This window comes from Notolepis coatsorum, assembly GCF_963971535.1.
Source record: "Notolepis coatsorum genome assembly, chromosome: 6".
NCBI lineage: Eukaryota > Metazoa > Chordata > Actinopteri > Aulopiformes > Paralepididae > Notolepis > Notolepis coatsorum.
The window spans coordinates 37,844,812-37,916,900 of record NC_140170.1 but is presented as its reverse complement, the minus strand read 5'-3'; the positions used below and the strand labels follow the sequence as shown (position 1 = coordinate 37,916,900).

The 72,089-nt window shown below is 42.8% G+C and overlaps 1 protein-coding gene across 1 annotated transcript; it reads left to right on the top strand.

Annotated features, from left to right (window-relative positions):
• Window positions 1–19,896: 19,896 nt before the first annotated feature.
• Window positions 19,897–62,800, top strand: LOC311229444 (carbonic anhydrase 4-like; the record flags this gene model as incomplete). The annotated part of the gene is made up of 8 exons (XM_084315528.1): window positions 19,897–19,988; window positions 20,465–20,471; window positions 48,276–48,372; window positions 49,667–49,815; window positions 50,221–50,316; window positions 51,817–51,895; window positions 52,376–52,539; window positions 62,690–62,800. The coding sequence occupies 8 exons, from the start codon at window positions 19,897–19,899 to the stop codon at window positions 62,798–62,800; spliced, it is 795 nt and encodes a 264-aa protein (XP_084171654.1).
• Between the last annotated feature and the right edge of the window lie 9,289 nt (window positions 62,801–72,089).

Here is a 72,089-nt window from a genome sequence, read left to right as displayed (position 1 = left end):
GTACTGCTACATCTATACATTTATGACATACCAGATTTGCAATTACAGTACTGTTTGTGATACAAAAAGAGTCCAGAAAGAAAAGGGTATATACATTAGGCGTAGAAACTGTACATTGGATTGGGTAGGTGGGGGTGGGGGGGGACTGTACATTGGAGGTGGTTGGGTGGGTGGGGGGGGGGGTTGGGTAGGAGTGGGGGGGGGGGGGTTGGGTAGGAGTGGGGGGGGGGGGGGGGGGTTGGGTAGGAGGGGTGGGTGGGGGACACTGTACAACTGTACAAACAACACTGTACATTGGATTATTGACAAGACCATACTTGGTAATTTACTGTACATTGGAGGGGGTTGTGTTCGGACATTTACAGGGGCCAGTTTCGAGTTGCAGTCTCCCTTAGGTGTTTTTTGAGAGTGTTTTTGAAAGTGGGTAGTGATTCACATTCCTTTACAGCTTTGGGTAGGGCGTTCCACATTGATGTGGCATAATTGCGAAACGTGTTTAGTCCCTTGTTTGAGCCGAATCTGGGTTTAACATGATTTGTGGAGCTCCCTCTGGTGTTGTGATCGTGGTATTCACTGACCTTTGGGAAGTATTTTGTCATGTACATGGGTACCTTGTACATATAAAAGTCTACTCACAAGACCTCTCAAGGAGCTCAATCTGGGTTCTCCCGGCCAGAGTCTACCTAACTTCTGAACTAATTTGTAATTCGATTGACCCTGTTTTAGCTAATACATTTGTAACAACCAAGATGATCTGACCAAGCGCATTTTTACCTCTCCAGTATCCACTACAGTAAACTAGGGTATTTTGTACATTCATAGTCAAATACAGTATAGAGGTTGAGTACTCCCGGGCAAATAGAATAGATGGACCGTCCAAACCGTACTCCGGTGGTTCTTCAGTCTCAAGGGTTCAATTATGAATGTATCTCTGTTGAGTTCATGTTACTGTTACTAATCTGTTTGTTTTAATCTAACTTTACGTCTACCTCCACTTAAAGGTAGAACCTGTAATGTTGTCAAACAGCGACCCCTAGGCAAAATATGATGACATGGTACTGCACTTTGTTTACAGTTTTAGTTTTTTGTTTGATGTGCAAATTGGATTTCAGTGGGCTCTGCCATGAGAGGTCTGGAGAAATTCACAGTATAAAAAGTTACTAGGCTCCAACCAAATCATACCAAAACAAAAAGGTAAATAAAGCACAATACCAAGTGAGGCTCTTTTGCCGAGGGGTCGCCGTTTGATGGCATTACAGATTCTACCTTTAACACATTGAGTGCCACGCCCCTTCCGGGATTTAAACCACCCATTAAACCCATGTAAACGTAGTTGTAGTTTGTAGAACTAAACCTATATTTTATAGTATCGCTATGGGTCTAATAACGCTGTCGAGTCTCATTGAGCTACTTCTGGTCAACGTGCAAAAAACGGATTATTTTTTCATCCGTACATTTCCGTTTGATACCGTTTTGAATATGAACATAGTCCAGCCGCTTCTGAGCAATTCCAGGGAAAAGACACGAAAACAGCGCTTTTGTGTAATTCAATAAACACGTTGTCATTTTTCGCCTGATTATCGGATCTTCCTGAAATCAACGCTAGATCAACACTATTATCCTTTGTGGTGCACGCATGCAATGTGGTTTAGACCGGCGCGCATCCCAACGGCAGAACAGCCAGACACATAAACACATATAGCTTCAATCGCAGTAGAAATAAATATCAGATCAACGCAAGCTTTCATATAGTGTCCTTACCTGGTCTCTGAAGTAATGCAAAAAAAAGAATCCAATAATCTCATCGCCATTCCAGTTATCCACAGCGATCGTCCCTCCGACGTTATTGGACATTGCTCTTCGGCGGGCGGGTTCAGTTGTCCAAGCCATCCCTATAAGTGTGTGTTTTGCCGGAGTGTTTAGGACCCGCCCCCACGCCGCAGCTCAGTATAGAAAATAAACGAACCCATTTCTAACCAGGTGCATTACTGGCCGAAGGCGTTAGAGGGCGGTATAATACCGTCTGCCAGCTTAGACACACTCAGAACAGTATGCACAAGGTGTCCCGCTGAATTATGAATGGATATAGATAATAAAAGAAATACCGTGACAGAAACGTAGATCTACGTTTCCGGCACTCAACGATCGGATGACAGAACTGTAGATCTACGTGAACGGCACTCAAAGTGTTAATGTGAGCATCTGTATGTCCTTGTACCATGTCTGTCCATCTGTAATGTTAGGCTTTGTTATGTGACATGTCCTTTGCAGATGACCAAGTCAAATCCTTTGTGCTTTCACTGCAAAGTGATTCAGATATTGATATTACTGTACATAATTGGTGAACTTAACCTCTTAGCATGCAACAGCCCACATGTGGGCCCTCTTGAGGACGATTTGCTCACCGGCACCTCTGCGACCTCTAGCGGCTCGAGTGTGCATATTTTTAAATACAATATATATATCGACTTAAAGCCCTATTTGTCGATAGCCGTTCCAGTTACATGCCGAGTTACATGCCGATATGTGAGGCGTGCGCCGAAGTAGACGGCAGACTTAAAATTGTTTCAAATACCACTCCTGACTCTCAAGCCACTACCTACATCAATCATTTGGCGTACTCGAACATTATTGGACAGGGTTGTAACCAATGAGTAGGGCTTTCCAATGGTACCCCACGTGGGAAGGAGCGAATCATGGATCTAGGTGAAAAGTCACAAGCCAAAAGAGGAAGAGAATTCTCTGTTGAATGCATTGAAGTCTATGAGAAAATCGTTTTCTGAGCTCTCTCACTTTTTACCAAAACCGCTTCTAATCACTCATTTATGAAATACAGACATGTACTACACAAGACTTGAGGCTATGGACTAGGGCAGGGGTTCCCAAACTTTTCAGGCCGCGACCCCCAAATAACGGTGTCAGAGAGCCGCGACCCCCACTATTATAGGAGGTAAAAAAAATATTTAAAATATATATATATATATATATATATATATATATATATATATATATATATATATATATATATATATATATATATATATATATATATATATATTTTTTTTTAATATAAATGGAAATGTTACTTGAAACATGTAAACGTTCAAACGCACACACACTAATAAGCATTGGAGGCTTTTAACCAGGGCCGGACTGGGGAAATCATTCAGGCCAGGAAATATAGTGCAAAATATAGCCCCAGTCAGGCCACTTTTTAAGCAGGGGGTCTGGGGGTCCCCCACCAGGAAATGTTTTATTACAAAGACTTAATTTCCTGCATTCTGGTGCAGGATTTTTTTAATTTGTACCCTTTAAATGCCAGTGTTTGTGATGGCATCACAAATTATTGTTAAAAAACAGGCTAGCATATGTATGATTAGCAACAACACAGATTTTTATGGATTTTCAGTTTTTTTGTAATTGATAAAAAATACAATCTTTTATTCAACTTCAGCCCTGATCATAACACCACATATTCATTTTATAATTCTAACCCTTTAAATGCCAGTGTGTATGATGGCATATATTTGCAATATATCAAATGCAAAGTAGATTTTTCTGGGGGGGATTATTACAGGCTAGCATGTGTCAATGATTAGCAGTTTTTTGTAAGGGTCCCGCCTCCACCAATCACATGCCGCTCCCTTTGTGTGTGTGTGAGAGCAAGAGAGAGAGAGAGATAGTTCTACAACTTGTGTGAGTTGCAGTGATCTCCTGGTCGTTCCCCACCTAGGTTATCTAACTATTGCGCTGGTGCAACTAGAAACACTGGCCTGGCCTGCTTCTAAGTTCAGTGGCCTGACTGCATAAAAAAAAATAAAAAATAAATAACATTTTTATTTGTTTTTTTTAGATCATCTGGCGACCCCCCCGCGGCGGCTCACGACCCACCTGGGGGTCGCGACCCCGACTTTGGGAACCCCTGGACTAGGGTGACTGCTCTCTGTCTGTTTATTGTCATAGTAGCACCGCACGCGCCTTTAAGCGGGGGGCAAGCCCCTATTTTAACTCTCCGCGATAGCAAACAGCTGAGTGATAGTGACACTGACAGCTTGTGCGACCCGCCAAACCTGTTAAGCCTTAAGGTCCCCCTATAGGGGACTTTTTGTTTCTTTATCATAAATCGATCAATAGAGACCGTATTAGATCCCCAATTATCAATCAAATGATTGACGGAGCTAGAGCCCCGGGAGTCGGGGGTGGTAATGTGTACTTTTGCGTACTTTGGGGCACGCCTCACATATCGGCATGTAACTCGAGAACCGCTGAACGGATTTTGTCACCTGAAAGGGCAATCGACAAGCAACAAATAGGGCTTGTATTAAAAGAAATGCACACCCGAGCCACTAGAGGTCGGCAAAGAATCGTCCACATGTGAGCCCTTGGATGTTAAGAGGTTAATGTTTAAAAATAAATAAAAATTTTGCCAAGAGGAAATACCATAACCCTATCAAAAACAGTAGTCAAAGTGTATATTTTCATTTTTACCGATGTTTTATACGATTTATCGGAAATACGAATTTATGGGGAAATGCTAATTATCGTAAAAAACGCAAGGAAATGACTAAATCCAGATTCAACCCTGCCATTGGAAAGAGGAGCATTTTCCCTATCCATAGATGTATGATTTGGCCATAATAAGGTCAAGGTCAAGTTCAAGGTCAAATGTGAATTTATAATTAAATCGATTATCATTAATTACTGTATCTACAAATCCTTCTGTTTAATCATCTTCCCTTTATTCATTTGCTTCGATTTTTTTACACATGATCTCAATAAGGTGGTGAATGAGCTCAGTGAGCATTTTCTCCTACCCGTATACATTTTTGATCAAAGATGCAAAAATCATAAATCATAATTTATATTCTCCTTTTCTTCATTACAATTTACTCAGCCTAGTAACAGACACAATATTTCTGACACTGGAAATACATACCCCCAGGTCCCTAGATGTTAGATACCAAGAACATGCAAATTGACCTTGCAGAAGTGGAGCAATCTTCCATTTACTTAGGCATGTACCTTTAAGCGAAAACGGTCTACAGATTAACAGGAAGAAGACACTGACAGCTAGAACACACTCGTACTTTGAAAAAATGCAGGAGACACCAAACAAAAAGAGGAGGTGTAGTTACCGTAGCGAATGGAAAACAATACCCATGGGTAAGAAATGTCGAGGGAGAAAAAAAAAACCTCAGCTCAGAACTAGGCAAAATCTGCATATGGCTCGCTGATAACAAACTATCATTACACATGGGCAAAACAGAGTCCATTCTCTTCGGTTCAAATAACAAACTCAGCAAGACCGACGGCTTCTCAGTTACAGTGGGTGACAATATTGTCACAAGGAAAGAAGATATTACCTACCTGGGTTCCATCCTAGAGGCAAATCTTTCCTGTGACAAAATGGCATCCAATGTAATAAAAAAAAGTCAACCAACGAACTCGATTCTTGTACCGGATCTCCTCACTGGTAAACAAGAATACCCTGAAGACTCTGGCAGGAGCACTCATTCAAGGGTACTACGACTATGCTTGCACCTCATGGTACCAAAGCACCTCAAAGGCGCTAAAAACAAAATTACAAACATCTCAAAACAAACTGGTCAGACTACTGCTTGACCTTACTCCTAGAACCCACCTCACCCCTGCCCACTTTGACAACCTAGGATGGCTTAGAGTAGACGACAGAGTACAGCAACTTGCAATGGGCCTGGTCTACAAGATACACTACACGACCAAGATACCCATGTACATGTCAAAATACTTCCCAAAGGTCAGTGAATACCACGATCACAACACCAGAGGGAGCTCCACAAATCATGTTAAACCCAGATTCGGCTCAAACAAGGGACTAAACACGTTTCGCAATTATGCCACATCAATGTGGAACGCCCTACCCAAAGCTGTAAAGGAATGTGAATCACTACCCACTTTCAAAAACACTCTCAAAAAACACCTAAGGGAGACTGCAATTCGAAACTGGCCCCTGTAAATGTCTGAACACATTTACCCTCCAATGTACAGTAAATTACCAAGTATGGTCTTGTCAATATTCCAATGTACAGTTTTGTTTGTACAGTTGTACAGTGTCCCCCACCCACCCCTCCTACCCAACCTCCCCCCCACCACTCCTACCCCACCCAACCACCTCCAATGTACAGTCCCCCCCACCCCCCCCCCACCTACCCAATCCAATGTACAGTTTCTACGTCAAATGTATATACTCTTTTTTCTGGACTCTTTTTGTATCACAAACAGTACTGTATTTGCAAATCTGGTATGTCATAAATGTATAGATGTAGCAGTACTGTCTATCTGTATGTCATGTATGTCATATATGTTACGATGCATTGAAAACGGGGCACCCTGATGTAAACAAGACGAAAGTCTTTCTCTGGTCTGCATCCCCTTAACAATTGTATGTATTGAGATGTACTGTACTGTACCCATTCTGCAATCTGTTAATAAAGTTTTCAATCAATCAATCAATCAATGCAGAGTGGGTTTATTGTGAACTTTGCAAGAGTTCGTTCTCTATTGGGCACGGGGGGAATTTGATATAAAACAAGCTGAGTCCCACAAGAAACGGGTTACATAAAAAGAGATGTCAAAATCCATGCTCGCATTTCTCCGACCAAAAGACGTTGGACAAGCAGACAAAATAACTGCTGCAGAGGTAACAAGTGTTTACCACACTGTCCAACATGCCCAGTCATATAGATCAGCAGACTGTGGTACCAAGCCAGCCCCTACCATTTTCCCCGACTCTGACAATGGCCTGTGGTCGGACCAAGGCAGCAGCCATCATAACCGACGTGCTAGCCCCCATAGATATATATACTGTAGAACACTAGATAGCTTACCCGCGCTGCCGGCCAATGGAGAGCGACGTCATCGTAGGGCCGCCATCTTGCTCGAGTCAGCCTTGAGTGAGGGTGAGTGATCTGCACAGACAAAAATACTCATAACTCGCTGAAATATTGACGGATTTACAAACGGGTTGATTTGCTATAAACATCAAAGATGTAGTTATGATACTGCATACTTATAAAAATGTTTTTTTTAAATGTTTTTTTTACAAACCGCTTGAATCATAGCCACGTTAATAATGCCAAGTAATAAACCAAACCGTTTGTAAATCCGTCAATATTTCAGCGAGTTATGAGTATTTTTGTCTGTGCAGCTCACTCACTCTCACTCAAGGCTGACTCGAGCAAGATGGCGGCGGTTCAGTGACGCTGGTGACTCCGCCTTAAGCTATCTAGTGTTCTATATATATCTATGCTAGCCCCTGCTTCGGTGGAGAGTTGTCTCAGATAACTCAAAACGCCAGTGGTTAAGCCACGGGAGGAAACAACCAAAGGTGTGTTAAATTCATGTTGTGTATGAGGGTGTAGATTCTCTAAGGGAAATGAAATATATTGCAAATATATTAGGAATATAGTGGGAGTATTTCCAATATATTATTCAATATATTACAATAACAATATATTATCAAAAAATATATCCACAATATATTTACAAATATACACATGGTAATTATATTGGTGTACAATATATTATTCTATGTCCATATTTTACAATATATTATGATATGGTGGGAATGGATATTGCCATATATTTCACTAAAATATATTAATAATATACTGCACACATATTTTTGATAATCACACGCTCAATTTCCTGCAGTCAGAGTGAACTGAATACATGCATTTTATAGCAAATATTGAAATAGCAGTAATACCACATTAATTCATAACAAACATATAAGGGGGATAGCAGTTTTAAAAGGGGGATAATTTTGACCTGTTTTTATTTCAGGGGTGATCCCATCCCCCCTCAATTTGAGTGCTGGGTATAATCATTTGTGTGTAGATAATCTCTATTTAGCCTAATCATCCATCTCCTCTGTCTCCACAGCCCACACGCGTGGCTTCAGATGCCTCATGGCACCACAAAACTATTCCCACTCTCTTTAACACTTTGAGTGCCGTGGGTTAATTCACATTTAGTCCCTTGAATGCCACCATCGGCGTCAATGTTAACGTTAATATCGCCTAATTTATGTTTTAAATTATGGCTATGTGTCTAATCTGCCCGTCGCTTATCAAATAATAATTTTCCAGTCAGTGTTGTCAAGGCAGATTGGTTTTTTATCGCTTCATTTCCATTTGAGAGCATTTTGAAAAGCACCCGTTTCAGGTGAAAAACAACCTATTCTATGATAATCGCCTTTTACTGGAATATTCCAGAACGTTGATATTTGTCGGCCTATTTATGAATCGCAATATGATTTCAGATCGCTAAAAAAATATATATAAAAAAAATTCAGAGAAAAGCCGTGACGTGGCTTTCAACGTCACTATCGTAAACCCGAGATTAGCCGTGAGTGGCGCTCAATGTTTTAAGATACTGGACGCCAGAGTTGGGTTTACAAACAAAGATCCTTGACTTCTTTGTATTTTATATTTTTATAATTTTTTAAACAAACACATAAACAAACATGACAACACACGATAAGATATACAAGCATTAATTGTCAGAACACATCCAATGAAATCACATTTTAGTTAATTGTCTTATATAAGATATACCCCTAATACCTGTTATCTAAAAACCTACACACATATGCTCCAGCTCGAACCCCCCCCTCCCGGACCCCACCTTGGGAAGTACCTCCATTATCCCTTGCACCTAACCAGACACTACCATTATAAGCTAGCTTTTATTCTCTCCACCACTTCTAACCACATTGACATTTTGGATTCATTGAGACCCAGAATTCTTGCTGTAGATATTTCTTGATAAATCACATTGAGATATGTAAGAAACCAAACTTTCCGGCACATTTTTTCCGGTTGAAACCAGCGTGATGCGATCAGCTTTTTAGCTACTGTGATACCCGATAAAACCAATCTCTTTAGCTGTGGATTTACTGCAAACTCAAAAACATCATTCAATAGTAATACCGAGGGGTGTACAGGTATATTCCAAGATACAAGTTTTGATAATTGTTGGGTCACATCTTTCCAGAATGCCTTAACTGGTGGGCAGTCCCAATACATGTGCATAAATGTCCCTTCGTCCCCATTTGTACATTGGGAGCATTTGGAGTCTTGTTTAAGACCCATTCTGCACAGTCTTATAGGAGTCAAGTATGTCCTGTGAATATAGTTAAGATTGATTTGTTGATGATCCGGGTTCCTTGATGTAAGTCGGACATTTGCCCAGGCTCCTTGCCAATCAAAGTCATTTTCCAGGTCTGGTATATCCCTCCTCCAGGCAGAGTCTAGTTGGAGGGTTTCATACGAGGACGTTAGTAATTGATGATAAAAATCTGAAACAAAACCTCTCGATGTCTCTCTTTCATAGAAGAATTTGTGGTATCTGTGGTGTTCAATTGGTATGTCTAATGGAACACCGTGAGACTTCAAACATAGCTGTAACTGTATGTAAAAAAGCCATGTGGACTTGGTGAGATTACATTTTTTGCGTATTTCTTTATCACTACAAAAACCCTGTTTGTTAAAAACATCCCCTAATGAGTGTATGCCTTGCTCTTCCCATATAGGGAATCTTATAGGTCGTTTTTCAATTAAGAGTGCATTGTTATTGAATAAGGGAGTATGATTGTGCCATTTATGTGGGTTAGGATTTTTTTTTGTGATTCACGCCATATCCGGATCGCATGAGTAATTATGGGGCCAAATTTCCGTTCACAGTGCTTGATTGGTAGTTTAGTGTATGCTATGTCCTTCAGTCTATGTGGGGCTACTATGTTTTCTTCTAATTTTCTCCAGGATACTAATGCTTGGGGGTCAAACCATGTTGTCAATGGTCTTAATGTGTACGCCTTAAAATATTGGAAAAAATCTGGAAATGCCATGCCACCATCTGCTTTATTTCTCTGTGCGGTGGATCTTTTTATACGTGGTGGTTTGTTATTCCAAATAAATTTGTATGTGGAGGAGTGTAATCTTTTCCAGTAACCCTCTGGAGGGGGTAACGGTAGCATTGAACTGAAGAAGATCCTTGACTTCTATGAGGAGAGTGATGAGTCATCTGCTGCAATCCACCACCAGATTACAACCAAGTTAAAGGACAATGGCCTGAAACTTGAAATGATTTCAGCGTACACTGCTAACAATGCCAGTGTAAACTATGGGAGAACCAACTCAGGGCTAGATCCACAAAGAATGGATTGCACGGTGCTAGTTGCACCCTTACTTACAATTCATTATGAATTGAACATGGGGGACCCTGATGTAAACAAGACGAAAGTCTTTCTCTGGTCTGCATCCCCTTAACAATTGTGTGTAATGAGCCGTACTGTATTGTACCCATGATTGATTGAATGAAAATTCCCCCTCATCCTTCCTCCCCCTGCTCATTCTAGAATCCCTGGACTTGTGAGTTGAGACTTTTGTTACTGTTCCTGCTCTGTTTGATAAGTGATTGTAAGTCTGGGTGGTCATTTAATTTATATAATTTATTTTTAGTATTATTTATTATTATTATTTTGACACCCATTAGAGACAAAAGGAAAATAAAAATAAAATGAATAAGGGCAAAACATATTAGGCTTGTGGTAATTTTAATGAGGACAGTGGCGGATGAGCCTTGAAGGAAGGGACAGGGACAGTCCACCAAAAGGGCGGGGGGCTGCGCGCTGGGGGGGAGGGTGTCCCACATTGTCCCTCACAAACATACCCTTTGTCCCACATTTGGTTTATTGGGACCTGGTCACCCTACTATGGACCCAGGGTGTTTTTTCAGCCATACCAATACTTTTTTGGAAATAGTACTTCTGGACTACTAACTACTACAGAAAAACGTGAGTAACAAGTTTTTCTACAACTCAAGTTCAGACCTATCTATTTCATTAGCACTAAAAGTGAATTTCCTTTATTGTATCAGAAACCTCAGAATGCCATCTTTCAAAAGAGACCAGGCTCATGCATGTGCTATAAGGATAAAGTATAGTATTTTGGTTTGCAAAAAAAGTATGCAGTCCTCAAAAACGAAAACTAAAATGGCCACTTTTGGGGGCGATTGTTAAATGTTCAGACCTAAGAGCAATTGAAGGATATAAACTAATAATGGAAAATATTGATGGTAATTGTTAGTATGACCTAGTGTACCTGGTCGGTTATTTTAAAGGGGACATATTTTAGTCATTTTCAACAAGTTAATATGTAAGGGATAATGTATAGCTACGAGGTCATTGTCGCAAAATAATTGACCGACACGGAGTTTAGAACACTGAGGCGCCTCGCCGAGGTGTTTTAAACGTCAGTGAAGGTCAATTATTTTGCGACAATGACCGAGTATAGCTATACATTATCCCGCTTATTACATGGCTAACTTACTAACAATATACCTAATTCATTTTACACCATTGACAAGACGAGATCAAATGCAGACGCAGTTGTTCTGTGGCTCTGTCAGCCCAAATAAAGTGATTATTATTATCGCCGGCAGCCGGCAGGTGTGTCTAATTGCACTGAAACAGTGTGTCAGTGGGCTTGATTGCTCCAGCTGCGAAAAACAATAATCACCGGTGGTTATCGAAAATTATTACATGGCGTTTTCACATTCGCCGAAATGCTTGCTTGTGATTGGTCAATAGCGCTCCGTTACCCCTAGCAGCGGTCAATTATCACACAATAATGACCGCTGTGCGCAGCTGTTCGCAATCAAGCCCACAATAATGACCGCTGTGCGCAGCTGTTCGCAATCAAGCCCACTGACATCAGTGCTGCCGCCGGCGAAGCTGCCGGCGATGACAGGGGGCGGAGCGACGAGCGGAGCCAGAAGCCCAGAACCAGTGTTGCGAGTTGATGTAAAATGAATTAGGTATATTGTTAGTAAGTTAGCCATGTAATAAGCGGGATAATGTATAGCTATACTCGATCATTGTCGCAAAATAATTGACCTTCACTGACGTTTAAAACACCTCGGCGAGGCGCCTCGGTATTTTAAACTCTGTGTCGGTAAATTATTTTGCGACAATGACCTCGTAGCTATACATTATCCCTTACATAATTCACCGCTGTCAGGGGATATTGACCAATCACAATCAAGCATTTCGGCGAATGTTAAAACACTATGTAATAATGTCTTTTAATTAAATGTTTTGATCAGATTATGCATTATAGTAGCCTGTATACCGCTGTTTCAGTCCTGTAATCAATGGGCAGTTTCTGTGACTGTACTGAACAAGCTTGTATCGTACAAATACAATAATTATTGTACATCTAGTGAGCCTGTACCATCAACACAAATTCAGATGCAACTTAGTCGTTGCAGATCAAAAGTACGTTTTTTTTTTTATTTATTTAAATGTCAGAAACATATTTTAGGTTCAACTTTATTGTAGGTAGAAAATAGAAGATTTCCCTGCATATCTTCACACGCACGTTATTAACAATTGTGGTTGCAATTCTGCAATTCTGGCTAATTTCAAGAGGGTGGATTCTTTGAACTCACCGTTGAATGCAGAAAAGGCACAATGAACATATTTTTCTCATTCTTTAAAATCAATGCAACACACAGGAAAAGGCAACTTTCACAATATGTCCCATTTAAAACATCTATCACATAGTATCACTAGATTCAGGGGAAATACAGTATCCATTTGAGGACCTCAGACATCAACAGCAGGCCTGTAGGATCTAGCTCCAGTGAGTTCACTCAATCAGGAATTTCTCCTCTCATCTTCTCTGCATCAAGTGTGAAATAGATCAGATCTCCCCTGGTCTGCCAATCTTAGATACAATATATAAGGGACAATGCTGTATCAATCAATCCAGCGCTAAACGTGACAGAGAATCGTATCTGTGTGGATGACCTTGAGGGCAGACATCTAATAAACAACTTTGTGGCCTTTTCCTCCTTCGCCGCGTCCACTCCATCCCACTTCAAAACTGACCTTTTGGACTGGGCAGAAATCAATCCCTGTGCTCTATTTTTTTCAAGACAATATTTTGACCAAATTAGACGCGCCTCATGCTGGTTTCAATGGCAATACGTTGCTCCACTTCTACAAACAAGGTCAAATGAATATGTGTCCTTGTGTGTATGAGGAGGGAAATGCCCCCCTCACGTATTTTTTCCTCTCTTGTTTGGCTTTTTAGTATGGATGCTGCTCAATCCCCTCACAACGACACCACTATAGGGTGGGAATGAGGAGGCATGTGTCAAGAGCTTCCCACACTCGCTGGCAGAGTCTCTTGCTAGGCCCTCGCTGTCTTGCACAACATGAAACATCTTGACAGACGTTCCATCATTCGAGCGATGGTTTCTCCATGTGACAGTTCCAGGAAGTCACTCACTCCTGTTACGATGAGTGGAACGTTTAGATGGCATGACGTGGTAGAGGTGAGTAGAACCCAAATGCAGACTTAAACACGAGGAGAGGCAGTGGAGAGTGAGATAGACGAGGCACGAGTCGAGGTTGTAAATAACAAGCTTTACTGAACGTGGCAAACGATTAACGTTACAGTGCTTGGCAGAAAAGAAAAGCTAATTTAACCTGTTCCACCCGACGGGACCGGATCCGGTCCCAAAATGGCATCTGGTCATAAATCAATCTTTTTCAGAGTGATGCAAAAAATGTGCGATTTTTAAATCAAACGTATTCAAGTATCAACATCACTAACATGTTACAAAAGCATGTAGAATGTATATTATCATCAATACGTTAGTTTAGCAATAGGTTAAAAGTGGCATTAGATTGGCTGGCCGTTCACACTAATACAATTGGCTGTATTAGTGGATGGGAGAAGCTGGCGGGGTGGGTCCGGGTCGTTGTAAACAGCGACTCCTACAGTTCGGTCGGGGCACCTGCTAAGCGCGGATAGGACCTGAGTGGGATAGTGTGATCCTTCCACACGCTACGCCCTCTCAGGGAGGATCCGCGCTGCCAGGTGAAAAGAAGCGGTTGATTGGCTGGACGTGTGTCGGAGGAAGCACGTGGTGGCCTCCACTCTCCCAGATGATCTGACTGTGGGGGGTAAGTGCGCAGCGACCAGGAAGGGGATTGGGAATTGGCATACGACTAACATTGGGATGGGAGAAAATCGGAGGAAAAATGGAGGGGGAAAAAGATCAATAAAAAGTGGCATTAGATAGTTTTAAGTTTTCGATTTACTGAAGTCTATTGCGAGACGACGACCATTTTGGAAATGTTTAACCATGGGAATTGTTTTTTTGCTGCCATTTTGTGGAGGTCATCTATAGCTGCCGATCAGCGTTGGCATTTTTCCGAACTACACTTCCTGGCAGATTCTGTGGGGGTTCGAAGTTCAGCGTTCTGAATGAATTATATGTATAACTGTTATTATTCGGGATAATAAGCCACAAAAGGTAACGTTTTTGACAAATATTGAAACGCAGTTAGTTTCTCCTCCCTATTGTTAGCATGTAGCAACAGTAAGATCTGAAATTAGTTTCAAAATGGTTGCACTGTGGTGAAAATAAAAAAGTACAGTACATTACAGTAGATATCATTATCTGCCTGGTGATACTAAATCCAAATTGAACTTGGGCATTTGAAAGATAATATATGTATATATAAATGTGCGAATTGGCTATAATAAGGTAATTTATAAGCCTCCTATTCTATATTCTATAATAATATTTCAAATTGCATTGGTCCGGATGGGAGAATTCAGTACTGTATCTACAGAACCTTCTGTTTAATCATCTTCCCTTTATTAATTTCCTTCGATTTTTTGTACACATGATCTCAAGAAGGTACTGAACGAGATCAGTGGCAGTTCTTTTGCAGTTTGGTCATTATTAGCATGGTGTTATTCACTGTCAAATATGCAAAGAAAAATCATAATTCATATTCTCCTTTGTTTCATCACAATTTAAGCAAGCCTAGTAATAGACACAATATTTCTGACACTGTGAATACATTCCCTGAGGTCCATAGATGTACCTAGATACCAATAATATGCAAATGGGATTATGCAAATAAATGAATGGCCAGACCACAGAACTGCAACACCTGAATCAGGCCACCCGATGGCAGTAGCGTATTGTTTATGAATGGAGGTGGTGAGAGTCCAATGGCCGGTTCAGCAGGACCGGGGGGAACGTTACACACGCCCATGTTTAATGGAATGTGGTTTTACGCAAGACACAGGTTCTTGGTAAAACGTGACATATTCCAATTTTCTTAAAATTTATCGAACCCTTACTCTGAAGAACCATATACATTTTTGTTGGATGGCCCATGTATTTGCAGCTGTGAAGTCAATCCAAATCCAGTGTGAATGTGATATATCACCAGAAAGCATGCAACCTCTACCGTTGTTAACTCTAACTTACCACCTTTAGATAATACAGTTTGAAAACATTGTTCCTCTGAAAACTTTAAATGGAGTTATATGGTTCTTCATCTGTTGTATTCAGTTGATGAGCTGTGGTAAAAACCTGGCAACAGCCCTACCCTGTAAAGCATCTCAAAATGATGTACTTTGTAATGCACTCGCTCATGCAATTATTTGATAATAAGCAGATTTTATCATGCTGTTCCATTCCATGCGGTTGCATAGTTACCATAGCAACAAATGCTTTGGTATAGCATTAGAGAATAATAAGTGAATCAGTGTATCTAAATTATATCTTTCTTACTACCCTACCAAAATAAAATGTTCCTGATTTAAAAAATTTTTTATAAACTGGTCATCACTGCTCAAACCGGCGTTATTTCCGTATTTGGCTGCCTGGTGCGCCTGCGCTGTGATCACAGCGCATGCGCATCAGGCACCCAATGCCAGAAATAAAGCTGTGTTGAAAACTTTAAATGTTTATTAGCAACGCCGAGCTTTCAAACCCTAGCGTTTCTCTGTTCGAAACCCTCGTGCAACTGTGAGTACCTTTGAAATGTATCTGTGATACTTGTATAACGAACGGTTTGGTTAGAACCAGTCCTTCATGGTAAATCTAGGTTGGTTTCCCATTGAGGAGCAAGTGACTGTGTATTCACTCGGCCAAACCTTGTTGGCGTGCATCACAGTCACGAAAGGGGCTAAGTAATCGGTTGTGCTGAGTTTGTTACTACACTGTTACTACTAGGCTACTACATCATTATTATTATGTTATTCAGTTATCAGGCATGTGTTTAGGTTGTCTATTACTAATGGTTTGATTGGGTGTTTGTAAATAGCGGTTTCAAAAAAGAATTATGGCATTTTACAGTACAGAACTTTTATGGCGTTTTCCCAAAAAAATTATTGTATGCATTTTTCTTACACGCAAGGGTAGACATGTACTGTACCATTTCTCTAGCACCTACACACACCAAACCTTCCACATTCATTCATATCTATATCCTGCTTATTTGTGCCTAAGGGTTTGTTGATATGTCATACATAGCCTGATTTACAGACAATACAAAACTTTAAAGGCGTTTTTCTCAAAATGGGATTTTATGAGAATTTCTCTAGTACTCCACACACCAAACTGGCCACGTTTCCTCCTATCCATATACCACAACTTTTTCTATGAGGATTTTTTGATATATCATTCATCCAGATTTATAGTACATTTTATACCAAAAGTCATGGCGAAAATAGATTTTTTTATGACTAGGGGGTCATAAAAGGTCATAAATCCCTGTTCGGGTGGCATATCAACAAATCCTCTTACAAAAAGTTAGTTTTTTAATGTAGTAACATGAAAAACCATGAGAAAATATCTATATATCATCCATTTTTGCGCAATTTTGTCTCGGGGAAACATGCAAAATGGCCCATTTTGAATAGACCACGTCCCTTTTTTGGGTAATACAATGGACCTATCTCAAACCCTGCCCTCTTTTCTTGATCCTCCAATCACAACTGTCAGCGACAGTTGTGATTGGAGGATCAAGAAAAGAGGGCAGGGTTTGAGATAGGTCTATTCTGCGACCAATTTTTTTTAATACATTTCTTTTCTTTTTTTTTACTATTCTAAAAGATTAAGATGTTTGCAAATGATTTCATCCTTTATCTCCCCCCCCCTATCTACTAGGGTGGTCTCCCCTTATCTTCTTTCAGTCACGGAACGGGCGTTCTCGGGTCAACCTGCCACCCTACGATTTACTAAAGGTTAATTTCCCTGAAAAACCCACTCGACTTTAAGATTATAAGGATTCCTCATCATTCAGTCACATGTCAAGACAAATGGTGGGCCACGCAGGGCAGATCAAATTTACATATGTCCTTATCAGTCTTTACTCCAAAGGCAGAACTCCCCTACGCGCGCCTCCCAGAAGGCCGATGGCTTGATCCCTGATCCATCACGAGATCTCCCTCTCCATTATCAGGGGTCCGAACATTTTGCGCCGCCCTGGCCTCAGCAGAGAGTGCTGATGGAAAGAGACTCCAACCTCATGCTTATCTAATGAGTGAGGGGCTGCATGTTCAGCAGATTAATAACCTGTCACATTGAGCTGCTCGGGGGGATAATAATTGATTCATTTCCCCCGACTGTGACATCCATATCCCACCACGTCCCACCAACCGACAATCCCCCAGCCGTCGGCTTTCTTGTTGTTGCCAAGGAGATATAGAGCGTGCCGGCGCCATTGCAGATAAAATGTTTTTTTTTCTGAGAAGACATATTTTCTATTTCATAGATATTAGTGAAGATACGGAATCCAATTGAAGTGCTCATCTTTCCTCTTATCTGTAGCGTGATAATTCAGGCATTACCGACACGTTCCCATGCGCTGTTTGCTCTCAAAAACGAATGGGTTTAAGTGCACATTGAATTTCAAATTGAGTGTATCCGTTGTGGAGGAAGGGTTGCCAACTCTATATTTTATGAGATTACCACTTTAAGCTTTTATCTCACACTTAAGGCTGCATCGAAACCGTAGGCTGTATATAATACGACGCCTTGGGCACTGGTTCCTCAGATTTTTTTTTATAGTGCTATGTGCATCCTAAAAACACATCAAACAATATTTGCAGCTAAATGTCACCCGACTTGCACTTTCATTTCATCATATTTTTTTTTAAAAGGTTCCCCAAATGAATATCACAACGAGTGGATACTGGAGCACATTGTATTCAGAGTGCGTTCAATGTTGCATGCTTGAAAAGCAAAGGCTACTTCCAACCAACACTCAGAGAAGGACTGAGTTTTTGGTTTAATTGCAGAGGGCTCAGAGTGCTTGAAGTGGTTGCATATCTAAACAAAACAAAAGAATTGGAACAAAAGCTGACTGAGTTGAACTAATACATGACTACACATGACAGTTCATACGACCCTACTGTGTTCCTTCCACTCCCAAACACCTCACCCCACTCATCTTTCCATATCAACCAATCCCAACTTCCCCCCCTCCACTCACAGACCTCTCCCTCTCCCCTCCCGGAGACAGACGTCTCACACCTCCAGCGAAGAAAACCTCAAACACTGGACACACCTACAGTAGGCTGCGTCCCATTCCTCCCCTTGGCCCTATGGCTTGGCCCTACCCCTCGAGTCACCCTTCAGACCGGAGCCACAAGGGGTGAATTGCACTCTACGAAATGGGACAGCACTAGCACTCAGTTGCCGACAGCGTAATGACGCAACTCACCCACACGCTGACTGTTTACATTACTTACAGGCAGCTTACATCAGAACGACCATGTAAATTATAACGAATGTCTTCAGTGTTTATGCTTGTATATAAAAAGGTTTTTGGTATCAAACTCTTGACATTTTGTGTTGTTATTTTGTAGCACAAGTTTAATCAAATGTTAGTCAGGTTCTTTATATTCATACAGTATGTCAGTCAAATAGAAAATGAATGGGTGAGACTATAATAAAGCATATACAGTAGTACTACATGGTATTGCATGGTACTACATGGCAGTATAGCGTACTACATGATACAACAGAATATGACCATGGTAGTACAGGGTACAACATGGTATTGCAGGTTAATACAGAGTACTGCAGTGTATTACATGGTAGTGGTAGTACATATTAACCTTTTACTTCTAGGTTCTCTTGATATAAATTCTAGTAATTTGCATGTATATGTAAAGAGAATACAAATCTGCTGCAAATATTAACAATTGTAGAAAATACATTTAAATAAATTAATCCCCCCCCCCCCCCCCCCCCCAATACAGTACCCACACTATTGTGTAACATCTGGGCTTCTCTCCCTATTCAGGATTGGAGGCCCTGCTGCCATCTTGGAATTCTCACTCTGTCTCTGTATTATCTTGATTGTCGTCACGTGCTGTCTCTGTAATTACCTTGATTGTTGTCACCTGCCTTTGTCTGTGTCACTGGTGCTGATTGGGTCTGCTGGCTGTATTGAGGCCTTTATAGTAATACTTTGCCCCTCCCTCCCTGTCGGTTCTTTAGCAGTGTTACTGGGAACAGCCGTCCACGGGCAGAAGTCGGATATCTTGCCCGTTATCCAGAATTAAGTTATCTTTGCTTAAGGTCGAGAAGTCGGATCTCTCACCGCCCTTTTCTCTTGTGTTCTTTAAGTTGTTTATCTAAGTTCCTTCCTTATTACTACTACCTGCTTTACCTTGTAAAGTATTGTTATCGCTCAAAGTGTTTCTGATAATAAATGAACACATATTCGAGAAGAGCAGCACCCTCTCCGTCTCCATTCTTCCATGCCATACTTGAACTCAACATTCTTACCTGGATCCCTAACAGAAGAACCGACCAACAAACATGAGTTCCATGGACGAATTTCGGGAGGAGCTGGAGGTGCAGAGAAGGCAGCAGAATCGTCGTCACCACTCGTCAAGAAGAAGTAGGATCCGAATTGGATCGCTTGGGAGCCCTGTCCATTGATGCCCAGGACGGGATATCCAGGGCAATGTCTGCAGCCAACTCCCGTACCAGCAGCTGACGCAGTGGCTGGAACAGCGCGTCATGTCGGGGAGGAGGGGACGCTACATCCTGCTATCCATCGAGAGGTTCGTGAACCACGCCTGCCACCACCAGAACGCTACGGGGGAGCCCCTGTAGGTTGTCGAGAGTTTGTTACACAACGCTCATTAATCTTTGAATTACAACCGCTCACGTTCACTACCGAACTATCCAAGGTAGCATATATAATCACTCTGCTTACAGGTCGGGCTCTTTCTTGGGCTACTGCGGAATGGGAAGTTCGGTCGGCGGTCTGCCACAGCGCGGCTGCCTTTACCCGGGAGTTGCGACATGTGTTCGATACCGCCCGGGTAATTTCCATCTATGAGGCGGGCGGACGCCTCACCGCCTGCTGCGTCTGCAGGTGGCTGGGGGTGAGTGGGAATTATTCTATTTTTTTGTTGTTATTTCTCCCCATTCACCCATTGTTCTAGGCCATCCCTGGCTGGCAGCTAACAACCCTGCCATTAACTGGTCTACGGGTGTACTTTCTTTGGATAGGAGTGTTGTGCCGAGTTCCAATTAAAGTTCACCCACTCTGTTTTCTTCTCCTTCCCTTGTCTCTCTCCAGGATGGCGGTTGGCGTTGCTGAGCCTACAGTACTTCCTAATTCCGATTTAACGGGGGTCCCCGAAATTTACTGGGATCTGGCAGAGGTTTTTAGTAAGTCACGTGCCAAAGCACTGCCACCTCATAGGCCCTACGACTGTACCATAGATCTTCTACCTGGTACCACTCCGCCCCGCGGCTGCATGTTTTCTCTCTCTCGCCCTGAGACACTGTCTATGAACACCTATATTCAGGAAGCACTGGCCGCAGGGGACATACGTCCGTCTACCTCCCCTGCGGGTGCTGTTTTCTGTTGTGGATAAAAAGGATGGTAGCCAGCGCCCGTGCATTGATTATAGGGGATTAAACGACGTTTCCATCAAGAACCATTACCCTCTACCTCTCATGGACACCGCCTTTGAGTGCTTACAGGGCACGGGTCTTCTCTAAACTTGACTTACGTAATGCATACAATTTGGTCAGGATTAGGGAGGGGGACGAGTGAAAGACTGCGTTTAACACGCCCAACGGGCATTATGAGTATTTAGTCATACCCTTTGGTTTAGCTAATGCTCCGGCAGTTTTCCAAGCCCTGGTCAACGACGTGCTGCAGGATTTAATTGGGGTGTCAGTGTTTGTATACTTAGATGACATCCTCATTTTTTCCTCACGATATGGTGCAGCACCAAATGCATGTTCGTGAGGTGCTACAGCGTCTCCTCAAGCATCTGCTATTTGTTAAGGCAGAAAAGTGTGTTTCACACTGACACCGTGTCCTTCCTGGGCTTTGTGTTGACGAAGGGTGATCTTCGCATGGATCCAGCCAAGGTGAGTGCAGTCTTGGACTGGCCACGCCCTTCGTCGCTCAAGGAATTACAACGTTTTTTGGGCTTTGAAAATATTTACAGGCGTTTTATTCGCAATTTCAGCACCTTAGTCAATCCTCTGACAGCTCTCACTAAGGCCTCTCTCCCTGGCTTTGAATGGTCGCTGCGGGCAGAGTCGGCCTTCTGCGACCTTAAACATCGGTTTACCTCCGCCCCTGTACTGATCCGCCACGATTCAGAGGCTCAGTCTATTGTGGAGGTGGATGCCTCTGACATCGCGGTGGGGGGGGGGGGGGGTGATCTCTCAAAAAGGAAAGTGCATCCTTGCGCTTTTTTTCCGCGCCGGCTGTCTCCGGCCGAGCGCAACTACGACGTGGGTAATCGGGAGTTGTTGGCAATCAAGTTGGCACTGGAGGAATGGAGACATTGGTTAGAGGGGGCGGCACATCCTTTCATTGTTTGAACTGATCATAAGAACTTGGTTTACATCCAAGGGGCTAAACGCCTTAACGCTCGCCAGGCCAGGCGGGCGTTATTCTTCACTCGATTTCGATTTTCCATCTCCTACCGGCCTGGTTCCAAGAACGTCAAACCTGATGCTCTTTCTCGTCAGTTTGATACTCCGGACCGGGAGGAGAAGCCCCACCCTATTATTCCACAGGCCCTTATTTTGGCACCCGTGTCATGGGGCATAGATAGGGTGGTAAGATCGGCTCTGGCACGGGAGCCCGATCCCGGTGGGGGTCCTCCGGGGGGGATGTATGTGCCCAAGGCTGCGCGCTCGCGGCTGCTGCAGTGGGCACATACCTCTTCACTCACCGGCCACCCTGGGGCCGCCAGGACCCTGGAGTTTATCTGTAGGATGTTCTGGTGGCCTAAAGAGGGGGGGGGGGATACACGTTCCTTTGTGGCGGCCTGTCCGGTGTGTGCACGTAGTAAGACCTCTCGCCGTGGACCGGCGGGTCTCCTCCGACGGCTTCCTATTCCTAAACGTCCCTGGTCGCACATATCCCTGGATTTTATTTCTGGCCTTCCCCCGTCAGATGGGTTCACTGCCATCTTGGTGGTAGTGGATTGCTTTTCCAAGGCGGCCCACTTCATTCCCCTCCCCAAACTTCCATCGGCTCGAGAGACTGCTGACCTGGTGGTGCAGCACGTCTTTCGGGTCCACGGGTTACCAGTGGATATTGTGTCTGACCGGGGCCCTCAGTTCGCCTCCAGGTTCTGGAAGGCATTTGCAGAGGGTTATAGGATAACCACCGGTTAATTTGCGATTTTTTATTGGTTTGTCATGACAAACCAATTACATAATCCAACATATGTGTAAAAAACTAACATATTCCAGTTGACTGTATATTTTCTTAATGATTCGTTACGAAGAAATCAATACTTCCATTTGTCTAAATTACTGGTACCGCTCCGCCATTTTCTTTTTCTTTAGATTTGCGAAAGGTTTACAGTGCATTCTGGGAAATACCATCTCTCCCTTGAAATCGAGCCTGCATCTTGGCAGACTCCGTTTGTAGGGCCGTTTGTAGAACAAATTTGCTCAGTTCCCCCATATACCTCCAAAATCGACCGCATCTTGGAGGTGAAGGTTGCAATCAAAGGCTCAATATCTAAACTATATAACATCATATCCCTATCCCTACCTTCTTCAGTACTGGCTATATAAGACAAAACTGGGAGTCCGATCTAAATCATCAATTTACAGACAAAGAATGGGAAAATGCTCTTGCCCGAATACACTCTTCTTCAATATGTGCCCGCCATTCACTGATACAGTTCAAGCTCCTCCACCGTCTATATTGGTCAAAGACTAGACTTGCGAAGATAAACCCTGGCATGGATCCCACATGCGACCGGTGCCACCATAGCCCCTGGCTCACTTATCCATATGTTTTGGCATTGTCCAGCACTGGCCCCTTTCTGGACTTCCATTTTAAAATCTTATTCAGATATCTTTTTTGTGAATGTTGACCCATGCCCTCTTATTGCATTATTTGGTCTGACACCGGAGAACGCTGCGATATCTATTGGGCAATCCAATGCCATGGCCTTTGCCTCACTCATTGCCAGACGCCTCATCCTAATCAACTCGAAGGCAGCCACTCCCCCTTCACATTTACACTGGATGAGGGATGTTATTTTACATATGTTATGTAAAAAACTAACATATTCCAGTTGACTGTATATTTTCTTAATGATTCGTTACGAAGAAATCAATACTTCCATTTGTCTAAATTACTGGTACCGCTCCGCCATTTTCTTTTTCTTTAGATTTGCGAAAGGTTTACAGTGCATTCTGGGAAATACCATCTCTCCCTTGAAATTGAGCCTGCATCTTGGCAGACTCCGTTTGGAGGGCTGAAACGTCACTACCCCTTGATCAAAAGTGAAATGGGACACCCCTACACTTCGCGGGAACGCGCAAAACGGAGCCGTATGGCCAAGGGGTAGGGCCAATGGGATAATTGGGACGCAGCACTACTCTCCCTTGTGTATATAATGTGATCAACTTTGTTTATTGAGAGCTCTCTGTGCGTACGTTCGGCCAGTATCCACTCTGAGTCATCTGGCTATAACTCTTGATTTACTTGTACCTATTTCGGTATATTAACCTGTTAAGCTGCTGTCCTCGTCATAAATCGATCAATACAGACCGTATTAATTAATGTTGTGTTTCTTTTTTTAAATGTAGCCAAGAGTAAAGACCCTAACCCTGTCAAAACAGCAGTCAAAGTGTATATTTCCAGCACTACGTTTGTTTACAGATGATTTAAAAAGATTTCTAAAATAAGAGTTTCTCTGAATAATGTGAATTCTCTGTGCATTGCATCGGGAAATGGTGAGTAGTCACGCAAGGAAATGATTAAATCCAGATTTAACACTGCCATTTGAAAAAGGAGATTTTGCCCCAGTGGCGGCTGGCCACTAGGGGCGCTCGGGCGCCGATCCCCCTGGTTAACCCTGGTTAAAAGAGGGAAGAATAAGATTTTAGTTTTTAGTTTTTATAGCCCTATAAATAATATAAACATGTTTAAAATGAATAATATTTACTCATTTTAAGTATGTTTGTGTTTCCAATGCACAATATAACATTAATAAATCAAAAATAAATAATCGTTTTCCTGAACAGGAAGTTACTCACTGTCTGATAGAGAATACGTTCCGTTACCGTAGCCGCATTCTCCTCGCCGCGTTTCTCTCGGGCTAGACGCAATAGCGCTTTGAGTGCACGTGCACGCCGTGCACTGTTTCATCGCTGTATCCGTCGCAGCCAATCAGTGCGTAACGCGCTGTGCGTTGAAATATGATGTATTATGATGGAACATAACGCAAGAGGCGTTAAAAGTGAACGCCAGGTAGTTTGCAGGATGTTCGATGCTGTGTGTTGTGATGCAGTCTCGAGTCTGGACAGTGGGCAGCGGATATACATCGACAACAGTCTGGGGGACAGTCAGTGGACATACACTTTATCAAGCCCTCCGGCTGGACCACGTTTCAATTAAACAAAGTGAGTTAATTCTCTCTCTCTCTCTCTTAGCCACTCAGCTAACGTTAGCCGCTGTTAGCCACTCAGCTAATGCTAAACTAACTAACGCTCTCTCTCTCTCTCTCTCTCTCTGGAGTGGAGTTTCGTTTGGATTGAAAATAAGTGGATTATTGTTCAATATCGTCTATGTTTGAATGAATGAATGAAAACTTTTTTTTTTTTTTAAAGCAAAAGTTTTTATTGGTGAAGCAAGTTTGTACAATTACAAAGTCAGAATTATTCATTCACCCTTTTTTTGTATAATCTACCCCACCCATCCCACCCCCAAACCCACCCCCAAACCCACCCCACGGATCAACAGGTAGGGTTACGTACATAACATACAACCAGAGAAAAGGTTAGATTACAGACAGTAATAACAATTGCTACTTACAATGATACAATTAAATTAAATTAAATACAAAATAATAACAAACAAAAAAATATTATAATAAAAAATTAATAATAATAGTAAACAAAAGGAAAATAGTCTGAGTCAGATATGGTACATTAATCAATTATAGAGTATCTACATAGTTATCTGGTGGTATTACATAGTACTGTTGGGCCTGGTTAGATGGGAGGATCACTCAAAGAAGGAAGACACACTATCCCCCTCAAGTCCTATCCGCGCTTAGCAGGCGCCCCGACCGAACTGTAGGAGTCGCTGTTTACAACGACCCGGACCCACCCCGCCAGCTTCTCCCACCCTCTAATACAGCCAATTGTATTAGTGTGGACGGCCAGCCAAGCTGGTGACAACCCCGGAGCTGTGAGCTGGATTCGAACAGGCGAATCCAGCTCACAGCTCCGGGGTTGGTGACGAACGCAATCTCCGCTCGGCCACCTAACCGCCACATTGATGACCACTTTCAAAAGAAAATGACTAATTTCTGTGCAGTGATAGAGTATTGATTGATTGAAAACTTTATTAACAGATTGCAGAATGGGTACAATACAGTACGGCTCAATACACACAATTGTTAAGGGGATGCAGACCAGAGAAAGACGTTTGTCTTGTTTACATCAGGGTCCCCCATTTTCAATTCATATCGATAGTTTAATAGCTAGCCTTGGCTCGTTTAACAATATGCAAAATATGTGTACAGCCCTGTACTCATACTGAAGTTATTCTTGGTATATAATACTACACATACACTAGGTCTGATTGTGTAACGAATCGATTCCACGTCGCGCTGTGTGTGAGAGAGAAAGAGAGAGAAGGAGAGATAGAGGGGGATACTAATTAATTCCGCCCCCCCCGTGAAGAATTCACGAGCCGCCACTGTTTTGCCCTATCCATAGATATATGACTTGACCATAATAGGGAGCTGTAGTGGTTACGTCATTTTCGTTTTTTCATGTTCCACCCTATGTCCAACGCAATGTATTTCCCCATTGCCCATTTCTAAATCGTCTCGTTTAAAACAAATAAAGCATGGACCATTGCATGGTGTACCTTTCTGTGCGTATTCATCCACAATCTATAGCTCAACATGAAAATATTCGCAATTAATCGTAAAGGTAGCAAAATAACAACGTTTATGTTTTTGTTCACTGAGAAACTCCTCTACATGCCCTGATTTAAAATGGTTCTCTCCTCTTTGTATACTTTTAATAATAATAATAATAACTTTATTTGTATAGCACTTTTCATACAGAGGTTGCAGTTCAAAGTGCTTCACAACAGCAAAAAATACAGGCATGAGCGAGCATAGCAAGGTATGGTAAATCACAGTGTTTCACATTAAGATCTAGCATCCCAATAGGCTGTTTACAGTTTCATTCAGTAATACAAATAAAATGATTAAGTTTCTAAAAATTATAAAATAGAACGGACATACAACAACAGTAAAAAATACAGGCATAAGCGAGCATAAAAATAAAAAATGTAAATAGCAATGTTACAGTAAAAAGTGTGATAAGATTGTTCAATCAGATGAAAATGGCCCAGTTAGGAGAATCAACCTTGGCTAGGCGGTGATGTTCACGATGTACTTAACTGGAATGTTAAACAACTTTGATAAGATTTAGGTCAAAAGTCATCTTCTCCTCACAACAGAGCATCAAATATTTGCCTGCATTACCCCACAGTGAAATGCCTGAGCAGAGAGATAGGTTTTAACTTTTAAGCTGTCTTTTAAAGATGTCTAGCGAGTTGGCTTCTCTGATGTTTTGGGGTAGTTTGTTCCACAGTTTTGGGGCATAGTTGATAAAGGCTGCATTACCGATCATCTTTTGACTGTTTCTGGGAGCCTCTAGTAGTCCAGCAGCTGATGATCGCAGTGTTCTTGCTGGTGTGTAATTTATTAGAGTGTTGGCGATGTAGCTAGGTCCCTGTCCATTTAGAGCTTTGTATGTAAGGAGAAGGACCTTAAAGTCAATTCTAAATGTTACAGGAAGCCAGTGTAAAGCAGCTAAGACTGGACTAATGTGCCCTTTTGGTTCTAGTTAGCAGTCGGGCTGCAGAGTTTTGGATTAGCTGAAGCCTCTCTGTGGTTTTCTTAGGAAGACCTGTGAAAAGTGCATTACAGTAGTCTAACCGGCTAGATATGAATGCATGAATTAGCTTCTCAGCATCGTTGAGCATTTTGTCCTCACTAACGTATGGACACGACAGTAGACAGCAATGGCAACGTTAACGTTAGCTAGCTAGCTTGGTATCAGCTGGCTGTGACGTGGATTAGGCGACAGCTCTGAAAGACAGGCATTCTACTGCCTACTGGTAAGTGTAGTTCGTTTTTAACAACAAATTAAAAACCTTATAACTACCTTTATTTCAACCAAAAATGCTTATTTCAAACAATAATGTTAGTGTATAGAAGGGAACTCATTTTGTGCAAAAGTGAAAGCTTTTCAATTTCCATGCAGCAGAATTGTTACAATAGCCGATAATCGATTTTCCCAAAGATGAATCCCTATACGGGTGGAACAACCAGTGACTTCAGAGTAGACCACACCTCCCTATAAGGTCATTTATAGGCCTGATATTCTATCAACTTGCATTATAGTTCAAATAGCATGTGTCCGGATGGCAAAATGCAGTACTGTATCTACAAAAAAACTCTGTAAATCATCTCCTTTGTTCATTTGCTTAGATATTTTGTACATTTGATCTCAAGAAGGTGCTGAATGAGCTCAGTGAGTGAAATTCCTCCAACCCCAATGTTAGCATGGTGTTATTCACTGTCAAAGATGCAAAGAAAGATTATAATTTATATTCTCCTTTGTTTCAGTACAATTTACTCAAGCATAGTAACGGACACAATATTTCTATTCTCCTTTGTTTCAGTACAATTTACTCAAGCATAGTAACAGACACAATATTTCTGACACTGAGCAATCTTCCATTTATTGGGCATGTAATTTTTGGCAGATTTTCTGAAAATATGGCTGCAGTTTAACAGGTTTAACCTGTGTTTACCAAGTCTATATTTGACTAAGTACATTCATTGATCCGAATTATTCTTCCACACAAGTAAAAATATACCCTCTGTCCTCAATTTATGAGGTAGATTCAATTCAGGGGTAATGTTTCTTGTTGTTTCATAGTGTAAACTGTTGTAAACAACCTCGGCACCAGTTAACACGGTGCAATTCACTCATGAATCTCCTCTGGTCATGGAACTTTCTCGCTTCCCCCTGTGGGGACACAGTAGCCACTAGCCAGTGCAAACTCAATACATAGTGCTTCCTTTTAAATCAAGACAACCAGGAAGCGTATTACCCAGCAAACTGGTTACTATCTCTCAATATATTTGGGCATCCTCAATACATAGTGCCTCCTTTTAAAACAAGACACTCTTCTTTGTTTAGTTTTTTTTAACCTTTATTTACCCATGGAAAATGTGCTCTTTTTTCTTTCCAGCAATGTCCTGCTTCACACTCACACAGTATACCCACACATTCCCACCTGAGAGCTGCTCAGTAGAGGCACTGATGGACCACTAGTTGACCACTAAAACACATTTTGCTTTGTGGAAATTGTTCACTTTTACTTGCAGTGTCTTGCATGGTACAAACATAACTAAACACTATAGTGCAGGCAACCACTATTCCACAGAGCTCATTGGTTTAATTGATTAGATATTAGGTATTGATTGTATATTTCAATATTTTGTCAAGTCAAGAGTTTTAATTGTCACGGCATACAGGTATACAATGAAATGCGGGTGGTCTTGCCCGCAACGATGTGCAATACAGTGGTACATATAATAGAATCAAAAGAAGAAACAACATTGTGCAGTAACAGATAGCAGGTAACATGGAGTGACATCTCGGTATCTGTACATAGTTATTTACAGCGCATGTGTGACATGCTAGTTAGCTTTGGTAGTGCAATACACTGTTCCTGTTATTCTAATTTAAAGTGTCCTTTCCTTTGGCCATAAGTGTGCGTGTGTGCGACATGAGTGTGTGCCCGCTCATGTTAAAGTGTTAAGTGGCTGCTCGTGTGTGAGCGTGCACAGTGTGCGTGTCGTGTGTGTGTTCATGTGTGCTTGTGTGTGGACAGTTCAATGTTCTGAGCACTCAATGTACATTGTTCATGGCTCTGATGGCCTGGGGGAAGAAGCTGAGCCTAAGCCGCTCTGTCCTAGTAGCTGGGATTTGCAGGCGTCTGCCTGACCTCAGCAGCTGAAACAGGCTGTTATTGGGGTGGTGAGGGTCTTTCATTATCCTGCAGGCTCTGGATTTGCACCTCTTGTTGTATAGAACCTGCAGGGGGGGTAGTGCAATACCCGTGGTACGCTCGGCTGAGCGCACCACTTTCTGTAGGGCCTTCTTGTCCTGTGCCGTGCTGTTTCCATACCAGGCAGTGATGTTTCCGTTTTTAGTTGGTGACATGGAGGATGGCAAATATGGGTTAAGCATCAATACTTGTTGTATTTGCCTTTTTTTTTCTTACACAAAGCACTATGCTTGACCATTGCGTGGACATAGACAATTCTGAAGTGTTATCAGCTATGTTGCATTGCATTGGCTAGACTGGATAATATACAGTGGGGAGAACAAGTATTTGATACACTGCCAATTTTGCAGGTTTTCCCACTTACAAAGCATGTAGAGGTCTGTAATTTATATCATACTATATCATATCATTCAACTGTGAGAGACGGAATCTAAAACAAAAATCCAGAAAATAACATTGTATGATCTTTAAGTAATTCATTTCCATTTTATTGCATGAAATAAGTATTTGATACATCAGAAAAACAGAACTTAATATTTGGTAAAGAAACCTTTGTTTGCAATTACAGAGATCAGACGTTTCCTGTAGTTCTTGACCAAGTTTGCACACACTGCAGCAGGGATTCTGGCCCACTCCTCCATACAGATCTTCTCCAGATCCTTCAGGTTTCGGGCTGTCGCTGGGCAACACAGACTTTCAGCTCCCTCCAAAGATTTTCTATTGGGTTCAGGTCTGGAGACTGGCTAGGCCACTCCAGGACCTTGAGATGCTTCTTACGGAGCCACTCCTTAGTTGCCCTGGCTGTGTGTTTCAGGTCGTTGTCATGCTGGCAGACCCAGCCACGATCCATCTTCAATGCTCTTATTAACACATTGGATGCCAACAACGTGTTAACACGTTATTGTACGGCATGCGTTGAACGCCAACAACGTGTTAACACGTTTTTGGGATCAATATTTCATTTTTTCGCCATGGCATTCATAATTCATCCAGCCTCCCTCCGGGATGCAGCTGGACCCTGTTCTGATATTGCAATGCCTCCATACCGCCGCCTGGTGGATGTCGGGCGAGTTACACTCCAAGCCAAACCGGAAGTGGCGATCGGTGCATCGAGGAAATTCCTCCGCCAGAGATATCTTGTAGCGTGGATCAATATACACACTTGAGTGCATTGGGATCGCTTTCGAAACGCAATAATCAATATGATTTCAGCGTTTATTGCGCCATACAAACCGGAAATGGATCTAGCAGATCGACGTCAAATAATTAGAATATTTTTCCTCCAGTCTCATCGGCGAACGGTAAGAGGACACTAACGTTATTTTCAGCTTGATTGTCCATTTCTTTGTTTGCAATCCATCTGATCAACATATCAACCCATACTAAATAAAGCCGTTACTGACGATCAAGGAATTATAAACGAACCCCCCCCCCTTTCCTTCACGCATGATGAAGCATAATGTATACCGATCGTATACATTTAAATTTTTTTATATAGCGTGTATAGGAAAGAAACGCCATTATGCGTCGGGCCTATAACTCGCGTTTTAGGAATGACTGCAGAAAACCTTCAAAACATACTTATATTCACGACGGTATTAACACGACAAAGTATGAATGAAAAAATAAAACGTTCCCACATCCGGAACGATAGATAATCGATGTTGAATGGGCCATAGTAATGTCGATATAGCTATAATATTTTAAAAGTTATAGCCCTGCAAAGAAGGTAAACATCTCCATAGACTTACAGCGGTGGCAGACTGGGCACAATGATGGGTACAATGCATGGCAGACAATGTGTTTAAGGGAAGGAGGTTGTTGGCCAAGATCTCGCGATACATGGCCCCATCCATCCTCCCCTCAATACGGTTCATTCGTCCTGTCCCCTTTGCAGAAAAGCATCCCCAAATAATTATGTTTCCACCTCCATGCTTCACGGTTGGGATGGTGTTCTTGGGGTTGTTTATACCAAAATGCTCTATTTTGGTCTCATCAGACCACATGACCATCTCCTATTCCTCCTCTGGATCATCCAGGTGGTCATTGGCAAACCTCAGACGGGCCTGGACATGCCCTGGCTTGAGCCGGGGGACCTTGCGTGCGCTGCAGGATTTTAATCCATGACGGCGTAGTGTGTTACTAATGGTTTTCTTTGAGACTGGTCCCAGCTCTCTTCAGGTCATTGACCAGGTCCTGCTGTGTAGTTCTGGGCTGATCCCTCACCTTTCTCATGATCATCGATGCCCCACAAAGTGAGATCTTGCATGGAGGCCCAGACCGAGGGACATTGACCGTCATCTTGAACTTCTTCTATTTTCTAATAATTGCGCCAACAGTTGTTGCCTTCTCACCAAGCTGCTTGCCTATTGTCCTGTAGCCCATCCCAGCCTTGTGCAGGTCTACATTTGTGTCCCTGATGTCCTTAGACAGCTCTTTGGTCTTGCCCATTTTGGAGAGGTTGGAGTCTGATTGATTGAGTGTGTGGAGACTAGAGGTGTCTTTTATACAGGTAACAAGTTCAAACAGGTGCAGGTAATACAGGTAATGAGTTGAGAATAGGAGGGCTTCTTAAACTCTTAAGCCTGACGAGACCGGTACCGGTCCCAAAATGACATCACGTCATAAATCAATCTCTCCAGACTGTTTGACAAAAGTATTTTTTTATTTTTCAAACGTATTCAAGTATACACATCATAACCATGTCACAACAGCAGTTATAATGTATATTATCATCAATATGTTAGTTTACCAATAGGTTAAAGTGTTATTAGATAGATTTTCGTTTTCGTTTTACTATTGTTTTGGTCGCGAAAGCCAACCATTTTGGAAAAGATTATGTCGGGAATTGTCGTTTTTTGCGGACATTTTGTAGAGGACACCGAGAGCTTTCGATGAGCGTTGGAATTTTTCCTAACGACACTTCCCAAAGGCCTCTATGGGGTTTCAAGCAAATTACTTCTGTGTGAATTTGTTTAATATCTCTTATTACTCGGGATAATAAACCACAAAACTTAACATTATTGGCATATATGGGAGTGCAGTTAGTTTGTCTCCCCTATTTCTAGCATGTAGCAACAATTCGATTTTAAATTAGTTTCAAAATGGTGGCACCCTGGCAACAAAAAAAAGAAGGTTCTACTGTACATACAGTAGATTTCATTATCTGTTCTTATGCACACCTGGTGATACTAAATCCAAATTGAACTCGGGCATTTGAAATATAAGATTTGGCACAATCCATAAATGTGTAAATTGGCTATAATAAGGTAATTTAGCCTGCTATTCTATATTCTACAATAATATTTCAAATTGCATTGGTCCAGATGGGAGAATTCAGTACTGTATCTACAAATTGTACAAATATACAAACTGTATCTACCTTCTGTTTAATCATCTTCCCTTTATTCATTTCCTTAGATTTATTGTACACATGATCTAAAGAAGGTACTGAACGAGATCAGTGGCAGTTTTTCATGTCTGGTCATTTTTAGCATGGTGTTATTCACTGTCAAAGATGCAAAGAAAAATCATAATTCATATTCTCCTTTGTTTCATCACAATTTAAGCAAGCCTAGTAATAGACACAATATTTCTGACACTGGGAATACATTCAATGAGGTCCATAGAATATGCAAATGAGCCTTGTAGAAGTGGAGCATTTACTTAGGTATGTATTTTAGGTGGATTTTCAGAAAATAGGGCTCCGGGCTTAACACATTGGTTGCCAGCCGGATATGACGATTTATCGCTTGGATGGCACCACGTTAATCAATGGGAGGACGAGCACATTTGCGAACGCATAAACCAGGGCTATTCAACTGGCGGCCCTCTGACCGGCCCGCCAAAGATTACATGATAAAAAAAAAATCGTTTTAATTTTTTTTTTACTTTTTTTTTTTCATGTCAACGTTAACACGCACAATTGAGCCAAAAGTCACTCAATTAATGACAGATTTCATTGATAAATTGAGGGAAAACTTTGCAAGTCGATTTGATGAATTTGACATGTCCAGAGAATTGATGCATTTTGTGAGCAACCCATTTGCCAATGTAGCTGCTATTTCCACAAAAGGACAAGAGTTCCTTGCATCACTTCACATTGATGAAGGTCTCCTGCAACTTGAAATAATTAACATGCAAGCATCATCTGCTCTGAAGCAGGCACTTGAGAATGAATCCACCACAACATTTTGGATAAAGTGTATTCATGTCAAGACATTCCCCAAAATAAAAACGCTGGCAATATCTGTGCTAACAATGTTTGGCTCAACATACACCTGTGAATCCAGTTTCTCTCACATGAATTCCATTAAAACAAGCAACCGTACCTCCTTGACAAATGAGCATTTGCATCACTGTTTGCGGGTAGCCCTCACTTCCTATGAACCCTCTTTCTCTGCCATTGCCCAGTCAAAGAAGTGCAATTGCTCTCATTAGATGTGTGTATGTAGGCTAGGCCTGTCTGCCCCCCACCCCCCTGATGTTTGAGAGTTAAGAGTGGACAATAAGTGCTAATAAGATGCTGTGATTTGCTGTTGTTGCACAGACATGAAGCACTTTTTCATAAGCTCAGCTGCACTATAAATGTGTTTTTTGTGTTGATGTTAGAATGTTCAGATGCACATCATGCACTTGTTTGTTTTTTATTTTATTTTTATATTGAAATGTTGAAGAGGAGATGTTGCAGTTGTTGCACAGTCATAAATTAAGCACTTTTTGCAGGAGATGTTGCAGATGTGGCACATAAATGAAGCACTTTTTTTGAAAAGTATACTACTTTTGCAATGTAGTTAAATAAAAGTTGCGAAAATGTGGTTGCGTGTTGTGTCAAGTGTACATATATTCATAGCACAGGGAGGCGCCGTGGCAGTCCGGCCCCTGGCCCCTTGGGTTTCTGACAATGTGGCCCCCTGAACAATTTAGTTGAATAGCCCTGGCATAAACTATATCTTAAATTATGGCTATGTGTCTAATACACCCGTCGCTTATCAATGACTTGCTTGCAGTCAACATGTAAGAAACGGATTGTTTTTTCATCAGTATATTTCCGTTTTATACTGTTTTGAATACGAGTATAGTTTCGGATAGCCATTTACTGGAGTACACAAATCACGTTGTCATTTTCCGGCTGATTTATGAATCATTTTCAAATAAACGCTAGATTATCAAGAGTATTTGTGTTCTTATGCACGATACAAAAGCGGGCTGAAAATCATTTATTCGTGCCGCGCTCAGCGCCTAACGCCACACACACACGTTGTGAAATCTGTGAAAAACAACTCTGATTAACCCAAAACTGGTAACATAGATTCCTTACCTCAGATCAGATGTTCTGCAAAAAGATTAATCCAATTCCTGATCGCCATTCCAAATATTGAACGCGTTTATTGATCCAACGTTATAGTTCAAATCGCATAATCCAAGCTGCTTCCAGCCTCGCCAGTGAATCTGGTAACACGACACTGCTTGCCAGAGATAGGAAAATCCTGGACCGGAGTATTTCTCTGATGCACTTTTTCACTCAATCCAATCCAATGATGTGCATTACCATCCGGGAGATGATAGGGGGCGGTATTTGCCCTTTTCGAGCTCAGAGCCATTCCCAATGATAATGTCAGGCTGGACGGATGAAAAATGAATGGATATTGCTAATAAAAGAAATAACGATTAAATAACGAGAAATCTCGTTATTGGCAACCAACGCATGGCTCGTTGTTGGCAACCAATGTATTAAGAGGTTAAAGAAAAACGAACGGGTCTGTGAGAGCCGGAAAGTGGTAGGTGATCAAATACTTATTACATGCTGTAACTGAGGGGTACAATTCCCTGACTGTATTGAGAGTATGGTATTATTAAACCACTACTTAGTTATGTACTTTAATTACTGGCCATACAGTACACGGTATATATGGTGAACACCCACACAAGAATACAGCTTAACAAAGAAAGTCATATTTAGAAGTATTTATTATTAAGCAAGCAACGGTAGGTTACAACATGAGAATTATGAATTGCGCTTATATGGCGAAGAACACTTAAATAGGTCAAGAGCGTAAGTCCATGAGCATATTACGATGGGTATAATTCATTCATTCAATCTTTATTTATACTCGATATTTAATACCACCTGTAGCATAAGAATTATATAAGGCACACTCGTAGGTCAGCTGGAGATACTAAGGGGGTTCCCTCCGGTTGTAAGCCAGCAGGGGAGAGGAATGTTCGGGAGCAAAAGTCTGGATCAACGGGGAATCAATAAGCTCCAGCTACGGGAGGCGGTACATATACTCCCCTCGATCGGCAGACAAAAGCAGCAGCTATAATCCAGTAGGCGCGACAGCATGGATGAAAGCCAGCCAGCTTCTTCCTAGAGACGGGCTCGAGTGATGCTCCTCACGGGTAGATCCCACACAGCAGTGGGGTAGACGGTTCTCTGCTCCAGCAGCCACAGTACCAAAAGCAATATAATCCAGCCGGAAAAGGCTCTGCATTCGCCGGTGTAGATTCTCTTGTGCACGGTACTTCACATTTAACTAGGTCGAACTTGACGTTATTTCACTAAGCTCTGACACTTTTACTATCCTATTCGCACGCGGTTCTAAGTGCTCTATTTAGACGCAAGGTTGCTCACTTCACTTGGTCGTTGACTCGTGGTGAAGGCTTTACTAGTAATGAACGGACTGCTGCTGTTTCCACCTGCGCCGTATTTATACGTAAGGTGAATAATCTAGTGCCAACCTCAGTTCTGTCTCATATTACTGCGCAAACCTGGGCATGTTGAGACATGTCTTAGCGGTGGCTTTGAACTCGACATTGGGGGTATGGTCGCTGGCGCCTAGGGGTCGCTGTCCAATAGGAGAACGAATATTATGGTCTGGCCTGTACCTAGGTAAAGGGATATTCCGTGTATATGTACAAAGAATATACAAGGGATATCAAACGATATACAAATATTATACAGGGGATCTCAAGCAATAAATATATATATTCGGTTAAATCTGATCCCTTTGTAACACATGCAATAAAATGCTAATTAATTACTTAAAAATCATACAATGTGATTTTCTGGATTTTTGTTTGTTCCGCCTCTCACAGTTGAAGTCAAGTCAAGTCAAGAGTTTTAATTGTCACGGCATACAAGTATACAATGAAATGCGGGTGGTCTTGCCCGCAACGATGTGCAATACAGTGTTACAACATATAATAGAATCCAATAAAAAAAAAACATTGTGCAATAAACAGGTAACAGGTAACATGGTATGACATCTCGGTTACTGTACATAGTTATTTACAGAGCATATAGGACATGCTAGGTAGCTTTGGTAGTGCAATACACTGTTCCTGTTATACTAATTTAAAGTGGCCTTTCCTTTTGGCCATAAGTGTGCGTGTGTGCGGCATGAGTGTGTGCCCGCTCATGTTAAAGTGTTAAAGTGGCTGCTAGTGTGTGAGCGTGCACAGCGTGCGTGTCGTGTGTGTGCTCATGTGTGCTTATGTGTGGATAGTTCAGTGTTCTGTGGTACTCAATGTTCATTGTTCAGGACTCTGATGGCCTGGGGGAAGAAGCTAAGCCTAAGCCTCTCTGTCCTAGTAGCTGGGGTTCGCAGGCGTCTGCCTGACCTCAGCAGCTGAAACAGGCTGTTATTGGGGTGGTGGGGGTCTTTCATTATTCTGCAGGCTCTGGATTTGCACCTCTTGTTGTATAGAACCTGCAGGGGAGGTAGTGCAATACCCGTGGTACGCTCGGCTGAGCGCACCACTCTCTGTAGGGCCTTCTTGTCCTGTGCCGTGCTGTTTCCATACCAGGCAGTGATGTTTCCGGTCAAGATGCTCTCTACAGCCCCTGAGTAGAAGGACTGGAGTATCTTCCCTGATACTCTGAACTTCCTTAACTGTCTCAGGTGGTAGAGGCGCTGTTTCGCCTTCTTTACTACTGTGTCTATGTGTGTTGACCATGTCAGATCCTCTGAGATGTGGACCCCCAGGTACTTAAAGCTGCTCACCCTGTCCACGGTAGCCCCGTTAATCATCAGTGGTGTGTGCGTCTCCTGCTGTCCTCTCCTATAATCCACGATCAGCTCCTTGGTTTTACCAATGTTCAGGAGCAGGCTGTTGTCCTGGCACCAGCGTTCCAGTACCTCAACCTCCTCCCGGTAGGCCTTCTCGTCGTTGTCCGAGATCAGCCCCACCACCACCGTGTCGTCTGCAAACTTCACTATGGAGTTGGAGCTGAACTTGGCCACACAATCGTGTGTGTAGAGTGAGTACAGCAGGGGGCTCAGAACACAGCCCTGGGGGGACCCGATGCTCAGGGTGATGGTGTTGGAGGTCTGACCCTGAAGTGTACCTTTGATATAAATTACAGACCTCTACATGCTTTGTAAGTTGGAAAACCTGCAAAATTGCCAGTGTATCAAATACTTGTTCTCCCCACTGTAGCTCATTATCTTAAAATCTACAATCTACATGAAAATATACACATAATAATGCTCTTCCATAACTTACAGTTTCAAGCACGTATATAATTCTACATTTGGAACACAACATATGCTACAATACATATTATCCCCTTGCATTTATAAGATATTTTGTGAGACAAAAAACACTGCTGGCAACCTATGCTACAAAATTGATTAAGGAATATTTAAGTAAAGGCCAAAATCTGAATGGCTTAGATCAATTTATCAAAAGCCCATTTTAAAATGAGCATATCTCCTGACTCGTTTGTAATACATTCACAAAATGTGCTGTGAATAATCATTCAGAACTATTTTGATTTCTTCCCCTCTTGCACCACACGTGTAATGCTGAGTTCAGACTACATGATTTTCCACTTGTCGACAGTTATTGCTCACTTACTCTTGAAAGTGGTCATTTGTCAGGAAGGCTAGCTCCATAGTGGGAGTCAAACTGCTCAAATTAGAGGTTGTGGCAGAGAGGATGAGGAAAAAGCTGGATGCTATACTGGAAAACCCCTCCTACTATGATGAGCTACCCCCCCTGCCAATAGCTTGAGAACTAATGGCTGGAAACTTGAGTCTGACTCATCTACTTTTTCTATCTGGTTTCACTGTTTTTAACGTTAGGTTATGACTATAACCAAGTTCTGTTAATTAGGGGTGACGCTTGGCATCACTCATGCACTCCCTCGCGTACGTGCACGCGCACTGAATAAATTCCACAAATGTACCTTTAATACCAGTATTAGTCTGACCACACCCCTCATCAGCTTACCTTCATAAGCAGGTGTGTGGTCACCTGCTCTCCTCCTTCCCAAGCGTTCACCACAAGGTGAGGTCAAGGGCTGCAGCGGCCGTCGGATGCCAAGCGTCACCCCTAATTAACAGAACTTGGTTATAGTCATAACCTAACGTTCTGTATCATTAGTGGATCCGCTTGGCATCACTCATGCACAAAGGGAGGCCAAGCGGAGCCACTGGCCGACAAATACACCCCGCTGAAGGCCCCCCACAACCAACAGAACAGGGAGGGCCGAGCCCCCCCGACCCTCCCTAATGGAGGGCACCCCCCCTATTAGAGGTTTACCGGGAGGGCGACGGACCCGACCGTGCGAAGAGGCACTCAAGCAACTCAACGCACAGGGTGAGCAGCCGTGGCTTGACCCCACGACTACACACACGCACAACCCGCATGCCACCCGGGAACGAACGGAGGGAAACAACCTCGTTACTGCCCCCAGAATCACGGGGTCAAGGGCAAACCCAACCCCGTGGCAAGGCCGTAGCAGCGGAGCGCGAAGGAAGACCCAGACCCACCAAAAGGACTGGACTCCCTGAAACGGGGGCCCGGAGAAGACCATGATGCCAGCATCAAGACCCCACCAGGCGGGCACTTAGTGACCACGCCCCCCACATCGCCAGCGTATTCGGACAAAGGCCCCTCAGCCGAGCGGGCCCTGGCCTCCCCAACAGTACACCGTCTGGCACACTGGCCCTGTAACAGGCAGACAGCATGGCCGTAACACACAAAGAGTTAACCAACGGAAGCAGGCAGTGCACCGGGGAAAAAGACCAGGCAACAGGCTGTTAACCCTAGCCTGGAGACTGCAGACGAGACAGGCGCCAGAAGGACAGCTGAACACAGCCACCCCGGCGGAAGGGGCGTATGCTGGCGTTGTTGCATGACCAAGCCTCCACAGAGAAGGCTGACACGATTGGCAGACGTCATGAACGTGCAGGGGCACCCTCAACCGGTGAACCCGGGAGTTGACACTGCAGCAACACACCAGAGAACCAACCACCCAGGTGTTACCCCACGCGGTGGTTGGTCCCATAACCCCTCAGGAAAAAACCCCAAAACACACCTGTGGCACTGCCGCAGCCCGTGTTCCAGTTTCCAACAGGGTTATCCCGGGCCTACGGGTCAACGAAACATTACCCCGGACTGGGCCCGGTGATACGGGGAGCACAGGGTCCCCCGAGGAGGCCAAAACCACCCCAAGGCCCCTCTTCGCTACGCGGAAGAGAAGAGCGTAAAAATGGAAAACCAGCCCCAGCACCCCGCACTTGGTATTCCCAGGAGGCCACCCAACCAAGGACCAACCAAGACCAACCTGCACGGCGGCCGAGATCCGACGAGATCGGGCGCGTACAGGTTGGCACGGCCGTAAGCCATTACGACAGTGTAGAATACAATGTACCCAACAAGGGTTCCATAGCGCTCAACCCTGTGACACCCGGACCGACCTAGCATTTTTCCCCCTGAAAAAAGCCCAAGTCCCTCAGGGTACCAGAACAGCAGATCTGCATCCCCGGCGGACAACGGGTTTAACTGATCCGGACCAGCGCGACCAGAACCAGTCCCGTGCCCTAACCACGCCGACATGCCAACTCCAGGAGAAGGGGCAGATATGCGTGTTGATCTCAAAACATAAAAAGAAGGCGCCACCCAGACGTTTCGGTGCGAACCGCGCCCGGCGGCCCACCCCCAGGGCGTGAGACCCTTCCCCCTATGTTCAGATCCATTCCGTCATCATCCCCTGATATGAACGGGAACCCATCGACAACCACACAGGGCGTCGGAAGAGGAAAAAAACCCCATCCCAATTGCTCTATAAAAAACGCTGTTTTAACCCCAAGCAATCAAGGCGCGCCAGTCAGCCAATGTCCAACAGAACATCCTGAGCTAGCACTATGTGTGCGTTTTGACATACCCACATCAACAATAGGCTATTTAGACCATCTTATTGAATCCCCAAGACGCCCAGGGGAACGACAAGAGGGGCGAGATGCAATCAACTCCATGAATGAATGAATGAAAACTTTACCCAACAGATTGCAGAAAGGGTACAACCCAGTACGGCGCAATACACACAATTGGTTAAGGGGAGGCAGACCTGAGAAAGACGTTAGTCTTGGTTTCATCAGGAACCCCCATTTCCAATTCATATAGACACATCCAACTCTTTATAATAATAAAGAAAAAGCATCACCCGTATGAACCAACGGCACAGCTGGGAGTAAAAAACCCATTTTCACATGATTTCAATCCAGTCACTCTTTTTAATCAGAGTGTAAGACCAGACCCTCCCAGAAACACCTTCCCACATGAGTTTATAGTCATGAAAAAGATATGCCAACTGTGAGTCACGTGACCAACCGACTCAAGTTTACACATAAATCGGGCGTAGCAGAACCGTGAGCCCTACGCCCTAACTCGACACCTTTAAGACACCGTAACTCATGGAAGGCGTCGCCATAGCAACACCGCTACAACGGGCGGGGAATCCTGCCGGCTCCTGTCTTGTAATAGGAGTTGGCAGAATAAACCCCCCCCCCCCCCCCTGCCAAGACGTCCCACCGGCGAAGAGATAAAAAATCCCCTAAACCAATCAAGTGGGAAAGGAGGGGTTTATTCGACACCCCCTCACGAAAACACACTTTGTTCCCTACACACAGAGAAACAACCGTAGCCATTTTGAAAACCTCCGGTAGAATGCAATGCATAGCATAAGCTAATACAATGCCCGCTACCCACAAAATGTGAACAGGATTTACAACAAAACACAAGTCGCATGTGTGTGAATCCTACACCCGTTGACTATGTCGTACATAGCACAAAACGCTGACCGAGAGTAACGGCTAGGCCGTGGAATGTGCGTGTACGAGTATTACTGCAACTAAACAACACAGCATTGTGAGACACATATACTTAGTTCAAGCAATGGAATAACACCAGTTTCTACCTGCATGTGGAGCATCAAGCTAATAGAACCTATTACTGAGTGTATGTTGCAGACCTTGCTTAACCTCGTAACACAACACGACTCATCTCACAACGTAAAAGTGCAGATTCATATATACACAACCCCACCATATGAATTGTTGAAGAAACACACAGTTTGTTCGGCCAAAACATAGTCCCCCTTATGTCGGGGAACTTTTTTATTTATAATGTTTTTAAGGCACAAAATCATAAAGGGGCCGGGGAGGGTGTAAAAGAGAGGGGATACAGAGGGGAAAAGTCACTCAGCGGCGTCTGCCACCTCACGCCGCTCGAGTCTTGCCACCCCGAGGAGCCCTGGAGGGACGGTAGGTTACTGTCTGCTGGTCACGACGTTCCCTACCGTCTCCTCCGGTCGTGGATGGGCCGGCGGTGGCAGAAGCGCCGTCTCTTCTCCTGGCCCTCTTGGAAGGGCCAGCAGCGGCGGCGGAGGCAGTGGTAGCGGCGACGGAGACAGCTCGACGTCGCGGAAGCCTTCTGACTCCACCGGCAAGGACGGGAGGCGGAAAATGGGGTTGGAGGATGGATCTCTCCTCTGCCATCTCTCTGCATGTCGAGGTCATCAACCGCAGGGCCTTCCCGAACAGACCAGCGTCGGAGAGGGCGGCCGTCAGAAGAGGGGCTCTCTTCTTCTCTGGCACACGGGCCTGCTCCAGCCAAAGATGACGCTGGCCCAGGGTGGCCAGGGCGCGCACTTTCCCCATGGCTATGGCCAGCACCTGGGAAAGGTGCAGGACAGCTCCTGCAGCCTGGGTGATCTGATCGCATTTTACCTCGTTCAGATCCGTGCCGCCCGTCATGATCCCCGATACAAATCTAGCCAGGTGGGCGATGTTAGACACCGCAGCCAGCGATTGTGTACCAGCCATAATGACTGGTCACCCCAATAAGTCAATCGCCTAGCCGATTTCCCCTGGAGGACCGGCTTGCATAGGGGTTCCCACACCATATCCGGACAGAGGAGAGCGGCCATCGGACTGTCAAGCCGAGGCACGCCCTCCCCCATACCTTTGACTAACCCTGACACCCGCGTAACTGGTACGTAGGTGGGAGTTAGTCCCATGATGTTGGACACCGCCTGACCCCGACGAACATAGGCCCCCATCGAAGGGAAAAATGGGTAGACAACGTCCACCCCTCTCACTGGGCGACGCTGCCAGGGATGACCTATGAGATCATCAGGGACAGGTGCAGGCAATGGCAGCGGCAGCGGCACGCCGTTTGCGGCGGCGGCTACCGCCATGAGCTCGGGAAACAAAGCCCGCAGTTCCCCCTGTGGACTTTCCTCCACCGACCCCGCATCCCTCACATGCAGCAGGCTGCGACTGGTTAAGGAGCCACAGTCTGATGTGGCCGACAGTAGGGCATCCTGCTGATGAGGCCAAGGTGGTTCCTCGACATCCTCGAACAGGGAGCCCCATGGAGCCATTTCTCCCCCCTCCGGGGTCTCCTGAGGAGGGATACTCTCCTCCACGGGACCATCATACAAGAATCCGTCTGCCTCTTCCATGAAGTCCTCAGTTTCCATCGGAAATCCAGAGCCGGACGCATCCTCGCTGGTCTCCAGAAGTTCCCCAAACCCAGGCCGTTCGCGTCTGCACGCTACCATCTTGCGACGTGAACGGGCAGACGCGAAAAGTTTGCGTCGCAAATCCTCTGGCTCCAAGACAACCCCCCGTTCACCAACGGACGATTCCCCGGAACCAGAAGAACCAGAGTCGAGATCAGGCCATCGCCGGAGCGACGGCACCGACTCCTCGGCTCTTCGGAGAGGCAAACTATCCATCGGCTGTCTCCTGGGCTGGGTCGGCAACCATGAAAGTGGCAACAGCCCAGCACCAAAACGCACGACGGAGGCGGGAATGGAGAACCGCTGGTGAAGAGTAGGTCTAGCGGGTCTACTCTCCGCGGAATACATTATGACCCAAACTTTTTCTTTACAACAGATGTGAGAGAAGAAAAAATTAAGCACAATGTAAACTCGTCACAACTCTTTTCAACTAACAACACGTCAAGTGGGGTACTACCAGGCACTTCCTTGTGTTGAAAGCGAGAAGGAGGAGAGCAGGTGACCACACACCTGCTTATGAAGGTAAGCTGATGAGGGGTGTGGTCAGACTAATACTGGTATTAAAGGTACATTTGTGGAATTTATTCAGTGCGTGTGCACGTACGCGAGGGAGTGCATGAGTGATGCCAAGCGGATCCCCTAATGATACAGAACTGCTGTCTGTTGTTGTTGTCATTTATTTCTGATTTTGTTTTATTGTGTTATTTATATTAAGCTGTAGTGTAAAGCACCCTGTGCCTTCGTGCTGTGAAGGGTGCTATATAAATAAAGGTCATTCATTCATTCATAATACTAAACACTGCACAGACTCGGTGTGCTACTACGTTATGGACCATGTATACTATTATCACTATTATTACTGACTGATTGAATTCTGCCATTCCACTACTATTATCCCTATTATTATATCACTATGTTCTATGTTCATTACCATTAGTATTACGTCTTCTGCCTGTACCTTCCCTCCCCCATGCTGCAATGACACCTGCATTTCCCCAAGATGATTAATAAAGGAACACTTGACTTGATCCGCAAGATCATAATATTTGTTTGTTTTGGCGACATCTCGTTTTTCACTGTATTGGCTTGGCTTGCTTTACATGGTAACTATTGAGTTAGTCTTCTATTCATTCCAACCAAACTGCTGGTGACATAAAACACATCACTTACTGGGTGCCAGATGATGATTTTCCTGGGAATGTCCTGCCAAACACCAGTGTTTAGAACAACACATGTCAAAACATTCATGAACTGGTTATACAGTAGGTAGAATCACTATTGTGTTATATCAATGTACGATGGAGAGTGGCAAAATAGACATTTATTAATATGAAAATGTTTGAGAGTATTACTTTAAAGAAGACTGTTAAAACAGTTTGGTTCAGAAATACAAACAACAACTACAAAAACAGCCAGACATATTCTACTTCTGGAGCTTTTGGCTTTTTAGAGGAAGTCAACCTCTGGCTCCCGTTGGAGAAAATCCAGTGGTGAAGCTGAAATCACTGACGGATGATGGCGGATGGTGGAAGTTCCACCATGCAACACTCCGTGTGTGTGTGTGTGTGTGTGTGTGTGTGTGTGTGTGTGTGTGTGTGTGTGTGTGAGAGAGAGAGAGAGACCATTCTATCAAGCCAGCTCTTGGATGGACCTATTATTTAGTGGGAGCTCTGAGCTCCACTGTTTTACCTGTGCAGGTAGTTCTGTACTGTACGTGTTCTCTCATTTTGTTGCAAGCTGCCAATAACCTAAAGAAAAGCTACTTATAGAGTCCAGAGTCCTCATTGATGTTTTGTGAAGACACTGTTATATTGGTGACAAGGATAATCTGAAGGTAATCGGCAACCTGGCCAAGGCGCACAGACAGATTGATTGCTTGATTGTTTGGAGACTCCAGTAGGACAAAAGACTTGTCGGACAGGGAAGACGCATGCAGGTAAGATGGCAACAATAGGAACGCTGCCACTATTTGATTCAAAAGTGCAAGCATGGGAGGAATACTGTGAAACGATTCACTACATTTAATTTAATTTCAAATCTTTATTTAAACTTTTATCGAAAGGCAACTAAGGTTTCCCTTATTTACAGTCACATTGAGTTCTTTACCGCAAATGCCACTGATGAAGATGAGAAGAAATCCATATTGCTCAGTGTGGTGGTGCACAAATTATCTTTTTAAAAACATTTATATCTACTCCTGATATTAAGCCTGCTTAACATGGTCTGTTGAATAATAAGTGTCCACAGGATGATGGAAAGATCTGTCATCAAATATTCATGTGGTGCTTTTTTTGTGACCATTAAAGGGAACTTGTAAACGATTTTCTTGTAATCACATGATTTGTCAGATTTAGTGTGATAATGACATGTGCCGCTATTTGCAAGCCCCTTGAGTTGCTCTCTGGTGGTACAAATGATTATCTCCCCTCCCCTAGCTGCTTTAGATGCATAATATGCCATTCCACCTTTCATTTAAAAGATTCGGATGAAATTAAACAAAATAACTTAATTGGGTACGTAAATTGTACCCAATGAAAGTGTGAAATGGGTTTCAGGTTTTCAAAGTCATAAAGCTGATGGACTAAAGAAAAATAACACCCAATGTGTTTAAAGGTCCCATGCATTATAAATGACATTTTTCAGTCTCTAGCATTGTATTATAGTAATAGGAGTTCGTATCAATGTGTTTTAGGGTCTAAATACCATATTGGCGGATTGCTCCGTTTCAGCCCAGCCCCTCTCGTCCTCTAGTAAATCGGGTCATTTTGATTTGAACGCCTGAGTCACGTCACTGGGCGCTGTGGGTAGCGCACAGTGATGCGATTGGCTCTGTGGTTGGAGCTAATGCCCGCCCCCATTCAACCTCGAATAGAGTGGTACACTACCTAGAAACAGGAGTGCAGTCACTTGCATATCTTCCACGATGAGCAAACCCCGCAGAACATGTTCTGTTCCTGGCTGTAAAGCTACTAATACGTCTTTGCACGCTTTTCCCGTGGATGCCGAACTTCGCCAGCAATGGAACAAGTTCGTTTTTGGGGACCCTCCTAGTTCTGTCGCAACGTCTCATACTCGGGTTTGTACTGCACATTTTTCCACCGAAGACGTTGTCAATCAAGGTCTTTTTGATGCTGGCGTGGCATCCTGGATGGTGCTAAACAAAGGAGTTGTACCTACTATTCGGGACCCGACACAAGTAGTAAGTAGATATGTCGTAATTAGCCAGCTAACTAACTAACTGTTGCTAGCTACGTTCACTGTGTGTGTGTGGGGGGGAACCTTGGGGGGTGGGGTGAGGTATGTTCCCAGATAGCAAAAGGTGTTAATTCAATGTTGATTTATGGTCACAATGCTTGATTTTTGGTTAAGGTCGACGATTGATGTTGAATCACCCATTAACCTTTAAAGCAATTGACTAATGTTGAAAACATATCATTGAATCAATATTGTTTTGTGGTTGCATTTTAATGATTGAAATGCCAATATCTAATAAATGTTGAATCAACGGATGCTGCTCAACATGCTGTCGTCATTGTCTCATCACCCAGACTGCACTGCACTTGTGCTGCCCCGCCTCCCAGAATGCACCTGTGCGGCAGCTTCCTGGCTGCTACCTCATGTCTCTCTGCATCGGTGAGTACTGCATGGCAATAATGTCGATTATGTTGTATGTTGTATGTTGTATGTATGCTTTCGATTGCAAACGCCAGCGGAGTAGTGCCGTGTTCGTTTTTACATGGTAGAGAATATTATATTAACAGTTATTCATGCCTGCTAGCTGAAGCTAATTTAGCTAGTAGCGTTAGCAGTTAGCTATGATTGTTTCTTGATTTTGGTGTTTAGTGATATCCACCTGTTGTATACTGTTATACATTTTATGTAGGCTAACGTCAGTAACGTTTCAAAATGTGGCTTATGATGTATTCTTTAACAGGATACACTGGCACAATCAGTTAGCTTAGCATTGCTGCTACCTTGCTTGCTAAAAAGTCATGGTAAACCAACATGGCAGGGTGCAGGCATACAGGCCGGGCCTGTCTCTCTCCCTCCCTCCCTAATGTGTTTGTGCTTAAAACAGTGAATGATGACCGCATGTTCTCAGAGCATTTTCAGAGCACTGTTAAACTGTTAAATGGTCATTTTAAAACTAATATAAGAAATTAATGTATATAGTGGTATATTTATGAGGGAAAACAAATATTTGCAACAACTTTTAACATTTATACAGGTAGGTTATTGATAACTAATTCTGCTATGAGTGTCATATTATAATCAATCAAAGCGAGGAACATAGAACCCGGGGAACATAGGGATGATCCCCTGGTGGGTATCCACTTGCATTCATTGTGCTACAGTAAGCTAGGCTAGCTGGTTTGTATCCACTTGCATTCATTGTGCTACAGTAAGCTAGGCTAGCTGGCCTGTTCTGTTTCCATTCATTGTGCTAAGCTAGGCTAGCTGGTTTGTATCCACTTGCATTCATTGTGCTACAGTAGGCTAGCTGGTCTGTATCTGCTTCCATTCATTGTGCTAAGCTAGGCTAGCTGGCCTGTTCTGTTTCCATTCATTGTGCTAAGCTAGGCTAGCTGGTCTGTACCTGCTTCCATTCATTGTGCTAAGCTAGGCTAGCTTGCCTGTTCTGTTTCCATTCATTGCGCTAAGCTAGGCTAGCTTTCAGCAGGATATCTTTCTACTGAATGCACAGAGAGGAAACTGGTATCTATCTTCTTGTCTGACTCTGGAGAAGACGATAAGATAATTTCCCATAATGTTGGCGCATTCTACTTTAAACACTCACTTTTAACATTCACTTTAGACACTTTAAAAAATGTTTAACACTCCATCATATAATATCTATGTATTACTAAACTATACTATATTTTGTATCCAGGTGACAGCCACTGGCCCACTATCGCCCCAGACCATTGCAATGGTTCCAGACAGTCTCCCATCGACATTGTGTAGGCTAATGCCACCGAGGACTCTGCCCTCACTGCCTTCTCCTTCGTCAACTACGGCAACACCTCTGCCCTGTACGAGAGCGAGAACACCGGCAAGACAGGTGAGCAATGATAGGGACCCTGTATTGAGAAAGGATAGGGACCCTGTATTGGGAAAGGATAGGGACCCTGTATTGAGAAAGGATAGGGACCCTGTATTGAGAAAGGATAGGGACCCTGTATTGGGAAAGGATAGGGACCCTGTATTGAGAAAGGATATGGACCCTGTATTGAGAAAGGATAGGGACCCTGTATTGAGAAATTATAGGGACCTGTATTGATAAACTATAGGGAACATGTATTGATAAACGATAGTATTCAGTCACATAAAGAGGAACAAAAATAAACAGGATGATTAGTAGTCATTTAGAACAACGCCGCCAGACTGTTTGTAAAGAGTTTCTAGTTTGAGGAGAAACAGGATTCCTTTCACTCGAGTCTCCAGTCAGTCTGGGTGTAGTTTGTGTTCAGTGCATCACCTCCATCCCAACAAGAAGACCCCCTGGAGACCCCTGTCCTAGAGGACCTCTCTCCCAGTCCAGACCCCTGTCCAGGACCTCTCTCCCAGTCCAGACCCCTGTCCAGGACCTCTCTCCCAGTCCAGACCCCTGTCCTAGAGGACCTCTCTCCCAGTCCAGACCCCTGACCTAGAGGACCTCTCTCCCAGTCCAGACCCCTGACCTAGAGGACCTCTCTCCCAGTCCAGACCCCTGACCTAGAGGACCTCTCTCCCAGTCCAGACCCCTGACCTAGAGGCCCTCTCTCCCAGTCCAGACCCCTGACCTAGACTAGAGGACCTCTCTCCCAGTCCAGACCCCTGACCTAGAGGCCCTCTCTCCCAGTCCAGACCCCTGACCTAGACTAGAGGACCTCTCTCCCAGTCCAGACCCCTGACCTAGGGGTGGTTAAGGACGGGGACATGTAGGCCTGTATGGAGATGTTTTTCATCCACATGCTCTTGTACAACCCCATCATGTCTGACTCTGTGTGCATGTTATGCTTGTTCAGTTTATTATTCAACGTTTTGTGCCCTGGCTTTCTGGAATAACTTATTTTTTTGTATGCAAGAATGTGCTTTAAAACTCAATGCATTATTCTGTGTTTTGGATTATTAAAGCTGCAGTAGGCAACTTCGGAGAAGTTTAGCAAATAGCAGTTATAAATAGAGGACAGTTTAGCAGTTATGAATAGAGGACAGTTTAGCAGTTATGAATAGAGGGCAGTTATGAATAGAGGGACAGTTTAGTTAGACGAATTGTGCACCATGACAATTCGACGAAAGGTCATAAGCCAGGATTTGAACCCGTAGCGTCGCGGTACGTAGCTGAACCCACCCTCTGTTTGTTTGTCTTCCAGTCAAAGTGACTCTGAGGAGTGGCGTGCAGGTGTCCGGGGGGGGTCTGTCCGAGGCCTACGACAGCCTACAGTTCCACCTGCACTGGGGCAACGGCTCTGAGGTGAAGGGGTCCGAGCACACGGTGAACGGCAAGCGCTACGCCATGGAGGTACGGGTTCGACTAGGGATCAGACTGGGGGCTAGATCCACAAAGAATGTATTGCACGGTGCTAATTGCACCCTTACTTACAATTCATTATGAATTCAAAATGGGGGACCCTGATGTAAACAAGACGAAAGTCTTTCTCTGGTCTGCATCCCCTTAACAATTGTGTGTATTGAGCCGTACTGTATTGTACCCATTCTGCAATCTGTTAATAAAATGTTCAATCAATCAATCACCTGCACTGTGATTGATTGAATGACATTTGTACTGTACTTTACTGTACATATAAAACCATTGAAACAATAGAAAAAAGATGCAGGTGCGTTGAAAAAGGAGTCCAAAGAAGTGGGCGCAGGCGAGCGTTTTGAGCCCCAGATGTTCATTAACCCCCGCATGGCTTCCCCTCAGATGCACATCGTGAACCTCAAGTCGTCCTACGGCGGGAACACGTCGCTGGGCGTCGCCGACCCCGCCGGGCTGGCTGCCTTCGGCTTCTTCAACGAGGTGAGGATGTGTGTGTGTGTGTGTTTGGGTGTTCGAACGTTCGGACCTTCGTTCATTACGTTGGCATTCAAATTCTAAATCAACATTAGAAAATTTTCATTTTTAATTAAAAAAATAAATCTATTATTTTTAATTGTTTATGTCTATTCATTCTGTTTAAACCAATGGGGTTTTTCTTCACAGTTGCAGATAGAGATTAGGCTACACTAATATTATAGTATTAAAAACTGATGAATTATATTCATTAAAGAAAGTTGATTTAATAAAAGAAAAAGACTCACTTTATTCAAATTGAGGATTTAGTTTGAGGATATTTATATATATAAAAAAAGAAATACATTTTTTTTTTTAAAGATTTTTTTTTAATTAAAAACGTAGGATCAAATGTCCGTTTGAAAAACCCTGACGAAGTTCGAATCCCAAAAACAGGCTTCGGGGACAGCTTTAGTGTGTGTGTGTGTGTGTGTGAGAGAACAGGGTACAATAGACTCGAGCGCTAAACCATGACTGCGTTTTGACAGGAAATGTCTGGAAATGCGACTAACTCACCTGCCAGTTGGAACGCCTTGACCTCCCACCTGAGCAACGTCATGCTGAAAGGTAAGAGGATGTTTCGATATGTGTTGCCTTGTCCAACGAGAGTTAAATCATCTCCTATCAGGCTGTCTGGCTGCAGGTTCAACAAGTTAAATCATCTCCTATCAGTCTGGCTGCAGGTTCAACAAGTTAAATCATCTCCTATCAGTCTGCCTGTAGGTTCATATAAAACCATTGAAACAATAGAAAAAAGATGCAGGTGCGTTGAAAAAGGAGTCCAAAGAAGTGGGCGCAGGCGAGCGTTTTGAGCCCCAGATGTTCATTAACCCCCGCATGGCTTCCCCTCAGATGCACATCGTGAACCTCAAGTCGTCCTACGGCGGGAACACGTCGCTGGGCGTCGCCGACCCCACCGGGCTGGCTGCCTTCGGCTTCTTCAACGAGGTGAGGATGTGTGTGTGTGTGTGTTTGGGTGTTCGAACGTTCGGACCTTCGTTCATTACGTTGGCATTCAAATTCTAAATCAACATTAGAAAATTTTCATTTTTAATTAAAAAAATAAATCTATTATTTTTAATTGTTTATGTCTATTCATTCTGTTTAAACCAATGGGGTTTTTCTTCACAGTTGCAGATAGAGATTAGGCTACACTAATATTATAGTATTAAAAACTGATGAATTATATTCATTAAAGAAAGTTGATTTAATAAAAGAAAAAGACTCACTTTATTCAAATTGAGGATTTAGTTTGAGGATATTTATATATATAAAAAAAGAAATACATTTTTTTTTTTAAAGATTTTTTTTTAATTAAAAACGTAGGATCAAATGTCCGTTTGAAAAACCCTGACGAAGTTCGAATCCCAAAAACAGGCTTCGGGGACAGCTTTAGTGTGTGTGTGTGTGTGTGAGAGAACAGGGTACAATAGACTCGAGCGCTAAACCATGACTGCGTTTTGACAGGAAATGTCTGGAAATGCGACTAACTCACCTGCCAGTTGGAACGCCTTGACCTCCCACCTGAGCAACGTCATGCTGAAAGGTAAGAGGATGTTTCGATATGTGTTGCCTTGTCCAACGAGAGTTAAATCATCTCCTATCAGGCTGTCTGGCTGCAGGTTCAACAAGTTAAATCATCTATCAGTCTGCCTGTAGGTTCAACAAGTTAAATCATCTCCTGTCTGGCTGCAGGTTCAACAAGTTAAATCATCTCCTATCAGGCTGACTGTCTGCAGGGTTCAACAAGTTAAACCAAGACCTTTTAAGGCTTTAAATGGAGAATTATGAACGTAATACTTTTTAAGACTTGTTAACCCTTTCACTATCACACTACAGACGGTTAACCCTTTCACTATCACACAACAGACAGTTAACCGGTCTGTGTCTCTGAGGATGTGTGTCTGCGTCTCTTTTCTGAGGATGTGTGTCTCTTCTTTGAGGATGTGTGTCTGTGTCTCTTCTTCTTTGAGGACGTGTGTCTCTTCGTCTCTGAGAAAGTGTGTCTGTGTCTCTTCGTCTTCAGGTCAGCACGCGTCCCTGCCAGCAGGCCTTTCGCTGGACGATCTGCTAGAAGGAGTGGATCGTACCAAGTACTACCGCTACCTGGGCTCCTTGACCACCCCCGCCTGCAACGAGGCTGTGGTTTGGACCGTGTTCAAGGACTCGATCAAAATCAGCAAAGATTTGGTGAGGTTTCATTTCATCATAGATGTTAGCTAGCTGGCACCACAAGTCTCAAGAGAGATGTAAATGATCGACCACAGGAAAAAAGGTACATAATGTACATTATGTTATATCCTCATACGTCTTGTATAAGTCAGCAAAAGTCAAAAAGTTACCGGTAGTCGAACCAACAATGATTGTAGTTGTGGTTTGAGTGCTCTCACCACTTGACTAAGCATCCCACCCTGAAACAAACACAGCTCTCACCACTAGACTAAGACGACACCCACCCTGATACAAACACTGTGACAGACCCTCTAAACACTGATAGACCCTCTAAACACTGATAGATCCTCTAAACACTGATAGACCCTATAAACACTGTGACAGACCCTCTAAACACTGTGACAGACCCTCTAAACACTGTGACAGACTCGACAAACACTGTGATAGACCCGACAAAAACTGTGATAGACCCTCTAAACACTGATAGATCTATCACAGTGTTTAGAGGGTCTATCAGTGTTTAGAGGGTCTATCACAGTGTTTAGAGGGTCTATCAGTGTTTGTAGGGTCTATCACAGTGTTTAGAGGGTCTATCACACCCTCTAAACCAGGGGTGGGCAATTATTTTTCCCGGGGGGCCGAATGAGCAACTGAAAATATGTTGGGGGGCCGGGCCAAAATTCCAAACTCAATTATGCATAATATAAATTTTATTTCTATATAAAAAGCAGTACATGGCATTGGTTTGACCCCTGGTAAGAGTGTATGTTATTATTTGGTAATTAAAAGGTGAGGTTAGCTTTCAAAAATATAATTTATTCAAATAGAATTTATTTCCAAAATGATAAACAAAATGTGAAACATTAATAACAAAGGGCATTTTGAGTTTCATATACTATTGAAACAAGGATTTTCTTAGCTTTCTAAAGACATCACATCATCTTATAGCAAAAATAAACAAGACATGTCACTGAACTGTGTAAAGAAAAGTGTCCCAGTTTTGTAGCCTTTTTTACTTTACATGCCTATATTAAACATTTAATGTTTTCAGAACTGTGCAAAAAAAAGAAAAAAAAATATCAAGTGTCCCATTTCACTTGTTATATTTCCACATTTTAGTGTTCTTCAGTTCTTTTTTTTTCATTCAGTGTGAGAAATCCAGTCTCTGTTGAGCTTTAACAAGTCCATCAAAGTCAGGTTGCATGTCTGAGGTGGAGATGCAAAGCACAGCTGCCAGATGTTCATCAGTGAGAGAGGATCTGTACCTGGACTTGGTAAACGTCATGACTGAGAATGTCTGTTCACATATGTAGGTGGATCAAAAGAGAACCAACATCTTCTGAGCATGTCTCCTAAGCGTATACTGTGCGTGTGAACGTTGACATGAAAAAAAAAGTAAAAAAAAAAAAAAAAAAAAAAAATATATATATATATATATATTTTTTTTTTTTTTTTTTTTTTTTTTTTTATTATCATGTAATCTTTCGCGGGCCGGTCAGAATCATCCGGCCCGCGGGCCGTACAATGCCCAGGTCTGCTCTAAACACTGATAGATCTATCAGTGTTTAGAGGTGTCACAGTGTTTGTCGGGTCTGTCACAGTGTTTAGAGGGTCTGTCACAGTGTTTAGAGGGTCTAGCAGTGTTTAGAGGGTGTGATAGACCCTCTAAACACTGTGATAGATCTAGAAGTGCATGGATACACATTGTATTGCCTAGATGGTGTCAGGCTAGGCGATTGCTTAATTCTCTTTCCTGTCCAGTCTAACTGGATGCTGACTGTAGCTTGTTACTGTAGACCTACAGAGTGAGTAATTGAGTGATTAAAAAAAATCGCACTCGTGTGAAGTGAGGGGTGCTCTTATCATCGTACATCATCTCACCTCTCTTCCTCCCTTTTTTATTTTTGTGTCTATCAGCTGCTGCTCGACAGTTTGACCCCAAGCTGACCGACCAGGACTACAGCGAAACTGTCAAGAAGTGGCTTCGTTATGCGCCAGACCGGGAGGGAGGCATCTCAAGGAACTGAAGTGACCCAAACTTAAGTCAAGCGAACCAGAGTCAAACTTAGGGTACCACAGCACAGCACACACACACTGTTTCCCTGGTTCATACAGTACAAGGAATTACCCTGGCATCTACTTGAATGACTTATGCTGCTTCAGCCTGTTCTTGGAACCGAAGTGACCCAAACTTAATTGTCAAGCGAACCAGAGTCAAACTTAGGGTACCCCAGCACAGCACAGCTACCCCAGCACAGCACACACTGTTTCCCTGGTTCATACAGTACAAGGAATTACCCTGATGGACACTGTTCTTCCATGGACGGCATCTACTTGAATATGCTGCTTCAGCCTGTTCTTGGAACCGAAGTGACCCAAACTTAATTGTCAAGCGAACCAGAGTCAAACTTGGGGTACCCCAGCACACTGTTTCCCTGGTTCATACAGTACAAGGAATTACCCTGGACACTGTTCTTCCATGGACGGCATCTACTTGAATGACTTATGCTTCAGCCTGTTCTTGCAGTGTTTATTTTTTTTATTTTTAATTTTAACCTTTATTTACCCAGGGTAGGTTCGCTGAGCACAGATGCTCTTTTTCAGCTACGCCCTGCTTCACATTCACAGAGTTCCATTCACACCTGGGAGCTGCCCAGGCCTAACAAAATTAATAGTTGATTTCAGGTTGCCGACCGACCCTGCCGATTTAGGTGCGACCCAATATATTTTATGAGTTTTTAGAAAAAATTATATAAATAAAAAAAAATAAAAAACGTTTTTTTTCTTTTTTTTTTAATAAAGTTTCATAGAAATCTTAGTCAAACATTTAGTATTATGGATATTAAACATGCTGGCAGAGTACATGCATCCATGTTGTTGTGAACATTTTAATTAAATAAAGAAATTCCCTATCCATAGTCGCCGTGGGAAAGAATAAAATAAAATAAAATAAATTCCCTACCTACCCATGGCCAAACTGACAACCAACCTGAAACCAACTATTAATTTTGTTAGGCCCCAGTACAACCACAGTCTGACACTGTTGGCCACTGAGCAACTCCACTGGAGCAGTTGGGGGTTTAGTGCCTTGCTCAAGGGCACTTCAGCGGTTGGTGTTAAGGGTATGGGAGAGAGTTATATGGGAGAGAGTTATAGAAACATTAGGGGTGTAACGGTACACAAAATCCACGGTTCGGTACGTACCTCGGTTTTGAAGACACGGTTCGGTATTATTTTCGGTACAGTGGGGGGGGGGGGGGGGGGGTAGTCCAAAAAAAATTGCTTTTCATTTATCTATTTATTTAACTGTATTAAACAATATAAAACGAATTGGCCATAATTGACTGAGCAAACTAATGCTTACTGCTGTAACCTACTAATAACACTGAAGATTATTATATAGCAGATGCCTTGGAGGATAAGTCGTGGACAACTGTAGATCATCTAAGCTCCACTGTGTTTAAATTCAAATCCTATGCCATTGTTTATATTTAACCCTTGTGTCTGAAAACTAAAGTATTATACTCTTATTAGGGGACTAAATTGAAAAACTCCATAAAAAGATTATGTTGAAATAATTTCCCACTTTCTTTTCCATAAATATTTTATTCAACTTCAGCCCTGATCATAACCATTTTTTATATTATTTTTGTAATGAAATACTCCCACTTTTCTGAAAAGAGTTGTTAAATATGACAAAAAAAATAATATGTGGTGGTTATGATCGGGCTGAAGTGGAATAAACAATTTATGAAGAGTAAAAAAAAAAACAAGATAATTAAAAGATTATGCCACATATTATGTTGGCTCATCACTGCAAAGTTATCAAACAAATACGAATCTGATCAGACACAAGGGTTAAGTTGTTCCCTTTCTAATTTCCTCAAACATCTAGTCTAGTTAATGTGATCAATATTATTTGACAATTGATGCTTTTTGTTGGACATTTCAGTCAGTAGTGAGCTCATACTTTGAGCTCATAAATTTATAGTTAAAATGATTGCAATCTTGTCTTCGTTGTGCATGAATGCGTGTGCTCACCACACACAATATGTGTGTCACTATTCTGGCAGTGGCTATATTGTTAATGAAAGCCTGTTATAAGGTCTGTTATTTGTTTTTTGTAAAGTTTTAGTCACTGGAAGTTCTGATACCCTAGAAAAAAATTAATTTTCATTTTAAAAGCCATGTTGTAATTTTTGTTCACACATTTTTGGAAATATGGTCATATAAGAATTTTATTATTATTTATTTAACAATAGTGTGTTTAACAGCAGGAAAACAACATGTAATGTTATGATGTATACATATCAGCAGCAATATTTTAATGTAAAATGTACATTAATCAGTATTGATTCCTTAACTTTACAAGTTACAAGTAGATGTACAAGTTACAAATGTACAAGTAGAGTACCATTTAGATTATGGTTGAATAAACATTGATGTCTAACATTGATTCAATATAAAATCAACTAAAATGTGCATGTAGATTACCATTTAGATTATGGTTGAATAAACATTGATGTCTAACATTGATTCAATATAAAATCAACTAAAATGTGCATGTATATTACCATTTAGATGATGGTTGAATCAACATTGATATAGTATCAGCTATGGTTGACACCTAACGTTGATTCAACGTTAGGGTCATAGACAACGATCTATATAATTTAGATGTCAGGCTTCAACATAGATTCAATATTTCTGCTGAACCCTATTTCAACGTTGATTCACTCATTTTTTGCTATCTGAGTTATCATCAATACAATCTAACGTTACTGTATATAACTGCTGCTCTTTATAAAGTAACGTTATAGCAAACTATTGAAGCAAGCTAGTCATAACTGCTCAATAAAAAAACACAACTAGTGAGAGGTAAACAAGGTAACGTTACTTATAGCAAGCTATCGAAGCAAAAGCTGGCTGATCGATCAAGTAAGTAACGTTATTTCGGAAAGCCATTATACTAACGGTGTAATCAACTTAGCAATCGGAAACTATTTACAAGCCTCGCTGTGTGTTCGACGGTGGGTGAGTTTATTCATATTTGTGGCTTGGATTATATAATGTAATTGTTTTACTATTTGGTCATTCTTAGGCCACAAGTTCCAGCGCCCATGTACGCCTGCCTCCAGCTTCGAGGGACATCAGTTGCCAGACCGACAACCCAAATATACGTTCTGTTGGTACACAGCTGTCTATGAAAACACTACGGTCACATGTCAAGAGTCAAGGTAGGTTTGTAACATTTCTGATCAATTAGCAATTAATGTATTCCAACACACATAGTTTTGGCAGCTATATATAATAGCCTTTACATATAACCCCCCCCCCCCCCCCCCCCCACCCAGTTTTGTGCCTCATCAGACAACACCCTTCCCCCCCCAACCAATCACTAAAGCACATTTTTAACCGGGGCCTTGAATCAGGAGTTGATAACTCAGTGTGATGTAATGTAACTTAGTATAGCATAATGTGACCCAGTATGGTGTAGATTGGCCCTAGGTTGGCCCTTTCACCGCCACACTGCAGGAGGTTGACCCTTTCACTACCACACCACATTAGATTAGCCTTTTCACTGCCACACGATAGAAGGTCGACCTTTCACTATCACACAACAGAGGATTGACCTCTCACTGCCACACTGCAGATGGTGGGCCTTCCACTGCCACACTACAGACAGTAAACATGTGACTGGTGTGCTAGGTAGCAGCATGATGTACTGAACTGTATTGATATCGTGTAACTCACTATCACACAACAGAGGATTGACCTCTCGCTGCCACACTGCAGAGGGTGGGCCTTCCACTATCACACTACAGACAGTAAACATGTGACTGGTGTGCTAGGTAGCAGCATGATGTACTGAACTGTATTGATATCGTGTAACTCACTATCACACAACAGAGGATTGACCTCTCGCTGCCACACTGCAGAGGGTGGGCCTTCCACTATCACACTACAGACAGTAAACATGTGACTGGTGTGCTAGGTAGCAGCATGATGTACTGAACTGTATTGATATCGTGTAACTCACTATCACACAACAGAGGATTGACCTCTCGCTGCCATACTGCAGAGGGTGGGCCTTCCACTATCACACTACAGACAGTAAACATGTGACTGGTGTGCTAGATAGCAGCATGATGTACTGAACTGTATTGATATCGTGTAACTCACTATCACACAACAGAGGATTGACCTCTGATTGATTGATTGATTGAAAACTTTATTAACAGATTGCAGAATGGGTACAATACAGTACAGCTCAATACACACAATTGTTAAGGGGATGCAGACCAGAGAAAGACTTTCGTCTTGTTTACATCAGGGTCCCCCATTTTCAATTCATCTGGACATATATGACATACATGACATACAGATAGTCAGTACTGCTACATCTATACATTTATGACATACCAGATTTGCAAATACAGTACTGTTTGTGATACAGAAGGAGTCAGGAAAAGGGAGTATATACATTTGACGTAGAAACTGTACATTGGAGGAGGTTGGGTGGGGGGGGGGTTGGGTACACTGGGATATTGACAACCATACTGGGTAATCTACATTGGAGGTGGTCGGGGGGGGGGGGGGGCACACTGTATATACAAGCAAAACTGTACATTGAGGGGGGGGGGGGAGACACTGTACAAACAAACAAAATTGTACATTGGACTATTGACAAAACCATACTAGGTAAATGACTGTACATTGGAGGGGGTTGGGTTAGGATATTTACAGGGGCCAGTGTTGAATTGCAGTCTCCCGTAGGTGTCCCTTGAGAGAGGTTTTGAAAGTGGGTAGTGATCCACATTCCTTTACAGCTTTGGGTAGGGCGTTCCACATTGATGTGGCATAATTGCGAAACGTGTTTAGTCCCTTATTTGAGCCGAATCTGGGTTTAACATGATTTGTGGAGCTCCCTCTGGTGTTGTGATCGTGGTATTCACTGACCTTTGGGAAGTATTTTGACATGTACATGGGTACCTTGGTCGTGTAGTGTATCTTGTAGACCAGGCCCATTGCAAGTTGCTGTACTCTGTCGTCTACTCTAAGCCATCCTAGGTTGTCAAAGTGGGCAGGGGTGAGGTGGGTTCTAGGAGTAAAGCCATACTGCAGAGGGTGGGCCTTCCACTATCACACTACAGACAGTAAACATGTGACTGGTGTGCTAGATAGCAGCATGATGTACTGAACTGTATTGATATCGTGTAACTCACTATCACACAACAGAGGATTGACCTCTCGCTGCCACACTGCAGATGGTGGGCCTCCCACTACCACACTGCAGACAGCGGACATTTGACTGGTTTGCTAAATAGCAGCATGATGTACTGAACTGTATTGATATCGTGTAACTCACTATCACACAACAGAGGATTGACCTCTCGCTACCACACTACAGAAGACTAATCCTTCCTTCATGTTGAGCTCAAAATTCACAGCAATAATTATGTACAGTTTGAACTATAGTCTCCCTTGTTTGACTAAACTATGTTTTGTAAATAGGTGTTCAGGCGAAAGTCGTGTCTGTATCTGTTGGGGTGGGGACCACAACTACTGGCTACTGGTCTAGTCAACAGGGTCCCTCCACGTCAACACCTGTGAAGGCGTTTAGACCCAGTAAAAGACCACGACTGGAGTCTGATGACGATGAAGTGACCTACAGCTCGATAGACGTTCCAGAGCCTCATGATTCCACTTTCAACATTGACTCTTTGATGAGCGAGCCCTCGATTGTAGCGTAAGTTGTTACAAAAATCTCCATGGCCGGTAAATTGAAAAGCGGTATAGTTGTGCCGTGTTATTTATTTGTGTTTTTCTCCCTTGAGTGAGCAGGGAACCGTCAAAACCAATCTATGAGGTCCAGAAATACATCGTTTACGAAGACAGTCTACTGGAATTATTCCAACAGTGTCTGGTGTGCGATGCTGGATGTCATATCAAGAAGACTACGTGAGGGACCTTCTTGGCTGTCTCCCAGGTCTGCCCGAGTTGTAAATATAGCCGAAAGTGGGCCAGTCAACCAATCATAGGGAGCACACCAGCTGGAAATATCCAGCTGTCGGCAGCTGTTTTTTTCACTGGCTCATCTTTCACCCAAATGGAGAAGGTATTTGATTTGATTGACAAGTCAGATATACATTATGTTTTTGTTTGTGATTCACACATGCATATTAACAAAGCGTTATTCATTTATTCTTTTAGGTTCTCAATGCGTTACACGTCTCGACAATCAAGTACAGAGCGTTTCGGAAACACGCCAAGATGTTCTTGGAACCGGCTGTTATGAGTATGTGGAATACCGAGCAAGACGTTACACTCGCCAGATTAAGCCAGGAGGAGATGGTGATAATAGGAGGTGACATGCGCGCCGACTCTCCAGGTTAGAAAAAGCTCCCCAATGTCAAATTTCTACTTTATGAATACATTTTTAATATTGCACTACATTGATTGAAATTGTTATTATTATTTTCAACAGGCCACAGTGCTAAGTACGGTAGTTACTCTGTGATGGAACTCGCCACCAATCATGTCATAGACGTCCAACTAATTCAGGTAATTAACAAGTCTGAAGACACCGCACCCTTCATTGTGCTCAAACAAACACATCTCACAAAGCTCTCGCTCTTGAATCTTGAATCGCTGTAGGTGTGAAGTGGTCTGGCTGTGTGTGTGAGCGGGGGTTAGGAAATGGAAATTGTGGGATGGGGGAATGTAGTGTTTTTGACACTGGTGACTATTTTGAAAAGGCTATTTCATTGCTCTTCCCTACCCTTCCTTGCTTGTACCTCAACAGAGCAATGAGGTGGGGGGCAGCTACCATATGGAGAAGGAGGGCTTGAGGAGAAGCCTCGCTCTTCTGAAGGAGCGAGATGTGACCTTGGACTGTATTGTCACAGATCGTCACCCGCAGATTCAAAAGTACCTGAGAGATCTGGGCATCAAACACTTCTACGATGTGTGGCACGTGGCCAAAGGTATGACACTTATGTCGAAAGGCATCCCACATTCAATCCCTTAGGATGTTGTTATCCTGTTCTGTTTAGATTGACGACTGTTATGTAATGTTATGTTATGTAATTCAAGGTCTGTCTAAGAAGCTGGACAAGGTTGCACAAGCTAAAGACTGCAAGGTGATAAAAAAAATGGCGCCCACACATATCTAACCACCTCTACTGGACAGCTGCCACATCGAAGACGCCCGCTGAGAGGGTGGCTAAGTGGAAGTCATGTCTCAATCACATGATGAATGTACATGAACACGACGAAGAACCACTCTATCCACGTTGTCTTCATGCTGACCGTGTATCGAGAGATAGTAGCAAGTGGGTTAAACCTGGTATGTCTGTCTGTCTTTCATCATGATTATATACTCAACATATTTATTTATGTTCTCATTCTAGATTGGTGTGATTTACAAATGTATACTTGCTTGAATAATTCTAATCTACTGTAATATACTCTAATGAAATATCTGAATGCAATTTCTTTTTTACTTTAGACTCAAGACCGGCCCACCAGCTAGAGAAGGTTCTGCTAAACACAAGGATCATCAAAGATGTCTCCAAACTAAGTCCACACCATCAAACGTCTTCACTGGAGTCCTATCACAGTGTGATTTTACGTTTTGCCCCAAAAAACGTTGTCTTTTCATACATTGGAATGCTTTGCAGGTATTTTATATTGTGTACAAATGACTAATTATGGACTCCTGATTTGTCAAATAACTCATTATGTTGCATTAGATAACCTCAGATCAACTACAAATATATTGCTTATCGAAATTTTCCTTTCAGACTATACCTAGCTGCAATGCATTTCAATGAAAACTCAAACCGCCAGCAAGCTACAGATGCTTCGGGAGCCCCGGCTTACAAAATGAGCTTCCCCAAGGCCAAAAAGGGTGTACACACTATAAAACCAAGGAAAATCGCTCCCACAGTCAGTAAGTCAAAATATCAACATTTATTATTGCACACACATGACCTATATAAATAGAAAAATATTTCCACTTACAGTGGAACAGCATTAATAACAATAAATTGAATAAATAATAACCTTTTTAACATGACAAAACAAATAACAATTTCTCATTGTCAACCAGCTTATGGAGCTCCTGTTTGACTCCGTCATTCGTGACCCCCAACCATATCTCCAGGTGGTTGAGCAGATTCCCATCCCAGAACATCTGTGCGCACAGTTCCACAGGCCTTCCATGGAAGAAGCGGTTGCCGCCTATGTGTCACACTTCAATCTTGTACCGGTCTGAAGCCAGTGTAGACACCATCAGCATCCGGAAATTCGGTGTGCGGATTCGAACCACTACACAGGAAGGGATTACTACCCTCACTCTGCGTCCTAAGAATCCCCAACACCAGGCCACAAAACACCTGTACGCGATATATCTGAAACGGCTAAAGAAAAAGATGGAAGAAGTATTATATTTATGCACAAATAAAAAAAAAAAACGCTGTGAAATAACCATTTGTCATGTCATGTCATTGGACAGTAGCAAGCATTGATTATATGGGATGTGCAATAAGGATTAGATTGTGTTTGCAAGAAAGATTAGTATAGTCTGAGAGATGCAAGATGGAGAAACACCTGTAAAAAAATATATAAATCTGTAATAAATATTATTTACTTATTGATTCCGCTGGCTGGTATCCGGCCAAAATCTGCCTTGTATATATTCGTTGCCATTTGGATGGTATAGGGGTTGAAGCACACTGGATGCAATCCCGGATGAACAACCATGCACAGTAGTCCATCGGGTTCCTGATTAATTCGACGTCTGACCTATATATATAGAAAATTAAATCGTTAGCCATATGCATGGTTTTCAGTGCTACCAAGATGCAAGGTTGTGTTACTACTGTACCTGGGGAACCTCCATGCAGCAGACATTCTCAGCCTCTGTTGGCATCCGTTCACAATTTCCGCACGTGCACCTAGTAGATTGATTTGAGGGTGAAGGAAATTATCAATCAATGATCAAAATGGCTACAATACAGTACTGCTCAATACCAACACATCTGCTATAGGATGCTATGATGGAGACCAGAGAAAGACTTTCGTCTTGTTTACATCAGGGTCCCCCATTTTCAATTCATCGTAACATATATGACATATAGATAGACAGTACTGCTACATCTATATATTTATGACATACCATATTTGTAAATACAGTACTGTTTGTGATACAAAGAGAGCCCAGACAAAAAAGTATATACATTTGCCGTAGAAACTGTACATAGGAGTGGGGGGGGGGGGGGGGGGGGGGGGTGGGTAGGAGGGGTGGGTGGGGGACACTGTATAAAACGGTAGCTGCTCTTTATAAAGTAACATTTTGGCAAACTATTGAAGCAAGCTAACAAGGTAACGTTACTTATAGCAAGCTATCGAAACAAAAGCTGGCTGATCGATCAAGTAAGTAACGTTATTTCGGAAAGCCATTAGACTAACGGTGGAATCAACTTACCAATCGGAAACTATTTGTAAGCCTCGCTGTTGCAAATCGACTTCTTCTTCTTCTTCTGAATCATACTGTGGGTCGCTCTCTGGATCCCAAACATAATGTACAGCCATGATTGTTGATTGTTATTAATGCTGTTAGTTAGTAAAATCGGTATATGTTTTGCGTGTCGAAATAAAAACACCTGAGACCTGAGAGGGAAGGACGGGGAGATGGGCGGAGCTATTTGGTGGGTGGCTGTCACTCAAAGCATTCTGCTAGTATGGGTGGAGCCAAGCCAATAACAGCTTGAAATCTTGGAGATGAAAAATGCTGGTTTTGAGTACAACTCTTTTTTTTTTTTTTTAAATTGTCCTCCTTTTTCCGTTTTTCTCCCATCTCAATGTTAGTCGTTATGCCAATTCCCAATCCCCTTCCTGGTCGTTGCGCACTCTACCCCCTACCGTCGGTCTGGGAGGTCGGAGACTATCACATGCTTCCTCCGACACATGTGTAGCCAGCCCACCGCTTCTTTTCACCTGGCAGCACGGACTCTCACTGGGGGAGTGTAACGTGTGGAAGGGTCACACTACCTCCCCCAGATCTTTCCCTTGCTGTGCAGGCGCCCCGACCGAACTGTAGGAGTCGCTGTTTACAACAACCAGGACCCACCCCACCGGCTTTCCCACCCGCTGACACTGCCAATTGTGCCAGTATGGATGGCCGACCAAGCCGGAAGTACCACAGCTGGATTCGATCCCACTGTCTCTGCGGTGGTAGACCGACGCTTAGTCCGCTGCGCTACCCGGCCGCCCTGGATTATCTCTTTTGCATTACATCAGATACAAGGTAAGAACATTATATTAGGGCTGTCAGTTTATCGCGTTAAAAAATATATATAATTTGTATCTGATTCATTCCATAAGAATGTAGAATACACATTTACAGATTTTTTTTTTTTTTTTTTACTATGGTCCATTTGCATGTTCTTGGTATCTGATTCTAGGGACATCTATGAATCTCAGGGAATGTATTCCCAGTGTCAGAAATACTGTGGGCTAGATCCACAAAGAATGGATTGCACGGTGCAAGTTGTACCCTTACTTACAATTCATTATGAATTGAAAATGGGGGACCCTGATGTAAACAAGACAAGTCTTTCTCTGGTATGTATCCCCTTAACAATTGTGTGTATTGAGCCGTACTGTATTGTACCCATTCTGCAATCTGTTAATAACATTTTCATTCAATCAATCAATCTGCGTGGTGATTGATTGAATGAAAATTTTATTTTGAGTAAATTGTAATGAACCAAATGAGAATATCAATAAAAAATATTTCTCTTTGAGTGTGAATAACACCATGATCAAATTGACCAGACCTGAAAAATCTAAGCAAATTAATAGATGGAAGATGATTAAACAGAAGGTTTTGTAGATACAGTACTGAATTCTGCCATCCGGACACATGCAATTTGAAATATGATTATAAAATATAGAATATCAGGCATAAAATGGTTATGCGATTAAAATGCGATTAATTAGATTAATTAATTACAAATCCTGTAATTAATTAGATAAAAAAAATTAATCGCCTGACAGCACTACATTATATATAAATTTGATCGTTGATCTGACATTTATTTCTACCCCAATCACAGCTATCTGTGTGGACCGTGTATGTAAAATGCCTTTTTCTCTTCTTTTTCCTGGAATTACTGAAAAACACCCAAAACGGTATAAAACGGAAATGTACGGATGAAAAAACAATCTGTCTCGGGCATGTTGACTAGAAGCAACTCACTGAGACTCGACGGCGTTATTAGACCCATATATATAATATAAGATATATTTTAAGCACTCGCAAATGTCACAGTCTAAAACTATATCCATTGAATAAAGACCTGGCGATGAATGGGGTATCAGCGCCCCCTGCTGCCGGCGGGTCCGTGCATGTTAAGAGGTAAACAAACCTTCTTATTGTCCTCTACTACCATGCACTATTATTCATATACTAACATGTCTCTACTACTATGCACTCAAAACTGCAGCGCTCAAGTTTAAGAAATGTGATGAACATTGTTACTCAGCTGATAGAGTTGTACCCTTCCTGCTCACTTGTCGTACAGAACTTGTACGTGGCCTTGGATAAAAGTGTCAGCTAAATGACTAAATGTTAATTCCACCCCTTTAACTAGGGGACATTGAACAATCAGAAACTGAAATATTTACAACAGCAATACAGTTAATTGTCAGGGGACCAGTAAATTGGTGTGACATCACAGAAAAGGCGAGTGGCACAAGATACTATCTCTCAGTTCAAATTGCAGTAGAAGATAATAGTACAAGTGGGGCTTGTTAACAGTAATACCAAAAGTAAAGGAATTACCGCAGAAGCTTAAGTGAGGATTGTAATCGTACCTTAATTCTACATGTAAGCATCGCCTGGGTTTTTATCACAGAAAGTCCTTGCACCGCATGTCAAATCCAGCGTTCTACTCAAGGCCTTAGCCCGTGCTTGTTGCTGTCTGCGTAGCGGAGCAGATACCGACATGGCTTCCCGTGAGACCGGAGAGAAGCGTCCTGGGTGTATTTACGGTGTGACTAGGGATGCCCCCCGAAACCCGGTTCTAAACGGTAACCGGTACTAAATTAGAAAAAAAATTAGTATTGATAAGCTCCGACATTATTGGTTCTGCTATCAGTACTAGAGAAATTATCTAGTTTTTTTCCGAGGAATTTAAACGCTGCAAACTAATCTTGTTTGCCGTTTTCTTTATCTCTCCTCTCTCTGTCTCTCTCTCTGTCTGCACGAGGAGCGGGGCTGTGCTGTGATCTTTTACACACACACTTGCGACTCGAGTCGTTCACACATGCACATACGGGTACTTGAGAGGTGCTGAAGCACACAGACAGACAGCTCTGCTCTCATCATAGCGGAGAGAACAAAACGTTCGAAAAAAGCATGCATAGCGCGACCTGTGTAACATTAAGTTACACTGCTATCTTAAAGGGGACATGCCTTATAAATGGATTTTTTCAGTATTTACCATTGTTTTATAGCAATAGGGGTTAGTATCAATGGGTCTCTAATTACCATATTGACTCCTCAGTCTAGTCTCGAGTTCACGAGATCTTCCCTCACTCAACTAAGCCGTTCTGATTTGACGGTATTCCTGACGTGAATAGGGTACTGATCTGCAGTAACGCCCCCTCTATGGTTGTAGTGCAGTGTAACCCGACACTTCCTCAAACGGGGTTTGACAGGCAGAGAACGAGCGAGAGGGAGAGAGAGAGAGAGAGAGAGAGAGAGAGAGAGGGGCGGCGGGAGGGACTGCAGAAATGTGTGTAAATGTGTGTGTGCCATCTCTTCCTCATCGGGGACACACACACACAAACTTTACTGTGTGTGTGTCGGGGACGCATCTCTCCTCTCTCTCTCTCTCGCTTGCTCGTTCTCTCTCTCGCTCTCTCTCGTATGTATCACGCTGTGTGGGTGACTGTCACTGAAAGCGCTTATGGGCGGAGCCCATCCAATAACAGCCTGAAATCCTGCGGCTGGAAGATTATGCTTTTGAGTACTCCATTAGAAATATAAAACAATGATTTATTTTTAAATAAACCTTACAGATGTGTTCAATAGACTCACAGGAATTGTGTAAAGTTGCCCAAATAGTGCAAGGAATAGCAATGCATGTCCCCTTTAACGTTAGTAAGCTAAGCATGCACAGCGCGACGTGTGTAACATTAAGTTACACTGCTATCTTAACGTTAGCAAGCTAAGCATGCATAGCGCTAAGTTAAGTAACTTGTGTTCCACAGGGAAAGACCGTTCATCACTGCATACAACTTGGTTTAATCTAAACATTCCATTCAGAAACTTTGTATTATGAAATAATTCTGGGATGTCATGTCTGACTGTTTCCCTATGCCTTGGTTCAGCTGACACTGTTGACACGCCCACTACGCAAAGCGCGCACACACAGCTCCGGTTGTGCATCCACTCAACTCATGGAAAATACATCATCAGGCTATTGTTCTTCTTTTTTTAATCTACTTTTTCTCCCCATTTTTTCAATTTGTCTCCCGTCCCCAATTTCGTATTGTCCAATTCTACCCTCCCCTGTCTCGAACGCTGTTAGGCCATGCCTCCCACAAGCCGGCTGCAATGTGGACGAAGCCTTGCATCACGTGTCCCCTCCGGTACTCGAGGAGGCAGCCGTCGCGTCTTTTCACCTGCACAGCGCGATCTCTCAGCGGCGAGGGTCTGCATGGGAGGGACACGCCGCCCCTGTCGCTTCCTAATTCTACTGCGCAGGCGCACAAACCGACCTGTAGGAGTCGCTGTCCACAACGTCCGATCCCCACCCCCTAATACTGCCAATTGTATTAGTATGAAGAACGACCAGCCAAGCTGGTAGCAACGCAGAGAGCTGGGCTCGAACCCAGCATCTCCTGCGTTGGTGGCGAGCGCCTTGCCCACTGTGCCACCTAACCGCCCATCAGGCTATTGTTCTAAAAGTATCTCTAGGCTAATAAAATGGAGTATTGAACCGTTTTTAACGTGTGATTTTTTTCCTTAGCCTATGTTTGCGAAGACGCTCTCTGATTGGTTTAGCGCCGAAGGGTCTCTTCCGCCTTGTACATATTATTCTCTGCTTCAAAAGTTATGCTTTGGCCCTCTTTCGAAGTGGTTTATGCTTAGAGTTAGGGTTAGGGTTAGGGTTAAGGTTAAGGTTAGGGTTAAGTTTAAGGTTAGGGTTAGGGAACAACATATCAATTGTTGTTGAATATGCGGAAGAGACCCTTCGGCGCTAAACCAATCAGAGAGGGTCTTCGCCGTACGCGGCTAGCCAATCAGAGAGCGTCTTCGCAAACATAAACTACAGCTGGGTGGGACATTCTGATTTAAGAACTTTCTAAATAAAATATCGAGAGTATCGATAAAAGTACTGAACCGTTAAAAGGTATCGATAAGAGTAGTAGTATCGATAAAATCCATCCCTAGGTGTGACTCGAAAAAACACTAATGGATGTGTCTTTTTCATGCAATCCTTCACGGCAAATTTCTAACTGCTTTGTGGTCTTGCGATCGTATGCCGACTTCTTCTGGGACCCCAGCGTCATCTTAATCGCCCCGTCTCTGGGTCTCAGCCTTTCAGAGAGCCATGTTTTGGTTACTAACCTCCCTAATCTGCAGCCGAGTTGTTTACAGGGAAGTGCTCTCTCCATGTTATAGCTCACACGGGTGTCTGCGATTGCCACAGCTGCGAATCACATGGGACGTCGGCGTTCTCGCCCAGTGAACAATTTTGCGCTCCGTCGCCCCCCCCCCGCCTGCCCCGAACAGCTTGACAGACTTGTGAATTGTGGAACCTAATATTAGTACATTGTCTTTGACACAATGGCAATTAGTGGGAAATGCCTGAAGGACTGGCGGAAACTAGACCCGCTTGTCCTCAGAGTAACCCCAGAGAACCGACGGAAGCACTTGGGTGGTAGACATTAAATAGGGTGGTTGATGGATTCTTTGCTCTGAATGTTAAGCTGCAGGTTATGCCTTGGAAAATTTTTCAAGGTTTTAAAATTGCCTCCTGCCTCACAGAGATAGGATATCATCGTTGGACTTCATAGTAGTATATATTTCATAGGGTAGGCTACTCGGAGGAATGCATTAAAAATCACTTATTCTCCATGGGCAGTGTAGGTTCTTAATTAGCCTAATCATTTACTGTGTTAGTAAGTTGGGCGGTTATTTGCTGCACCTACTGTACACTAAAAGCTAAAGTTGTCCTAAGGCCTACTACACAAATCAATGGAATACACGTTACATTCAATGGGCAATTGTACTGAATATGGCTACTATTACTAGAAGACGTAGTTTTCAAGTGTTACATTTCTTTACTCTATTATCTAGTGGCTAATTGATTGTGCTGCATTGCACTGTGGGGGAGACCATGTGGACCGAATGCCATCAAACACAATGGAAGACATCTTTAATACCATTATGGCTGCTTTTTTTGGCTGCTTTTTTATATAGCGCTTTTATCCAAAGCGCTTTACAATTTCTTACTTACATATTACCCATTCACACACCGATGGCGGAGGCAACCTTGCAAGGTGCCAACCTGCTCATCGGGAGCAATTAGGGGTTAAGTGTCTTGCTCAAGGATACATCGACACGCTGCCCAGGAGGAGCGGGAATCGAACCGGGTACCTCCGGATTGCCAGACGACTGCTCTACCTGAATGGTTGAGTAGTTATCTCCACAATAGGCAACAATATGTGCAGTTGGCAGATGTCAAATCTGAGCTCATGAAGATTGAATGTGGGGTACCGCAAGGTTCGGTTTTGGGGCCCAAACTCTTTCTTTTATATATTAATGATATTTGTGATGTTTCAAAACTATTACAGTTTGTCTTGTTTGCTGATGATACACATTTTTTTTGTTCTGGAAATAATTTAAAGGAACTAGCTGAATATATTGTGTATGAAATGACAAAGCTAAAGAAATGGTTTGATGTAAATAAGCTATCACTGAATCTGAAAAAAACTAAATTTATGATTTTTGGCAATCGAAAACTAGATGAAAATATAGTACTGACCATAGATGGAGCTGATATAGAGAGAGTTAATGAATTTCGTTTTCTTGGTGTGATTATGGATGATAAATTAACATGGAAATCGCACATAGCACACGTTAAAAAAAAGATGTCCAAGAGTATTTTTGTTATGAATAAAGTAAAGGATGTTGTGGTAGATTCTGGAACATAGATCATCATGATAGGATTTCAAATCAAACTAATGTGTAGAAACACTTGGCCCTCAAACTATAGTTCATAGATTGTGTGTGTGTTTACAGAGACTGATTGACATTGTGGCCACACAGAGGTCGATTTACATATAGAGTGAGTGGTCAAATAATTCTATTTACGACAGGAACCCGAGGGCCATCTGCCAGGCCAAGGAAGAGCTTAAGACAATGGGCTCTGTAGATCGGAACAAAGGACCAAAAGGTCACATAAACATGTTATCTCGCTGGAGTCTCCTGTGACACACACACACACACACACACACACACACACACACACACACACACACACACACACACACACAGAGGAGACATGCATGACACACACTTAGAGACAGAAGTCTGAGGAAGAAAGTTTAAGTTTCACTATTGCTGTAACTAAATGTATGTTTAAATCCTTAATTTAAGCTCCAAACAAGCTGTAGCTATTTCCTGGTATATTGTACTTGTAATCTTGAATTCTGAAGCCATATTAAACTTTGTAAAATCAGATGATGTAAGTTAAAATATAAATAGAATAGGCTTGTTTATATTAGGGTAAGAATTCACTAGGTAATTAGTTTTCACTTTAAGTGAAAATAAGTCACTATGATAAGAACTGTGTTCAAGTATAATATCTCTGTGTTAAGGTGATCAAATACAATTCAAATATATATGTTATGAAATAAATAAATGCAATGTATTAAAGTAGATAGTTAGATTAAATGAAACTTATTTGACTGTGTAAGGACCGCCTCCGTTTGCATATAACTAAGAGAGGCGGTGATTGGACAAACCACAGCTGATGATGTCATCACAATGAGCCGCTGAGCCTTGAGATAAAATGGGATGTGGTGAGGGGGAGAGGACACTCTGAAAACCCAACTGACACGACAACACCTCGAACCACCCATCCACACAGAGGAGCGGCAGCAGGTCGGCAGAAGAACAAAGGACATCGCTTTTGGAGGGAAAACATATGCTTTGTTGTCAGCCAGACAACAAAGACCATCAACAACTTATCAACTATCATTCTCTTTACTGTAATATTAGTCTGGTTGTTTTCATTTACGGCATAGTGTCTTTGATCACAATTATAGCATTCTTTATTGTAATTTGTATACACTCTTAACTTTGATTAAACAGCTGTTATATAACCTTTTCCTCCTAATTCCTTCTGCCTGCACCGCTGAGAAGAGAAAGTAATTCCCAAAGCTTTAGAGTTATTGAAACAACGCAGAGTACTAAGCACCCGGCTCTGATACAGAGCAGAACCGAAATAGCTTGGGATTCTACTTCAATGTGTTAGAGTATG